The sequence below is a fragment of the Lissotriton vulgaris genome, chromosome 5 (genome assembly GCF_964263255.1).
Source record: "Lissotriton vulgaris chromosome 5, aLisVul1.2, whole genome shotgun sequence".
Classification (NCBI taxonomy): Eukaryota; Metazoa; Chordata; class Amphibia; order Caudata; family Salamandridae; genus Lissotriton; species Lissotriton vulgaris.
Genome location: NC_141693.1, coordinates 1,481,390,131 through 1,481,462,219, shown reverse-complemented (window position 1 = coordinate 1,481,462,219; position 72,089 = coordinate 1,481,390,131).

Sequence of the window (72,089 nt, the reverse complement as noted above, 5' to 3'; positions counted from 1 at the left end):
GAGCAGAGGACGGCCCGGGACCAGGGTTTGATTCCCGGCGCGGCAGGTTTCTGGACCAGGGTCAGCGGACTCGATAATTCTCTCGCCTCGGTGCCCACTCTGATCAGCGTTCACACTCGGCAACTCTGGGCATTAGCTTGCCTCATCTTCACTAACGGCCCCACCAGACCGCCGGGGATGCCTGGTCTCACCCTGGAGATACCCATTAAGGGACCATCTCTCAGGGAAGCCAGGAAGGGTTTCGCAGCGGTCGAAGCGCCTTGGGACCCTCCGGGTAAGTAGTGCGCTATATAAATGCCTATACATTTACACATTTACATCTTGAATTTCTGAGACCTGTTGTGTAGAAAGGAAGTGAACCACTTGAGAACAGAAGAGAGATCAAGAAGGATGAGGAGGCAGGTATCGTTTTGATCTAGGATTTGAAGGCCTCGTTAATTATGTGAGTCATAGCAGTTTCGGTACTATGACCTGCTCGGAAGCCTGATTGATGCGGGTTGAGCAGATCAAACTGATTAATGTGTTTAGTCCGTTGTATTTGTGCGCATTTTTCCAACAGTTTGGCAAGAGTTGGAATATTGGTAATCGGGCGGTAATTGTTTAGGTCCGAGGGGTCGGCTGTAGGTTTCTTTAGTAAAGGTGTGACTTGTCCAACTTTGAGGGAGTCGGGGATGGTCCCTTGTTGAAGTGAACTGTTAATAATTTTAGTCCAGAGTGGGAGAAGCGTCGGGGTAAGGTCTTTGACAGCGTTAGCAGGAAGGGGGTCAGTGAGGTGATTGGATGGTTTCAAAGTGCTTAGCAGTCTGCCAATTTCTTCTTCTGAGTAGGTGACAAAGGATGACCATGTAGCATTGTTTTTTGGTTCAGTGGGTGCTATGGAGTGGGGTTTGGAGTAAAGGTTTGCGTCAATGAGGAGATCGCTCTTTATGTTGTCAGTTTTTTGGATAAAGAAAGAGGCGAAGTCTTCACAGGAGGGTGCTTCCCGCATAGTGCTGAGCGGTTGAGGTTGTTCCTTACATTGTGTTCTGATTAGCTCAAACAGTTTTCTCGGACGTTTTTTTGCTTGGTCGAGCTGAAGGCTGAAGAAGTTTGATTTTGAGCGTTTTATTTTCCTGAACTAGGCGTTTCTCTTTTTCTTCAGGGTTTTTATGTTCAGTGCAGAGGGAGCTGATCTCCAGGTGCGCTCTGCCATTCGCATGTCTCGTCTATCGTCATTGAGACTCCCGTCGAACCATGGATTGGAAATTTTAGCTAAGGCTCTTTTTAACTGCAAAGGTGCAGCTTCATTAATTATTGAGGTCATAGCGTTGATGTAGTGGTCAGTCAAGGATTGGACGTCCGTAACGCCGGTTGGAGGAAGTAGGAGGTTGCAGCTGTTAGGGGGTAGAGAGCTTGGGATGAGTTTTTTCAGGTCTCTTTTCCAGACTTTGGGCTTGGAGGATTGAACCTGGTTAAATTTAACTTTTTCATTGATGAAGAATGTGATAATATGGTGATCTGACCAGTCACAGGGTTGGATAGATTTGAGTTGGATAGAGTCCTCTTTGGAGATGATGAGGTCGAGGATAGAGCCTTTCTCGTGAGTCGGGCTGTTGCATATTTGGGTGAGTTCAAGGGCATTGAGGAGATTTTTAAGACTATTTACCACCGCATCATTGTGATCGTTCCAGTGAAGGTTGAAGTCACCAGGGTATATTTAGGTGAGCTGTCGTCCTGAATTGGTTGAGATCATGTCCATGATTTGTTGGGAGAAGGTGAGGTTGTCCCCGGGTGGGTGGTAAATGCCGTGAAGAGTGCATATAGGTTTGCCCTCACTGATAATATCGAGGCAGATGTATTCACAGTAAGTTGGGGAGGGTAGGGAAGGGGAGGTTACTTTCAGAACAGAGAGGTTGCTCCTGAATATACATGCGATTCCACCACCTATTTTACCAGACCTTTCAAGTCTAGTGATGTGGTAGTTGGGGTGAACCAGAATGTCCATTATGGGTGTAGAAGATTCAGTTAACCAGGTTTCAGTCATGATGATTAGGTCAAGGTCCAGTGTTAAGATGAGATCAGCGATTGCGGAGGAGTGTTTAGAGGCCGATCTGCAGTTGAGGAGACAGCATTTGAGACAGGGTGTGTCGAGGGTGGAAGAGGGTTCTAGAGAGAGGGGGACTTTTCTCAGGTTATTAGGGATGGAGATTCTGTTGTTCAGTGTGGGGGGTCTAAGGGGATTTGAGAGTATCGTAGGAATGGCGAGGTGTGTGGTGGGCGTGTGGTTATGGGGAGCTGGGTCGTAGGAGCGGAGGAGGGTGAGTATGTCGAGGTCAGAGAGAGGGTTGCAGGAGCGACGGGGGCGGTTTTCGCGAGTGTGACCAGGGATAGAGGTCAAGTGTGGGTAGTGTTGAGTGGGAGTGTCATCCGAACGGGTGGAGGACCTGTTGGGTGGGATGTTGTTGGTGGTGGGTGAGGGGTATCTGGGGTGTGTGCAGAGTAGTTCTTTGATGATGTGAATGTCTTCTTTGAGCTGGATGAGGGTGGCCATAATCTCGTCCAGTGTGGGATAGGTGTTGGTGGTGGTGATGGGAGGGTTAGGAGTGGATGACGTAGGGAGGAGGTTGGTGGAATGGGTGAGGGTATTGGTGGAAGGCGGAGGGTGTAGGGTGGAGGATTGGCGTATGTTAGTCGTGACGGGGGTGCAGGTAAGGTAATGGGGGTGAGAATGGGTGGGGAAGTGAGATTGGAGATGGTCCTTTTTTGGGAAGGGGGAGTTAAATTAATAGAGTTGGTGTGTTCTATGTGATTAGTTAAAGGGTAGAAGTGGGGACTGAGAATGGGGGGATAAAGGGTGGGGTTTGTCTTTGTGTGTGTCGATCTGGTGTTGAACTAGGTTTGACGGGTTGTGGGGGGAGCTGTGGTGTCAGGGGTGAAAGGAATGGGAGTGGTATGAATGGGGGTCTGATTGTTGGTATGGGGGGAGGGGGTGCGGCTGGTGTATGTGGGGGAGAGATCTGTGTCTGTGCTTGAGGAGTGTGGGGTAGCTACAGTAGGTGGGTGAATGATTAAGGTGCTGGGGGTAGTTGTCGTGTTGTTCTGGGGCTGAAATAGGTTAGAGAGGTTGTTAGTGTGGTCTGTGAGGTCGGGGGTGATGGGTCTGAAGGTGCTGTGAGTGGTGGTCCGAGGATTGGAGAGGTGCTCTTTGAAAGTGGGGAACAGGTTGTCTAGTAGTTCCAGGTTCCTGTCTGTGGATTGAATTAGGACAATCCCGTTATTGTAGATAGTGATGGTGGTTCTGCCTGGGAAGAGTTGGGATGGTGTGATGGAAAGTTTTAGGCCATGAGCGGATTTCCTGGTGGTGGAGACGGTTAGTAGAGAGAGGAACGATTTTCTCCATTGAGCTCTGCGTGTGGTGTGGAAGATGATATCAATGTTCAAGGAACCATTGACCGGTGAGAAGTAGGTGTCTGCAAAGGGGGTTTCAGGGTGGGACCTTAGGAAGTTGTGTTTAAAGCGTTTAGCGGCTTTTTTGGTGAGTGTGGGTGGGTAATTGATTCTATATGTATGCTTGCCGCTGGGCTCCATGTTGGGATGACGGTATATGTAGGTGCGGGAGGGTGCGCAATAATAACAAAATGCATGGAACAGAGTGACCCTAGTGAGCAGCTAAAGTATATGAGGTAGTAATCGGTGTATACAGGAATAGAGATTGAACTGGGTGCAGGTTACAAAAGTGTAGGGAGCACAATAATGATATACAGGAGCAGCATACAAATGCAAGCCACAAGTTACATGGAACAAGAGTGACACTAATGAGCAACCAAAATATATGAGGTAGTAATCAGTGCTAGATATATGAGGTAGTAATCAGTGCATATGGGAATGAAAAGTGAAATGGGTGCAAGTTACGAAAATTTGACAAATCTATATGCAGTGGTGAACGAAAAACAGATGCAAACAGAAATGCAAACAAAATGTAGGGTGCACAATATTGATATACCGGAGCAGAATACAAATGCAAACCACAAGTTACATGGAACAAGAGTAACACTAATGAGCAAACCAAAGTATATGAGGTAGTAATCAGTGCAAGATATATGAGGTAGTAATCAGTGCATATGGGAATGAAAAGTGAAATGGGTGCAAGTTACAAAAATGTGACAAATCTATATGCAGTAGTGAACGAAATACAGATGCAAACAGAAGATACATGAATCAAAAGTGACACTAGTGAGCAACTAAAATATATGAGGTAGCAATCAGAACATTCCAAGTGAAAAAAAATAATAATAATAATAAAAAGTGTAAGGATTAAAAATGTACAAAATACGAATAGAAGTGTAATACTGTAATAAAAGGCAGACACTCTATCACAGGAAGGTGTAGATAAAGAGCTATGTAAAGTGCGTGGTAGTTGAGATTGGTCCAACATGGCTAGTTTTTAGGGTATGATCAAATAGTGTGGATGACTAGTCCATGATGGCAGCCAGGGAGAGAGAGACCAGTCTAAAATGGCCGCCATATAAGGGCGATAGAGACAGTAGTCCTCTGTTTGTTATTGTTCCTTTGAGAGCAGGGACGGGCAGTTTCAGTTTCTATTTGAGCAATCCCTGGGAGTCTTATCTCTATTTTGGAGGTCCTATGCGGAGGAGTTATGCAGAGGAGCCTCGTGGGCATCTGGCTCGAGGTACAGGAGGGGATTTATTGCTTCTGTTAATGACCTCAGCCATTTTGAATAAAGGATCATTTAAAAATGTGAGCACGCTAGTGTGATGAAGTAAATACCTTTAGAAAAGTCTGCTTAGTAGGTATCCCGATGTCGACAGCAAAGTCCTGCACACATCGAGTTTTGTAGATCTCGAGGGTCTAACAGAAATGCGAGATGACATTAACATCTGGCTCCATCAAACCTCCATGCACGCCTGGGGAGCCTCGATCCCCGTCAGCGTCTGTAGGTCACCCGGTTCGCTGCCGCCCGCAGGGCGGTCAGAGCTCTTGATCCGCAGCCCTTCCCGCCTTGACAGGCGACGACGCTTGTTTCCAGCTTGCCTCGCTCCATCACGGCAGCTCCCAGGGCAGCGGGGCAACACTCACAGTCGGCTCCCGCTCCCTCAGCCAGACCGCAGATGGGGGCGACGACGCCTGTTTCCAGCCTGCCCCGTGCCCACTTGCCTCACTCCACCACGGCAGCTCCCTGGGCAGCGGGGCAACACTCCCACTCGCCTCCTGCAGCCAGCTGCAGGTGGGGGCAAGCTCATTCGATCCTCCGGAGCCCGGTGGCCCCCTCCGATGAGTGCTGCAGCTACCCCTCCAGCGTCAGCAGGTCCTCTCCCCAGGTCCCGGCAGCAGCTTGGGGGACCACCAAGAGTCACAGCCGCAGGGGGATCCCTGCTGCTGTCCGCAGGGCAGTCAGAAACTCCCGAGCCGCAGACCTTCCCGCCTCAACAGGCGACGCCGTTTGCCTCCAGCTTGCCTCGCCGTGTTCCTCGGGGCTCCACTCCGGCTGCCAATGCTCCCCCTCGCTTCAACTCCCGCTGGCTTCAGTGTACATGGAATCCGTCCCGGGCACCGCCGATGGCAAGGGCAGCCCGAGGTCCGTACAATGAGGGGGGGGGTCTCGACTCTCTCCTGCAAACGGCCCCGGGGGGGCGACCAGGTGTCTCGGTTCTCTCCTGCAACGGTCCAGGGGTCCCGATTCTCTCCTGCGACGGTCCGGGGGGGGGGCGACCAGGTACCCCCAGCAGGCTTCAGTCCGAGCCACAGCAGACTCCAGGCAGCCAGACGTTCGATCCAGGGCACTGTAGAGGGAGAATCTGCAATATTTCTACAGATTCAGAACCCCTAAAGTCTCCTCTAGTTGCACATGGGGTGGGGTTCCTGTAGATATAAGGCAAGTACTTATATAATATGTTTTTGTAAGTCCTGGTGCTGGAAAAATGGCCCAAGCAATTTTTCCCATTGCAAATCCCCTGTTACATAGGTTAACATGGTAGAACGTTATTGATTAATAACTATTGATAGGACGGGGATAGAAATGCCATTCAAAGACTTCCCAGAATGGTATTAATAAATCCAACAATATCATATTGTTGAATTTCTCCTAAAGTGTACATACAAGAAGTTATAAGACTTTCTTGTTTGTGGGTCCAAATTCAGACTTCCAGTGGCCTGCTCTGATTGGTCAGAGTTAAGTGGATTAGCCAGGCTGTCTTGAAGAGGTGATAAAGAGCCCCTGGGGTTAACCAGCTCTGTTGCAGTTGCAGGGCAGTGTGCTGTTCCATAGGAATGCCAGGCCAGGGGGGGGGAGGGGGAGGGGGGTCATAAACTATGCTCTTCAAAGGGGAGAGCGGAGACCATTGTCATTTACAGGTCTGAACTTCCTACCTTAGGCAGATGGTAGGATTAAAGATTTTTCAAGGACCATCTTGGAGCTTCCAGACCCTTGGAGTGAGTTTGAGACACTTTGGGACCCCTTCAGGAAGAAGTTCAAGATGTTTGGAGAACTTTGGACCGACTTTGAAAAAAAAAGCTCCATAAAGGGACCGACTCAACGTGACCAGCAAGGTCGCCTGCCTTCAACCGCGAGCTGGCCAAGCCAACCAGGTTCATTCTGCTAAAAGCTCCATCACTCCAACTTCGAGAGATTGACCGGGACTAGAGGAAATCTGAAGCCGGCGATCCCTCACCGGATCCGGCTACATGAGGAGCATCGAGAGACCCCACAAGAAAAAGCTCCAGAAAACCGCGAAAGCCAAGCCGCCTGCCTTCCATCGCATGCCGGCCTGGATTCCTGGGTTGCCCTCCTGAGGTGATCTTGAGAATTTTTTTAAGTCTGCTCCATGGAAGTTGACCGGGACCTCATCACAAGTCAAGCCGGCGAACCCTCATCAAATCTGGACTGCCTGGGAGCTTTGAGGGGCCTCGAGGAGAAAAGCTCCAGAAAAGTTTCTAAGTGTGAAGGTAGAAACTGAGACAGGGACCTGCCGTGAGCTAAAACCACTCAGGGCTCCATCGCGCCCGGCCTGAAATTTTGACTTTGCCCCGGTCTATCGCGAGCAGGTATCACAATATGGTGCTATAATCTTCTAAGTGCTATATTTTATTAAATCTTTGAAAGGTTGCCTGGTCAAGGTTTAAAGGAAACTGAAAATTGTTATCAGCAAGAAATTTGATGAAGCATGTCACCAACCAGGTTGGTGAGTGAGGGGTTTCTAAAAGAAAGAAAAGAATCTTTCTGAACTGTGTCTTTCTCCGTATGATTCACTAGGACAGAGTGTCCTGGGGAAACTCCCTTCTTGTTTTTTCAGACATTTTGAATATAGGGGACTGGGAGTGTTCTCCCCCTATTTCCCTTACTCTCCCTTATGTTTACAATATGACTATAAATGGACATGAATGCATGCACATTAAGTGGATACAGCAGTAGTATGTTTGCTGGCTTTTGAAATGGTGAATTGCAGGGAATTTAAGCTACAATGCACGAGGAAGCAGACCTAACGGGTGATAAAAGCCCATGATTTTAACAGTCCTGCTATTAAGGTGGTGAAAGGGCACAAGGCAAAGTGAAACAAAAAAGGCAAAACACAAACAATGTCTCATGTAATGACTATCTGTAGAGCAGGTTATAATCAGAAACAGTAGGAACTGTGAAAAGGAAGAAAAAAGGTGAGGGATGAAACTACGGTGAACAAACTATGTCAGCGAGTGTAAACACCAAAGCAATGTAGTGAGCTGTCAGGCATTTTCTCAGCGAAAGTTAATATCTTAAGTACTGCCAACATTGCTCTCAACGTTCTACCTCTTGACCTTTATTCAGTCTAGTAGTTTCACTTCTCCAGCCGTCACAGTCTTGTGTGAAAATACCTTACATTTGTTCCGTGCTGCATTCCAGAAGCAAACCAAGATCTAGAAGCCACGTGCTTATTCATGACAATACCCCCCTTCACCTTGAAGGACCGTTTTTGGATGCTGGTTTTGAGGGAACCTTGTGATGAAAAGAGGCCACTAATTGGGGAGCATGAGCATAGGAATCTGGTTCCCAGGAGTTCTCAGCAGACCCAAACCCCTTCCATGCCACTAGGTACTGCAACTGCTACCTCACTCGTTTGGAGTTTACTAGCTTCACTATAGCTTCCCTCATACCTCAAATTCTGTGGTTTCATCCTTAATGACTGGGGGAGGGACTGGGGGAGGGATATTAGTAGTCATCAATGTAGCTGGTTTGGTTCTAGAGATGTGAAAGAACAAGATGAAGTACCCCACCTCCTGGAAGTATTTAGGCAACTGCCCCATTGACCTATTAGGCACACTACAGGTATTGGGCCCCAATACCGAAAGTCAAACTTGGATTGCATACTAAATCCCCTTTGCTATATGTTGGTATTTTTTAAAGGTGTATGTCAGCAAAATGTTTGTGGTAAGACTTTGCTTAATGTAAATGAAGTAGAGTGTTGTCGTGTCCTGTGGAAATACTATAGAGTAATGGGGTTGAAGTGACTAAAGATTGAGGTATAATATCAGGAAACTGTTATTTGTAGAATATGAAGAAACAAAAGAATTGAGATCAAAAATGTAAAGAATTATTGTGAGCCAGTTCAGTAAATGGCAACTAAGTGACCCATTATTCCAGATGTTTCATGGCATAACATTGACAGTTTTGATTGATACTTTCAATTTGCCATCATTTTGGAGGTGATGACTAGTACAGGTAAACATTTATAGCACCCAGTCACTGAATCAAAAAATTCACCAAGGTCCCAGTCAATCACAATTTCTGTAAGCAACCAATGTTATTTTGTAATTTCCTTCAGTTATATAATAGACAATTGAGTGTCTTTGGGTAATCTATCAAAGGTGCAAAGCGAGCTTATTTGATGAAAAAGTCTTCTACAGTTATGTTTATACTATGCTTTTTGGATGGGAGCAAAGGCTTGATTGAGGGGAAAAACTGGTAGTTTTATTTTTCCCCATTGTAGCACATTGGCTTCATAGACTAACATGAGAATAGTTCAATAAAGTGTAACTATTGATAGACGTGAGCTTAAAACTCACTTCAAAGTATTAAAACAATAGGTAGAATAAATCTAACTTGACAAGGTTGGATTTATTGTAACTATCCCAGAAAATAAGTTATAGAGCTTGCTTTTCTGCTGTGCTAAAATCCAACCTCCCAGCAGCCTCTCCTGATTGACCAGCCTTTGACAGGCTGAGCCAAACTGCTCTAATTCATAGAAATGTTATTGGGTCTTTTCCATTGAATGGATGAAGTGTGAAGTGGTCTGCATAGAGACAAAGGACATCAGGTGGGAGGAGATCTGCAGCTGCAGAATGGGATGGAGTAGCCAAAGTGTTCTTTAAAGAGAGAATGACAATTAGGACAGAACGCAGGCTCACTCCCACATCCTGCAGCCCCCGGACAGAGAGGGGCCCGGCAATTGAATTAGAAGAGGGACTAGAATGGGAGAAAACTTAGCCACGCTAGTGGGTTGGCTTAGCCAGATCTTAACCTCAAGGAGAGTGTTTCTCCATTTTTGATTTTAAAGAATAGTGCTTTCTGGGACAAGAATATGTCACACTTTGGAAGAAGTTGTCATAACTGAGGATGGCATCTACCACCCCATTGGTCAGCGATGCCCTCTTGCTTGTCACTCCAGCAGCATGGATAGATATGGGAGAGCACACCAGCCACTGAGATCCCTGCCTTGAATATACAAGAAGACGAAGGACTGGCTTGCTGGACCCTTGGACTACACAAGAGAGGAATGCACTCGTAAGGACTGCACTTGCTGCACACTTTGGTCCTCTGCCCAAGAAGGACTTTACCTTGCTCTGAAAGTTAAAGGAGTGGACTCCATGAAAGCAACAGGTTAAAAGAACTCCACCTACCTCATCTCCACCAAGAATAACTGAGCTGGACAGTGTTCAGTGAACTTTTAGGACTTGGCCAGGTGCATTGTGGGACTTGTAGTCTCAACTTCCCAAGGAACAAAAAAGAGCTTCTGGCAGCTGCAGCCGTGCAGGTAAGAGCGGTAGGGCTGGTTTGGGGGTGATTCGACAGACGACCATGAGGGAAAATTAAATAAATAATTAATTTTCCCTCGTTGTCGTCTGTTGAAATCCCCCCCACTCTGCACCACCAACCCGCCGCTCTTATCTGCATGGGCCGCGGCTGGCTTTTGGACCCTTAGCTGGCATTGTGGACCTTCAAAAACCCAAATGAAACATTTGGCGAAGAAGGCCTACCCTGCTGGACCTTTGGACTGCACAAGAAAGGACTGCACTCATAAAGACTGCAGCTGCTGCACTCACAAGTCCTCACAACAAAAGGACTATGCCTATCCTAAAGGATAAATAGTGGACTTCCTGATCAGCAATAGGTAGAAAAGTGCTGGAAGGGCTACCTGGAACATCAACAATGTGGACAACTTCAGCAGACAGGCTGCACCTGGATTGACCAGGTGTATTGTGGGAGTTGTAGTCCCAGACCCCAGGAGGAAAACCAGAGCTTCTGAATCGTTGGCTGATTCTGTGGGCCACTTTCCTGCATCAAGAAACACTTCTGGAAGTTAGTGCAATGTGTTACATCGTGGCCTGCCCAAACTCTTGGCTTTGTCTGGTCCAGTGCGACCTTTTGTAGCCTTATGAGCGCTATTTGCTACTAAGCGCAAGTTTTACCTTAATCTTTAAAAAATCATATATTTGGCTCCCTTCATTTGATGAAGAGCACAGGGCTCACGTCTGAGCATACCCGTCCCACTCGGATTGACAAATGCATAACAAGCATTGGCATAGCTAATAGGTCTCACCTTTGGGACCTTATAAGTGTTTAGCCATGCAACACCTGGTGATATTGCACCAAGTATATTGTGCTGGATAACTAAACACTTATAAGATCCCAAAGGCATGACCTAATGGCTATGATAATGCTTGTTTTATACCTGAGCTGGAATGCAAATATTTCTAATTCATAGCCTTCATCACTGCAAAGTAATCCCTTCTCGCAAGCAACATCTGGCCCCGATTTTGAGAGACCTACCCACTTGCCATATGGCCTGTTCCTATAATTTCGGAGGATTGATATTTCAACAAAGGAGATTCCGGATAATGCAGTGTGCATGTATCTTGGTATTTGTATAGCACAAAATCTAGCTAGAAAGCAACAGTTGCGTGCGCATAGCAATATGTTAAATAAACGTAAGAATGACTACCAGCATTTGTAACATACTCACTCACTACTTTAGAAAGGTCTCTGGGACGTGGGGAGCGATGAGGGAACAATTTTTAGTGTCCCCTAAGTATAAAAGTCTGCCTCCAGGCTCCAACACATTTGCCTCTGTTCCCTCGAGGTACAAATACAAAAATAAAACTGACATTTTCATACGCAGAAGAAATTCCAAGCCTGCGAGGCTGGGCAGTTGTACAGTCATGGAGCGACGAGCTTCCATATTGAAATAATAAAGAGCACTAATGAAGCCAGCCAATGGCCAAACGGAAAGCTACTTATCATCTATTAGCTTTGATGTCGCGCTCCAAGAAACAATTGGAACGCTAGAGTGGTTTTCAAGAATAGCCGTCATGCCGACACGTGGGGGCAAGGGCGCGCGGCCTGCATGGGAAGCAGGAAAGAGATTAGCAAGGGAACGCGACAGCCGCTGGCGCTCACCTGTTGATGTAGCATTCGTTCCAGCTGTCCACACATCCTTTGGTGTGCATTATGTTTGCGATTCGGTCCAGGAGCAGCAGGCTGTCCTTAACGCCACGTGGCAATAAATAAAAAAAAGGCGAGTGGTGCGCACATGCGTACGCGACGTGAAAAAGTGCTGTGCACGTCGGGCGCTTGTGGGCGTTCAAGCAAGCTGGTGGCCGGCAAGGTGGCACTTTTTGAAGCAGCTACTAAATGTCTCGCAAGAGCAGCGCATGCGCTGACTCTAGAGAGACCTATCAACAGTTGATGGACAGGCTGCAGAACAATGTCATACATTCACCGCAGTACAGAGATCTGGGCCTAAATCCATCGTTTTTTTGCTCACCATGCCATTCCAGTTTGAACCTAGCCATGTGCAAATCAGTCTTGACCCTGTACCCCATGGGAACAGTCCAGCCCGAACTGCCAAGCCAGGTCCTCCCTAGACTGGAAGCAAGCATCCTAGGACTGGCTTCGGGCTTTCAGCCCTCATCAGCCAGGATAGCTTGATAAAAGTGGCATGGAGAGCACGGGACTCACGTCTGAGCATACCCATCCCACTCGGGGTGACAAATGCAAAAACAACAGTTGATAGACAAAATGCAGAACAATGTCATACATTCACCCTAGTACAGAGATCTTGGCCTAAATCCATCATTTTTTTTCTCACCGTGCCTTTCCAGTTTGAACCTAGCCATATGCAAATCAGTCTTGACCCTGTACACATGGAAACAGTCCAGCCTGAACCGCCAAGCCAGGTCCTCCCTGGACTGGAAACAAGAATCCTAGGACCGGTTTCTGCCTAGGACGTGGGTTCTGGGCTCACCATGCCACTGGAATCAAGCTATCCTGGCTGAAGAGCCCTAGGACAGGTTTCGGGCTTTCAGCCCTCATCAGCCAGGATAGCTTGATTCTAGTGGCATGGAGAGCACGGGTCTCACATCTGAGCATACCTGTCCTACTCGGGGTGACAAATGCAAAAACAACAGTTGATGGACAGAATGCAGAACAATGTCATACATTCACCCCAGTACAGTGATCTGGGCCTAAATCCATCATTTTTTTTCTCACCATGCCATTCCAGTTTGAACCTAGCCATATGCAAATCAGTCTTGACCCTGTATCCCATGGGAACAGTCCAGCCCAAACTGCCAAGCCAGGTCCTCCCTGGACTGCAAACAAGCATCCTAGGGCCGGTTTCGGGCTTTCAGCCCTCATCAGCCAGGATAGCTTGATTCCAGTGGCACGGAGAACACAAGACTCACATCTGAGCATACCTGTCCCACTCGGGGTGACAAATGCAAAAACAACGGTTGATGGACAGAATGCAGAACAATGTACAGTTGATGGACAGAATGCAGAACAATGTCATACATTCACCCCAGTACAGAGATCTGGGCCAAAATCCATCGTTTTTTGCTCACCAAGCCATTCCAGTTTGAAGCTAGCCATATGCAAATCAGTCTTGACCCTGTGCCCCATGGGAACAGTCCAGCACTAACTGCCAAGCCAGGTCCTCCCTGGACTGGAAACAAGCATCCTAGGACAGGTTTCAGGCTTTCAGCCCTCATCAGCCAGGATAGCTTGATTCAAATGGCATGGAGAGCACGGGACTCACGTCTGAGCATACCCGTCCCACTCGGGTGACACATGCAAAAGCAACAGTTGATGGACAGAATGCAGAACAATGTCATACAGGCACCAGAGTACAGAAATCTGGGCCTAAACTGGGGTGCATGGTGAGCAAAAGAATGATGGATTTAACCCAGATCTTTTGACTAGGGGTGAATGTTTTGATTTGTTCTGCATTCCGTCCGTCAATTGTGTGTCTTTTGTTTTCTCGCCCTAAGTGCGCCAGGTATGCCCAGACGTGGGTTCTGGGCTCACCATGCCACTGGAATCAAGCTATCCTGGCTGAAGAGGGGTGAAACCCCGAAACCGGTCCTAAGATGCTTGTTTCCGGTCCCAGAAAGAACCTGACTTGGCAGTTCGGACTGGACTGTTCCCATGAGGCACGGGATCAAGACTGATTTGCATATGGCCAGGTCTAAACTAGGGTGGCATGGTGAGCAAAAGAATGGTGGATTTAACCCAGTTCTCTTGACTGGGGTGAATGTTTTGATTTGTTCTGCATTCCGTCCATCAATTGTGTGTCTTTCACCATTCAATTATGGAATGAAAAATATTGGTGACCTTGCCAGGAAGAGGATATCTTATCAAACCTTTAGTCAGATCTTACTCAAGTTATTTCTGTAGATGTTTATTTTCCTGTCTGATTAATGTGTATATTTCACTGGGAGGTATCTTTGCATTTGAGAATAGATCTATGGAGCAATTATACATCCTGTGAATGGGTAAAGAGTCTGCTCCCTTTAAGCTGAACACATCCTGATATTTGAAATAAACTTCTGAAATTTGACTAGCACTATGGGTCGAACTTGAAATAGAATATCCAACCAAAGTATGGGCATGAGCCTTTCAGGAAACAACTATTTTTGTGCTAGTTTAATTTAAACTGTACATTAGATTTCCAATCATCATAAGGGTTGTGTTGGCATAACCTTAATGCTCCTAGAACAATGTGAAAATTGGGTGTATCGATCAAACCAAAGCTAATAGTGTCACAATGTCCCAAATCTATTGCCATTACCAAATCCTGAGTTTCCTTGCATACCTTCCCAGAAGTTAAAGAGGTACTGTGAATTCTTTTGATGGGCTGTGCTTATCTCGGTTCCTGGTGGAGATATTTTGCAATTCTGATAACTTTGTATTAATGAAACAGCCCCCCTACCAAGAATTAAGCAACTCTAGATACTCTAAATGTGCAGATATAGAAGCTAATGTGACTCTTAGTAGGAAGTGAGCCCCTAAATGCAATAAGCGCCTGATATTGATTGGTCTGCTAATTAAAACCTGGCATTCTCATTTCCCTCCAGCTTGGGGCATTTTCTCATTAAGTGTTCTGATTTCCCACAGTAAATTTACAAGCCATTCTTTTTCTATTATCCAGGAATAGAGGGTTATGAATATCCTCAATTTCTATTACTTTCTCAGAGGGTGTTACTGGAACTGATTACAGCGACTTGCTAGAAATCCAGAGGCAGAATCTCATTAATCTTTCAGGGCGTTTTTCCATTTGCTGGTGTTCGGTTTGCAGCATCAAATCCTTTAACTCATTGGTAGCGGTTGGGTGGCTGGCTACCCAAAAATGGAGTCTATAAGGTTTTCCTCCAATCCATGATGGAACGTCGCAGCTCGTTCCACAGTAGTCCATGCTACTTCCATTTTAGTTGGCTAAACAGACTCATATAGTTAACAATATCTTCGTACCCTTGCTGTGAGGACAGGAGACCAAAGTGAGCTGCTTGTGCAGTTTGGCTTTGAGCAAATACAGCTTTAATTGATCTATAAACACATTATATATCACAGAATCTAAGGACTCCTATTCAAAATCAAGGGAATTGTCCACACTAAATCATCCTTGGTGAGGTATGACAATATAAAAGACATATTTGGAAAGGGGCGACCATTCGGTCCCCCCGAACGTATGGCGGAGTACCACGATCCCCCCGGGAAGCCATCTTGGGCGGGAGGCGAGTCTCGGCTGGTATGCCCGAAGCGGCGTAGCCGGGGCGCGCTTTTTCCCGCCCTGGAGTGGGCTGGCCTAGACACTGACGCGGCCGGCCACGCCCTTTGAGGCAGGCAGGGGCGGGTTGACGCCCGCCCTGAAGATGGATAAAAGGAGCAACAAGCCAAGAAAGCATCCTCTTGTTCCTGTGCTCTGAAGCTGCACCTCCTCGCTACACGTGAGCTCGAGACGGAACGAAGAGCCAATTTTGAGCGTGGTAATCTTTCTCTTTGTCTTACAGATACTCTGTCGGAGAATGCCTAAGAAAGTCGGAAAGCGAAAGGATGGCGGATAGAGACGGGGAAGGGGGACCGAAACGACCCTTGGCAGGAGCTGCTCCGGGAGGAAAAGGCAAGAGGCCCAGAAGGGGAGCAGCTGGGGGGGACATCCCGGTTCCCTGTGCCCCACTCGAGAGGCCGACTCCGGTGCCGACGGAAGGGAATCCGATTCCCGTAGTGGTCACCCCCGTGTCCGGGGAGGATATGCCGCCCGAGTTGGCAGCACAATTGGCAGCGTGGTTGGGGAAAGATGGCGAGGGCGCCACGGCTGACGACGCACGGGTGTTGATGAAGCAACTGCGTGAAAATAGGGAGGCGGTGAAAACACCATCGCCAGTTATCACGCCGTCTCCGGCGGGTGGGAAATCGACAGGAGCAGGTCCAGCGGCAGATGCAGCTTCTGGTTCAGGTAAGCGGCCATTGCCGATTGTGAGGGACGAGTCTGCACCCTCACGAAGGGAAAAGTTGGGTCAGCATGTTCCGTTGGCTATTAAAGAAAAGATGTGGGCAGATGAGTATGTAAACATGTTCTCGTTGCTTACTGATCATTATGAGATGGAGCATGTTAAGAGCCAAAAGGAGCTCATGCATCCGAGTGTTTGGCGCGCAAAGATGGCCGCCTTTAAGGTTGACGAAAACATTGGCAATTGGGGCAGGGCATGGGGAATTTTTACCGCCATCATGGGTGAACGTAGGCCCGAGTTACTGTCTGAATTGCCTATTTATCAGTCACGAATCATGGAATATTCTGTATCGTATGGGGGCAATCAGTGGTTTTGTTACGACAATATTTTTAGAAAAGCAAAAGAACACGACAAAAATTTGACTTGGGATTGTTATGATTCTGTCTCATGGTCGAAAATGGAGAGTACTGGTATGTTGAAGTTACCATTGGTAGGGAGCAGCGGGGGTGAATCTTCCCGCCAATATGGTGGGACACCCTTTCGATCGAGTACAGGTAATGACTACCACTCGAAGCCGAACGGCAACACAGGTAAATGGGGGATTTGTTGGAACTTTAATAGGGGTAAATGTACGAGGCCCCAGGGGTCATGCAAGTTTAGACATGAATGCGGAGGGTGTGGGCAACCATCCCATCCTGAGTCCATGGCAGAGCCAAAACAGGTGATAACAGTGGTAGGGGAGGCGCCAAGCAGGTCTGAAATAGTCCTAAGGGCGCCTTTACCTACTCCGATTGATACCATGGCAATGATTCCTTGGCTCAGCGAGTACCCGGATCATGTTTCCGCTGGGGTGTTGCGGAACGGGTTTTCATATGGTTTCCGCATCCCAGTGGGGGATTTTCAGGGTTTAGCAAAATGTAGAAACCAACTGTCGGTCTTACAACATACAACCGTGGTACAGGAGAAAATTGGGAAAGAGGTTACTCGAGGTCGAGTCGCCGGTCCATTTGATGAGCCACCATGTGCTAACTTTGTTTGTTCCCCTCTGGGGGTGGTCCCTAAGAAGGACCCGGGTGAGTTTAGGTTGATACATAATTTATCAGCCCCACGTGGTCTATCCGTGAATGATGCGATAGACCCGGATGTGTGTTCGGTGCGGTACGCATCCTTCGATGAGGCCGTCGCCATGTTGAATCGCCTAGGGCCCGGAGCGCTGATGGCAAAATCAGACATTGAGTCAGCGTTCCAGTTGCTCCCGGTACACCCAGACGATCAGCGTCTCCTTGGTTTCATGTTTCAGGGTCACTATTACATGGATAGATGTATGCCGATGGGATGCTCTATATCTAGTGCCTATTTTGAAAAGTTCAGTTGTTTTCTGCAATGGGTCTTCACAAAGAGGACGGGTTTCCAGCATGTCATGCATTATCTCGATGACTTTTTGTTTCTGGGGGCGGCTGGGGATCCGGAATGTGGACAGGCTTTGAATGAATTTTGTGTCTTAATGAAGCATTTTGGTGTGCCACTGGCACCAGGTAAGACTGTGGGTCCCTCGACTTGCCTCGAGTTCCTGGGGATCGAGCTCGATTCAGAGGAAGGTTGTTTTCGATTACCGAGTGCAAAGGTGTTAAGATTCAGGGCTACCCTGGAAAAGTGTATTAGTGAGTCTAAAGTCAGACTGCATCAATTACAACAATTAGTGGGCCAGCTGAATTTTGCCTTGAGAGTAATGCCGATGGCCCGGCCTTTTTCCCGCTCGATCGCTCAGGCCATGGTCGGCCTGAAGGAGGGTCATCATCGCACGAGACTATCGGCAGAGGTTCGCCAGGACATGCGCATTTGGTTGGCATTTCTGGCGGAGTTCAATGGTCGAATTGTCTGGAATAAACCGGCAGTGTCCTCCGAAGAGCTGGGGCTATGGACAGATTCGGCCGGGAGCATTGGTTTTGGTGCCATATTTGGCACACAATGGTCGGCCCAAAAATGGCCGTTATGGTGGCATGAGTGTGGGCTGACAAGTAACATTGCCTTTCTTGAACTTTTTCCCATTCTGGTGGCCCTAAAAACTTGGCCTGAGGGACTCAGAGATCACTCTGTGGTTTTTTGGTCTGATAACATGACCGTGGTTGAGTGTATCAATAGCCAGGCAGCACGATGCAAATGGATTCTGAGATTGCTCAAAGAAATTGTGTTATCGTGTATGCAATTGAACGTGCTATTTAGGGCAAGACATGTGCCGGGGGTAATGAATCAAGCGGCTGATGCCCTTTCTCGTTTTCGTATGCAGGCCTTCTGGGGTTTTCTGCCCACAGCGGACCCGGTGGCGGCACCCTTTCCCGAAGCTCTCTGGTCTCTCGGTGCCCCGAACTACAGAACCTCGTGGGAGAGAGTTTAGCACCCAGGACGAGGAAGGCATATGAAGGGGCGTTCCGATCCTATTGGGCCTTTTTGGGGACTGCTAGGGGAGAGCTTTGGGGTCAGGAAGAGCTAGTGGTAAAATTTCTGCTGTCCTTACATCAGGCAGGCAAATCAGTGGCTACGGCCCAGAGGCATCGGGCCGCCATCTCCTTTATGGCAAGGGCTCATGGGATCCAAGACCCGACTGCGTCTTTTGTGGTGCAAAAAGCGCTACGTGGGTGGCAACGCCTTGAGGGTCGCAGAGTAGACGAAAGGCGCCCGATAGGTTTGGAAAGGTTGGCTTTGTTGTTATCGGTACTTCCTGCAACGTGTTCATCCCAGTATGAATCAGTGTTATTCCGAGCCGCTTTTGTGCTAGCATTCCATGGGGCTATGCGAATAAGCGAATTAGTAGCAAGGAACAAGCGGGATACCGTGGGGGGACTGTGCCGAGAGCACGTTCAGGTCAGGGGGGAGACAATGACTGTCTCGTTTGTCAGGTCCAAGACCGATCAGGGTGCGATTGGGGACTGCATAATCATACGAAGGATTCCCGGGTCTCCCATGTGTCCTGTGGTGTGCGTGGAGGAATATTTAGCACAAAGGGTGGCATCATGGGGGGGGACCTTGTTGAGACACGCTGACGCCACCCCACTGACGAGGTTTCAGTTTCAGCGGGTGCTTGCGATGTCAGTTTCGGCCGCGGGCTTGAACCCCGGCGAGTTTGGGACCCATTCCTTTCGGATAGGGGCTGCTACAGAGGCTACAGCCATGGGTCTGAATGTTGAACAAGTAAAACGTGTGGGCCGTTTGTCCTCGAATTGTTATAAGAGGTATGTGCGGTTGCACATGTTGTGAAGCTGTAATGATGTACTCACGCTTCTTGTTTTTGTTTGGTTTTCAGTTGCGCAAGCCTACGAGGCGGGGCGGACTGTGCAGTCGACCCGACACCAGGGGGCCAGCGGTCAGACATCACCGACTGTGAAAAAGGAGGTGTGGGTCGTGGGCCACTCATACGTGAGGCGTGCCGCGGACGTATTCAAAGCAGGTGACATGATTCACGTGGCTGGGGAATACGGGTACAGTGTGTCCTTCTACGGAAAGGGCGGGCTCTGTATTGACCAGTTTCGATCATTTTTTGAGGAGTTGTTAGGGCGGACGAGGTCACCGCCGTCTGTAGTCATAGTACATCTTGGGGGCAATGATTTGGTGACCACTGGTAGACGACTTCTTCTTGAGGCAATGCTTTCCACGGTAAGTTGGTTGGCGAGAAGAGTTCCAGGGTGCACAATTGCATGGTCCCATATGATCCCACGGAAAGTGTGGCGGGGGGCTATTTCGGTTCCTGCTCTAAATCATTCAGTGAGGAAAATTAATAATAAAATGAGTAGATTGTTCCGTTCAAGTACACTGCATTGTATTTCGCATGGTTGTATTACAGGGGACAGTATGTATTTGGGGGATGGTGTTCATTTGTCCTGGGTGGGGAACGAATTGCTCATAGGAGACCTGATAGCTTGGTTTAAGACTTTATGACATGACCTTTAGGCAGGAGTGTTGTGGGGGGTCCGGATAGCCGGTCAACTATCCGGCCTGTGGCGGTAAGGTCATGATCGGTGAGCAGTAATTGGAAGATCCCTATGGGTGGGCGTCACCCATTACGGATGGGAGCGCTCGAGGGAGGTGGCCATTGGCCCCTCAACGGGGAGGCGGTCCCTTCTAAGGATGGGCCGCCGAAAGGAAAGGAAAGGCGGTCAAGGCCCCTTCCTGGGTAGGAGGGGCTACAGCCCCCTCCTGGGGAATTTCCCGGGGCCTGGACATCTGCGACGGCAGATGTGGTAAGTTGTGTGGGGTTTGGGAGGGGGTCTACGCTACCTTCTAGATACCTCACACGAGTCCTCGGACGACCTTTAAATGGCGTCGAGTTTATTGGGGCCCCCGTCAAGTCAAGGGAAATTGGTAAATGCACTTGAGGTACACCTCTGTGCGGTCGCCCCTCACAAGTGAGGGGGATATGTCTGGTTTAGGGATCTTGACACCGGTTACGACCTTGCCGTTGGCCCTTAAACGTTAGGATGTACAATTTCAAGTTAAACGTTTTGTAGGATGTTAGTTCGGCTAGGAGAACCTTTGTATTAGAGAATATGTTAAGGTTAGCCAAACATCGCAATGTGGAAATGAAATTGTACATTAATATGAAACTGTTATTTTAATGTTTTAATTTTGTTTCATATTTTAATAAATACGGCCGGGAGGGTCACTCCCTCCCGTCTTCCAAAAGTTCAGAACCGTTTCCGGTTTCCCATTCTTGGGGATTGTGTTGAGAGGGGGTGGCGGGTATCTCAGCCATATGGAAAGGGGCGACCATTCGGTCCCCCCGAACGTATGGCGGAGTACCACGATCCCCCCGGGAAGCCATCTTGGGCGGGAGGCGAGTCTCGGCTGGTATGCCCGAAGCGGCGTAGCCGGGGCGCGCTTTTTCCCGCCCTGGAGTGGGCTGGCCTAGACACTGACGCGGCCGGCCACGCCCTTTGAGGCAGGCAGGGGCGGGTTGACGCCCGCCCTGAAGACGGATAAAAGGAGCAACAAGCCAAGAAAGCATCCTCTTGTTCCTGTGCTCTGAAGCTGCACCTCCTCGCTACACGTGAGCTCGAGACGGAACGAAGAGCCAATTTTGACCCACCCACCAGCCCCTGAGGACAGCAAGTGGTTTTGAATAAAGTTTGATGTGGTAACACTAATTTTTGCAGGTGGTGATGACTATCGTGATAACTTTGAATATGCAATAAAGAATGGTTGAATTATAATATGTTTTTCAAATAAAGTAATTATGCACTAGTGTTGATCAGTAATCATGCCTTTTAATAAAGTTGTAAATTGTTACTGTCTTTTAGTAATTTAGTCATTTAGTAATTTAGTTAGAATTGTCGTATTTATTTTGGTCGGGCGGTAAGGTCATGATCGGTGAGCAGTAATTGGAAGATCCCTATGGGTGGGCGTCACCCATTACGGATGGGAGCGCTCGAGGGAGGTGGCCATTGGCCCCTCAACGGGGAGGCGGTCCCTTCTAAGGATGGGCCGCCGAAAGGAAAGGAAAGGCGGTCAAGGCCCCTTCCTGGGTAGGAGGGGCTACAGCCCCCTCCTGGGGAATTTCCCGGGGCCTGGACATCTGCGACGGCAGATGTGGTAAGTTGTGTGGGGTTTGGGAGGGGGTCTACGCTACCTTCTAGATACCTCACACGAGTCCTCGGACGACCTTTAAATGGCGTCGAGTTTATTGGGGCCCCCGTCAAGTCAAGGGAAATTGGTAAATGCACTTGAGGTACACCTCTGTGCGGTCGCCCCTCACAAGTGAGGGGGATATGTCTGGTTTAGGGATCTTGACACCGGTTACGACCTTGCCGTTGGCCCTTAAACGTTAGGATGTACAATTTCAAGTTAAACGTTTTGTAGGATGTTAGTTCGGCTAGGAGAACCTTTGTATTAGAGAATATGTTAAGGTTAGCCAAACATCGCAATGTGGAAATGAAATTGTACATTGTCAAGTCAAGTCAAGTCATAAAATTTGTATAGCGCACTACATACCCGGAGGGTTTCAAGGCGCTTAGGAAGGGGAGGAGGATTATTTGTCAAATATCCACGTTTTAAGCTGCTTTCTGAACGCTAGGTGATTCTGGGTGAGGCGAAGGTAGGCGGGGAGTGAGTTCCAAGTTTTGGCCGCCAGGTATGAAAAGGATCTGCCTCCCATGGTGGTCTTGTTGATGCGAGGTACAGTGGCGAGGGCTTGGCTGGAAGAGCGAAGTTGGCGGGAGGGGGTGTAGAAGGACAGTCGAGAGTTGAGGCAATCTGGTCCGATGTCGTAGAGTGATTTGTGTGCGTGGGTAAGCAGTCGGAAAGTGATCCTCTTATTGACGGGTAGCCAGTGGAGGTCTTTAAGGTGACCAGAAATGTGTTCGTTGCGTGGGATGTCTAATATGAGTCTGGCTGAGGCGTTTTGGATTCGTTGTAGTTTCTTCTGGAGTTTAGCGGTGGTACCTGCGTAGAGGGTGTTTCCGTAGTCTAGTCGGCTCGTGACTAGAGCGTGGGTGACTGTTTTCCTTGTTTCGGAGGGGATCCAGCGAAATGTTTTTCTGAGCATGCGAAGAATGTTAAAGCAGGAAGAGGATACGGCGCTGACTTGTCTGTTCATTGAGAGTGAAGAATCCAGGATGACGCCAAGGTTCCGTGCGTGGTTTGTCGGGATGGGTGCTTTTCCAAGGGCTTCCGGCCACCAGGAGTCGTCCCATGCAGAGGGGGATGTGCCTAAGATGAGGACTTCTGTTTTGTCTGAGTTCAGTTTCAGACGGCTTTGTTTCATCCATTCGGCGACTTCTTTCATTCCTTCGTGTAGGTTAGTTTTGGCGGTGCTGGGGTCCTTGGTGAGAGAGAGGATCAGTTGAGTGTCGTCCGCGTAAGAGATGATGTTGAGGTTGTGTTGGCGGGCGATGGTCGCAAGGGGGCTCATATATACGTTGAAGAGGGTGGGACTAAGTGAGGATCCTTGTGGTACGCCGCAGATGATTTCTGAGGGCTCGGACTTGTATGGTGGGAGGCGGACTCTCTGGGTTCTTCCGGTGAGGAACGAGGTGATCCATTCCAGTGCTTTCCCTTGGATTCCGATGTCTCTGAGGCGTTGTAAAAGGGTGCTGTGGCAGACTGTATCGAAGGCTGCGGAGAGGTCGAGGAGGATGAGGGCGACTGTGTCTCCATTGTCCAGTAGAGTTCGAATGTCGTCTGTTGCTGCGATGAGGGCGGTTTCAGTGCTGTGTTTGGCTCGGAAGCCAGACTGTGAGGGGTCCAGTGATTTGTTGGCTTCGAGGAAGGCGGCGAGCTGGTTGTTGACGGCTTTCTCGATGACTTTGGCCGGGAATGGAAGAAGTGAGATGGGCCGGTAGTTTTTGAGTTCGGTGGGGTCCGCTGTTGGTTTTTTCAGAAGGGCGGTGAGTTCAGCGTGTTTCCAGTCTTCTGGGAAGGTAGCGGAGTTGAAGGAGCAGTTGATGACGTCTCGGAGGTGCGGAGCTATGACGGAGTCTGCTTTGTTGAAGATGTGGTGAGGGCATGGGTCTGTGGGGGATCCGGAGTGGATGGAATTCATCAGGCGGATGGTGTCCTCAGTGGAGATTGGCTTCCAGTCGTTAAGGGTGTTTACGGGGGGAAGATGGTCAGCAGATGGTAGGGTGGGTTGGCTTCCGGGTTGGTTGTCAAAGCTGTTGTGGATGTCAGCGATCTTGTTGTGGAAGAATGAGGCTAGGGAGTCGCAGAGGGTTTGAGAGGGGGTGATGTCGTTGGAGTTGGCCGAGGGGTTGGAAAATTCCTTGACGATGTTGAAAAGTTCCTTGCTGTTGTGGGCGTTGTTGTCAAGTCGATCCTTGAATGCTGTTTTCTTGGCCTTTCGGATTAGTTGGTGGTGGGTGCGGGTGGCGCTTTTGAAGGCGTCCTTGTTGCTGGTGGATGGGTCTTTTTTCCAGGCTTTTTCAAGGGAGCGGCACAGTTTCTTGGACTTCTTGAGGTCATCGTTGAACCATGAGGCCTTCTTGTTGCCAAGTTTGTGATGACGTTTTTTCAGTGGTGCTAAGGTGTCGGCGGTGTTGGTTAACCAAAGGGTGAGGTTGGAGGCGGCTTCGTTGGCGTTAGAAGAGAGGGCCGGGGAGGTTCGAAGGAGCGATGTGGAGATCTGATCCGTGGTGATTTTGTTCCAGTTTCTTTGTAGAGTAGGTTGGAGGTGGATGCTGGGTTTTGGTTTGTTGTAGGTGAAGTGAACGCAGCTGTGGTCAGTCCAGAGGAGGTCCGTGGTGTGGCTGAAGGAGACATGGTTGCTGGAGGTGAAGATGGGGTCGAGTGTGTGACCTGCGATGTGGGTGGGGGAAGTGACCAGTTGGTTAAGTCCGAGGTTGGCGAGGTTGTCTAAGAGGGTGGCGGTGTTGTGGTCGTTGATCTTTTCAAGGTGGAAGTTGAGGTCTCCCAGGAGGATGTAGTCTTTGGAGGGGAGCGCGTGTGGGGTGATGAAGTCCGTGATGTCTTCACTGAATTTTGCGCGGGGTCCTGGTGGTCTGTAGAGGAGGGTGCCTCTGAGTGTGGTCTTGGGGTCGATGTGGATCTGGAAGTGAAGGTGTTCGGAGTTGGCGAGGTTGGCGTCAGAGCTGGTTGAGATGCGGATAGATTTCTTATGGACGATAGCGATTCCTCCTCCTGTATGGTCGGAGCGGTCCTTGCGTGTGATCTTATAGTCATCAGGGATAGCGATGGCGATGTCAGGGGCGGAGGAAGCGTTCATCCATGTTTCCGTTAGGAAGGCGACGTCGGGAGAGATGGTGTCTAGTAGGTTCCAAAGGTCAATGGCGTGCCTGTGGACTGATCGGGTGTTGAGAAGGATGCATTGTAGGTGGTTGGGGTCGGGAATCTGTGGTGTGGTCGTAGCGGAGATGTTGTCGGTGCCGCTGAATTTGCAGGTGACGCAGGAGAACGGTCCATGGGTGCGTCCAGGAGCGGCTTGGACGCAGTTGGGGGCGCGACCGGGGTTAAGGGCTAGGAGGGTGGCGGCATCGTAAGTGAGGCGAGTGGGCTGGGCAGCGCGAGGGGCAGGGGGTCTGGCGCTGGGCGCGGTCCAGGCGCGGACGGGCGTAGACGGGCTTACCTTTGGCGCACCTTCGGCGCGGGTTGGGCGCGGACGCTGCGCGTGGACGCTGCACGCGGGAAGAACTGTCATATATGGATAGTGAGAAGGGGAGGGGCGAGGGCGTCTCAGCTGGGAGGCGGGGCGGGCTTCTGACGACGACAGACAACAAACAAAATGGAGGCGGAGGGGGGGAGTACAGCCAAACACGCAAAGCACAGTGAAAACAATTCCTAAAATGCACTTAAACAATGCAGGCAAGCGGAGCGCCGATCTGGCAGGTAGCAATCACAGACAATGTTGAATTATTACAAATAAAGCGGCACAGCGCGCAAAACAGTCCCAATTCGGCACAATAAGCTATGTAAAGCGCGAGTGAGCCCAGCAGCGGTCAGGCAGGCGGCAGGCACAGAGAGGAATCACTTTAGAGAGGCAAAGCGCTAAAAATGAGGCAAAGCGCTAGAAACGATACCAGGTCTTTCAGGGGACGCTGGGGAGCGACTACTCAGTTTTAATTTTGTTTCATATTTTAATAAATACGGCCGGGAGGGTCACTCCCTCCCGTCTTCCAAAAGTTCAGAACCGTTTCCGGTTTCCCATTCTTGGGGATTGTGTTGAGAGGGGTGGCGGGTATCTCAGCCATATGGAACATCAGTGGCAAAGTGCATAGGTCGGGACAGGAAATGTGAATTGCACTGTTCCAAAAACTTTGCTAAAATTGAGGGGCGCCAGTAAACCTTTCTAATGGTACTATGCACCAAAGGTGGATTCGCACAGCTATACAGCTGAGTCATGGTAATTGGGTCTTGAGGAAATTGAAAATCTTCATTCTCAGGGGTCTTACTAATATCAATAAAGAACTTGGCACAGAAGCTGAAATATGAAAAAGACATCTTTATTAAACTTAATTAAGTGAGGCTACGTCACCCAACTGCCTTAGCAATTGAATGAGGCAGTCTGAGGAATACAGATAACAGAGGCCTTATATATGTTTTAGGGTTACATGACTCAGCACAAAAGTAAGGGGCGGTCCTAGCTTATGCAAGCATGCAAAAACCCCAACATACCTTCTTACACAATCTGAACAAACCCATATCGTAAACAGGTCATAAAAAGAGGGAACAGAAACAGATGAGAAGTAAGATAGAGGGGTGTGTGCATGTACCATAAACATTGCAATGTCCTGCCCTTTGATCTCTATCTGACCAGCTGCCTAATAAGGAACTGGCTCAACGAGGTCAGCCTTGGGCAAGGGCAAGGGAGTCAGTTCGTTCAGGTCAAACAGAAGTCAGCACAAACTCAAGCTAAGGTGCATGTGTCCCAGAGACTTGTTCAGCCACAGTCATAAGCCTATGTGAGGGCAACCACAAAATGGCTGCTATGCACAAAATGGAACCCATGGTTCAGAACGAAATCTTCAAATACACAGTGAATCCATTGGTGTAACATGATGAAAACACTCATACTTGCTGAACTCACTGTTTACGGTTCGCTGTTACCAAATTCGTAACAGAACCACGACCTTTATGACCCAGGTTCAGAATTCACGGAACCTCAGACCCTCCTTTTGCCCTTACATAGGCAATAACCTAAACTCATGTCAATCTGAATCCAGGTCTATATTCATCAGATCATCAAGATGTTGCTAGAGCATAATCCAACTCTCTCGGGACACGTCTCCTTACATATGTAGTAGCACAAAGGCCACATATGGCAGGACAAAATAGGGAATTCCTCTATCTGTAGTAGGTGGCATAAGATCAAACACCCAACAATTAGTGATGTTCACTACTAACTGGTGTTGATGCAGAAGTTGTACAAAAAGAATTGCTTACGAATTCTGATCTTCTAACTTGCTCATGTTCAGGAAAAGGGTGAAAAGAATGCAAAGAAGCAGTAGTAGGAAAAGACATATTGGGAAGTGGGTGCAGAAGTCAATTGAGTAGAAAAAAACAATCCCACCCATAAATGACAATGTCATGTTTTAAAAAACACTAGAAAACACGTTATTAAGAACATATAGACAACAGGAGAAAGTAGTGACCACTATTGCAAATGAAATAATAATTTTTCACAACCTTAAGCAGAAAGCAAATCCTAAAATTATCCAGTAACATTTTTAGGGCTCCTATGCATTTCAGTAATTTTTGTATATTCAGGTGAAACAGTGGTGACCCTCATCAATGCTCTGAGGTGAAAAGGGGGTAGTCTTCCACATAAAATGAACTTTATTCTGCTTTTACTAAACAGAATAGTACTTTAAAACAATGCCAGAAAAACAATCAATCTCCTAACACCTAGTCTATACAATCACACAGAAACCTCTTGTGAAACCAACTATGCCCAGAGTCCATTCAAAAAGCCTCTCTGGCAGGCTTCTATTGTCCATCAAATCTTCTTTTGTTGTTTTCTTCCGCATGGGCCTCTTCATTCAAGCCTTTCATGATCCGTTGGAGGGCCCTCCTGGCAAACACTCATAGCTCATTCAAAAGTCTCAATGTCTCAAGGCAGTGCACCAGTATCTTTCCTTTGCGGCAGGCACTACAGGTAGTGTGCTCTCCATTATCTGACCCAGGGTGGTGTGGAGTGCAAAAAACGATGGATTTAGGCCCAGATCCTTGTACTGGGGTGAATGTAAGACATTGATCTACATTCTGTCCATCAAATTGTTTTTTGTAATTTTCTCCATTGAGCAAGGGCACAGGTCATCTCGTGCAGACCCGGGACCATTCTCAGGCTCCAACACTCATCATTCAGTGTCAGAGGACGCTCAGGCTGCTCTTTCATGGGCACCAGAATGTAGTGCCTTTTGCCAATCTGGGATCCGCTGGTGCACTGCACTTCCATTGGAGCAAAGGAAAAAGGGGGGTGTGTGGCCAAAAACTCAGGCCAAGGGGCTCAAGGGACTGCACACTGTCAGAGGTTAACCAGCACATGAAAGGCGCTCTTTTGCACTGAAATTCTGGTTCTGTGGCAAAACCAGCTCCTCCTTCTTTACTGATGTTGAACGCCTTCTGATGAAGCAAGTGCGATGCTTTAAACAGTTCATTGTATAACAAGGGGACTGCAAACAGGTGGCCTGCGATCTTCAAAGGAGTGGCCACACGCCATGGGACAATTTTGGTCTAGAATACACTGTCATTCTCAAAAAGCAATACAAATATAAAGGCAGTAGGCAAAACAGTGCCTCTAGTCTTTTCAATTGGGTTTCCGTGTGAGAGCATATCCTCCATCATCTAAGGGTAGATAACTACACAAGAATTCTATCTAAATGGATGTCTTCACATATGGTGGCATTGTCTAATGGGGCAAACACATTTTTTTTCAATGATTACATATAAGTGTTCCTAAATTCCTTATCTAGAACACCTCAAAAGAGAGATCACATAATACATTTTATCAGGGACATGTAGATACCTCCCTTTAATAGTTGTGCATCAGGTGGACTATGCAATACAAAAGCTAATGATCAAGATGTGGAAACAAAAGACAAGAACTAGAGAGTCCTGGTATTTCCATTATTTAAAATAAATCTGGTCCATCAAAAATTAAAGCAGCAGAAAAAAAGGAACTAAAAACCAATTTAGAATAGGCATTGAATTTGTCATATTCCAAAAAAAAACGTAGGGTGTCTCCTATTGAGGTGGAGTGAGTCAGTTAACCAGTCCGTCACTACCCTGACAGTTAGACTGGGAAACATCAAAGTAGGCCTAAAGAAAATTCTTAAATGGGACTAGGTCACAGCTAAAATCCCAAATAACTAGGCATGATGCGAAATTGGTGAGGGGAGTAGTGACAAAAGAAAAATGTATAGGAAGAACAAGAAATTACTTGGGTGATAGTCAAGCATGGGACACAATACCAAGAGTGTGAGTGATACACCAAAAAATCACAATAGGTTACAAATTTAACTCTACCGCTGGCCGCTACACCATATACGGTAACCTCAGCTAATGCTCCAGTTCCTTCTTCAGGGAAAAAATGAAACCTGGTTTCCTTTATGGTACAAAGCCATACACTACTTAGGAAGCAGAACAAAACCGAGTAATGTAATATAGAAATTAGGTCACCATGTACAAGAGTCACAAATCTATAATTTTATCCTTTCGTCCAATCAGGATACATGAATTTAGGGCTGCCTGTTCCTTTAAGGCAGGGGTCTTCAAACTGTGGGCCGCGACCCCCACGGGGGCCGTAGAACGATGCAAAGGGGGTCACGCCTTCACAGTGCCACTTCTGCCTCCAGGGCTTCAGCCCCCCTCCTCCCCCATCCTGTGTCTCAGCCCGGGCTGCTGCAGTGCAGCTTGCGCTCCTGGGGCCTCGGCTGGGCAGTGTCTGGAGTCTTATCTCCGGCCCGAGTTTTCACAGGTCTTTAAAGACCATAAGCATATTTACATGCCTTTGTTAACTGATTACTAAAGATTCGTTTTTTTATGGTTCCAGTACCCTCTGGGTCCCCACTCTGCCTATTTCATACATTTGTATTTTTACACTTACTGCTGTAGTGTGAGAATACATTTAATGAAAAGATATATAAAGTTGGGTTGCCAAAAGAAACATGCCTGCTATGTGTTGTTTAAAGATCCTGCAGAGGCCTACTCTTGACACTAAATTGAGTTATACATAAAAAAGTATGTATTAATTAGGTATGTGACTGTTCTGTCTTTATTCTCTTTAATTATTAGTCATGGATCATTAAGGCATCCCTAGAACACAATTAAAAGTGCTTTCTATTTATATTTGCTGTTCTAAGTATTCACAGATAAGTGCAAAAATACAGCTGTAGGTGACTGCTTATTTCTGGGCCATCAAAATAATGAGCTGGTAACCCTAATCATTAGACTGGAAGTTTGTTGCAGGATCAGCACATTATTTATTTCCTCCACCCTCGAACCCTAATTAATGCCATTATAGCAATAATTTAACTTATATCTGAAACCCTACGCTTCAAGTTTTTGGGAATGCACCCTGCTTTCAGACTACTCACTTCTCATTCTTGCCTTCACTTTCACGTTCACCCTGCACTCCCAACGATCACAATGAACTCACACTGATCACCATGCACTCATAGCGATCACCATGCACTCATAGCGATCACCATGCACTCACACTGATCACAATGCACTCACACTGATCACAATGCACTCACACTGATCACCATGCACTCACACTATTCACCCGCTCACCCTGCACTCACACTATTCACCCGCTCCCTCTGCACTCACACTGATCACCATGCACTCACACTGATCACCATGCACTCACACTGATCACCATGCAATCACACTGATCACCATGCACTCACACTGATCACCATACACTTACACTGATCACCATGCACTCACACCAATCACCATGCACTCACACCAATCACCATGCACTCACACCAATCACCATGTACTCACACAATTCACCCGCTCACCCTGCACTCACACTGATCACCATGCACTCACACTGATCACAATGCACTCACCCTTGCTGCTCCCGGCCATGGCCAGGCGAGCTTCTAATGTGGCAGCGTGTATTCCTGCGGATTGGGAGGCCTTTCACAGAGGTTGACTAGACATCTTTCTGATGTTAATTGCTGTATTTTGGTTATAAACTGGTACTGATGGGGTGAAATCTTTCCTCAGTATTACTGTGTTTAAAAAAATTCTAAATAATAAAGCAATGCTATCCCAAAATACGCAGCATCACAGAACATTATTTACATTTTCTACTCACACAATTTAGTCAAGCCTGTCGCATAATTTGGTCCTCACCTTCCTCATAACCTAGAAGTTTAGACATTTTTGTCAGGAGGGGGTCCTTACGCTTGAAAATGTTGACAGGGGGGTCTCGGCATCCAAAAGTTTGAAGACCTCTGCTTTAAGGGAAGGGGCAGTACTTGACTAACAGCATGAACATACTTTGATCCTGTATATTTCTTTTATTTTACTTCAAATACCATTAAAGCCAAATTTGACATACACTGATGAAGTGTTGTCTGTGTCGTGTTCACAAAAATGAAAATATCATATTTTTTAAATTTAGCAAATCAACCCAACTGTAGTTTAGCGATACACATCGTCATGTATATCCCTTCACAACATAGGTAAACTTGTAATTATATCAAAAGCAGCAACATAAAACAAAAACATGCATAATGCACATGTCAAGCACGAAAAGCATAGACAAAACAATAAGATATGTGAATGAGCGGTGACGCACAACACCAGGTCATGTACTAACAATATTCGGGCCTGCTTAATTTGTCAGGTTTAAAATCCTCACCCTCCTTTCTGATAGCAGATCAACAGGTAGTGGAGATTTGGCTGTCAAATGCAACCTACTGTGTGTCACTTCTGACACACAGGACCAGCAGGAACAATTTATAAAAGGATAAAATGCAAGAATATGTAAAATGCACAAACATTTCTTTTCAAAGAAATTACTCAAAACACATCTCTTTTCAACCAACCAAACTCACGTGTCTTGTCAGCCTTAAAATCACCCAGAACAATCCATGAATGATCTGTAGGCAAAAGCACAAAAATACACAACACACCAAAGAGGAACATTTTGCATAACAAACGAATATTACTTATAACTTTTAATCAGAAGACAAAACATGATACAGCCACCTTGCAACATGAAGCCCTTTTAACTTTCCATTAGTAAAATCCTTTCACTGACACTCCATGTTAGCCTTGTGCCATAATCTCCACTGTAAAAAAAAATCTTAATTGGCAAAACGTTCTCACTTATTCATGTAGCCTTCAAAATTTCAATCATTTTCTGTCAAATAAAGCAACTAGCAGACATTATTTCTTAGAGCAGAAATACAAATGTCATGATGGTGGGACTTTCAAAGAAACCTATTTTATATTGTCCCTTTGGAATTAATTTCTTAAATTTTTGTGATGTTCTTGTGGAGAAACCAGAAATCCCACCTTTCAGAGGCCTGTTTAGCAAGGTCATTCTGCATTCCACAGAGACAAGGCTCGAATTTAAAAGGTCACAAATGTCATCATGACAGCCTCTTCCATTGTTTACAGGAAAACTAAAGGTAGCATCTTAGCGCAACTTGAGCAGCCTGTTTTCCTAGCCCACAGTTTCTGCTCATTCTGAGGCTGATTAAGACAGAAGGCCTACTACATTTACTGTGAATTATTAACAGAACCTAATAACACACTTACCAGTTTTTAGAACAAATGCTTGTTGCATGGTACTCATTTCAGCAACCTTAAGTGGATCTCTCTGGGCCATTTAAAAGTAAACCCAAATGGGCACAACCTGCAAATTTGAATTACACCTAAATGTATGCATTTACTGAGGCCTTAATGCACCTTAAAGCTATTTTAAATGGCAAAAATACTGTTTTAAATGGTCTATTTACCCAAATTCGACTTTGATGTTTGTGGCACTTAAAAATAAATATCCTATACTTGTTATGCATATTAATCATCCTCAGAATGTTCTTTGCAAATTACAGAGATTTTTAATCAGACATATCCCATGTAAATCTTTAGAAAAATGAGGTTTGTACGCCTGCGCTAAGTGAAATTCCATATGCTAATGTTCTCATTATGCGATATAGCATAACGTAAATTACATTTTAATGCTAGGATGTCATAGTATGATCATTAAGCTTTATGAATAGCGAAAAACGAATTTTGTAGCACTTATTTTTAATAATTATTTTTCAAAATGTATTAATTATTTTTAATAAACCCCTTCATTTTTTATAATTCCACATATAAAAGCAAGCTGCATCCCTTGCCTATCATTTTAGACGCATTCATTTATAAGCCTAAGCACAGAAACCTAACTTATAACATAACAAAATTTCTGCGCTACTTTTTATCTGTCTGATGTTTGTACACGTTCAGTCACAGCACTTGGACGCCCCTGGGCAGCTATCTGCGCTTTACAAAACACATTTTCATTTCATTTCATTTCTTTCTAAAAAGGACAATTTTATTTAGCATCAAACCCACGAATATGCTTAAAAAATCCTTAATGATAGAAAACCCTTAATTGAAATGCCTTCCTGTAATACAAAATAATGAACCTTAGTTTTGGAACCTTTTTAAAATGACATTCTGAAATGTAAACATTTACCTGTGCAACTGAGGGCAAATTCATGGCTGAATTAATATTCCTATATATTTAGCTTGTCTCTCAATGTTTGTAACGTAAGCACTGTGGCTGTCTATTTAAAACTAAAACGAAGACATTTCAAGTTTCAAAATGCGTGTGCAAATACAGCAAGGTCCAATCTATTCAGATGAAGTATTTGCCTGTTAATATCTAATACAATGCATCTAAGAAAAATGCTGTAAGTTTATTTATTTTTCGCAAAACACCCAATTTTGTTTTTGGGGGCTTTTTATTCCTAGTGCAAGAAAACCACGAACAGACATTGAGCTCATTTCAGACAAACAGAAGGGGCTCAAACACTCCGGACACACAATACGGCGCACCATGCATTTTCGTGAATAGCGCCATCGCTATTTACTGACAGAAGTTGCACTAATGGGAAATCCACATAGACATTGAAACACAGATTTGACCCACAAATCAATACTCATTTGCAAATACTAGTTGTAAGTCATATTTACAAGAAACGCTTCTCAATAGTGTTCCAAAAGACTGCATAAACAGCCCAACAGAATGATGTATGTCCAAGAAGCAAAAATGCGCTCAATTCACTAGCTTTGGCTAGCAGAACACCAAACAAAATCGTTCTGCATATCTTCATTCATAAAACTGCGCAGAACAAAGGATCCTTGTTTTGTATTATGTCATATTTTAATTCCCTGGGGATACAAAATCACCAAGGAAGAAATATGTTTTTAAATCTAACCTATTTAGATATTTCCTTTAGGGGAAGCCGGCTAATCCAAACGTATACAAAGTTGGCCAACACAAATCTCCAAATTTGCTAAGATCAGGCATCTTATAGCTCACTAATCTAGCTTCAAACTTCAAGGGGATATCTCTATCGATACACTCGTAAATATACAAGACCCTCGGTTTTTGAAAATTGCAATCTTCAAATAAAACTAAGGACAAAACAAACTAAGCAAAGAACCACAGAACCAAAGAACAAAGGACTGGGAGCGACCCACTTATACTTAACTCTTACTTTTACTAATCAAAACGTTATCCAAATTCTAACTGTCAAGTTCTACATGACCTAACGGTCTTTTAAGAATACTCACGCCAAAAAGGTTCTCAATCAGGAGTGACATCATGTGGAGGATCAAAATCAGGAAGATCAGAAATATACTGGGCTGCAGAAACAAAGAATCTCCAGAATCCCTGTGCACAGAGTACCTTCTTAGTAGAATCCTGTTCTGTCCTCCTCAGTAGATTTCAGTCTCCTGACAAGATCCCTCCCACAGAAAGTCACTTCTCTGATGAAGCCTGCGTTGGCTGCGCCATGTGAGGAAATTGAAAATCTTCATTCTCAGGGGTCTTACTAATATCAATAAAGAACTTGAGTGGAGTGGTGTGGCTCACTGGTTAGAGGCGGCAGACCTGAGAGCAGAGGACGGCCCGGGACCAGGGTTCAATTCCCGACGCGGCAGGGTCGTGGACCAGGGTCAGCGGACTCGATAATTCTCATCTCGGTGCCTACTCTAACCATGGATCACACTCGGCAACTCTGGGCATTAGCTTGCCTCATCTCCACAACGGCCCCCCACATACGCCGGGGATGCCTGGTTTCACCTTGGAGATACCCAGTAGGGACCATCTCACAGGGAAAGCCAGGACGGGTTCCCCAGCGGTCTACTGCACAGAGATACTCCTTCGGGAGTCGATTCTAGCGCATTACAAACCCACAATTAATTAATTAATTAACTTGGCACAGAAGCTGAAATATGAAAAAAACATCTTTATTAAACTTAATTAAGTGAGGCTACGTCACCCAACTGCCTTAGCAATTGAATGAGGCAGTCTGAGGAATACAGATAACAGAGGCCTTATATATGTTTTAGGGTTACATGACTCAGCACAAAAGTAAGGGGCAGTCCTAGCTTATGCAGGCATGCAAAAAACCCAACATACCTTCTTACATAATCTGAACAAACCCATATCGTAAACAGGTCATAAAAAGAGGGAACAGAAACAGATGAGAAGTAAGATAGAGGGGTGTGTGCATGTACCATAAACATTGCAATGTCCTGCCCTTTGATCTCTATCTGACCAGCTGCCTAATAAAGATCTGGCTCAACGAGGTCAGCCTCGGGCAAGGGAGTCAGTTCGTTCAGGTCAAACAGAAGTCAGCACAAACTCAAGCTAAGGTGCATGTGTCCCAGAGACTTGTTCAGCCACAGTCATAAGCCTATGTGAGGACAACCACAAAATGGCTGTTATGCACAAAATGGAACCCATGGTTCAGAACGAAATCTTCAAATACACAGTGAATCTATTGGTGTAACATGATGAAAACACTCATACTTGCTGAACTCACTGTTTACGGTTCGCTGTTACCAAATTCGTAACAGAACCACGACCTTTATGACCCAGGTTCAGAATTCACGGAACCTCAGTCTTAAGTCTGGGTGAGGTTACAAAATTCCCCTTGATGTGAGAGATTTGATTTAAACAGTCAAGTGAATATGCCTCTTTATTTCAGGCAGTCCGTAATATCTGTAATGCCTGTTCCATAGCTTGCAGCGCATTGGGATCTCAACTCTGGTAGGGTAGGCCTGGCAAACTGTTCTGTTTTGCAAGTCATGTATGGCGGAGTCCGATGACAACCCACCGTGCTGCCCTAAACATGGTTCTACTAGTACGACAACAATTTTTGATCAATTTTGTAAAGACCATGGACTAGAAATTAATGTGTCTAAAACAAAGTCAATGGTTTTTAACCCATCTCGAGGCCGTAAATCTCATATTGTTATGAATGACCGCCCACTAGAGACTGTTAATGCTTTTACCTATTTGGGAATTCATATATCAAATGACCTAAGATGGACCAAACACATAGACACTGCAACTATAAGACACAGGCAAATAGCTGGTGCACTTGGTTCTGAGCACAGAAAATCCCTAACAAAACCAGTAAAACCTGTGCTCCAGGTCTATGAGGCCAAAGCCCTAGGATCATCACTTTATGGGGCGGAGCTGTGGGGCTACGAGAACCTTGGGAAATTGCAAATTTTGGAAAATAAGTTCTTTCGACCTATTACTAGCCTCCCCAAGGGTACTCCTTTGTTGCCACTTAGGTACGATCTAGGCAGGAAGGCATTAACTGACCTAGCAAGACTGAGACCTATTATGTATTGGCGTAGACTCTGGACTACACCTGAACTCTTACACTATGCTGAGGGATTTATGGACATAATTAAGGCAGATGTGTTCCACAAAATAGGATGGCTAAAAGAACTTAGAAAAATGTTGTGTGTACTAGGCCTCTACACGTTATGGGAAAATCCAGAGGCTGCCTCTTTTCCAACGAAGACTAATCTTAAAGAGATCTATTGGGAGAAGGTGGCCGAACGAACCTGGAATGAAATTAGCCCGGAGACTATGGCGGGAAAATTCCTGCAAGCAAAGTTCCTTCCTACCCTCGAACTGTACTGGGATACCATCACTAGCCAGAGGGATAGGAAGTTGCTTTTCCAGATTAGAGCAGATTCTCTCCCCCTCAGATCTCTAACAGGCAGGTGGGGAGGCCCATCAAATAGTTCTTGTCCATCCTGTGGAGTGCATGATGAAACAATCGGACATTTTTTATTTGCATGTAAATCCTATGTAGAGCCCAGACGCATCTGGCTTACCCCCATGTGTAAGAACTTAGGTACGGCCAGCAGTGCTGTGGCTTTAAGAATTATATGTACTAGTTCTTCACTGTTTATAGTAACAGCCACTTCTAAATTTCTCGGCTGGTCGTGGTCCATTAGACAAAAGTTTTTAGACAGATGAATTAAGAAGAGGTCATTATCAGAGTGTTTATATTATATTTTATCTGTAAAATATTATGTGATAATGTAATTGATGCATTTTTATCAACTTTTTAGCCTCATTTTTTAATCAATATAAATGTTTTTTAATGGCTTTTAATGTTGCTTGTAAAGCTTTTATGAGTTTATTCTCGAATAAAGCATATTAAAATTGAAAAAAATCGACTAGTACCGTGTTGAATACTAGAAGCAGAACTAAATACTGGAAAGAAGGTTAAATGGATGTGTGAGAGAGAGTAGAGATATCCAGCAATACTTAATATCGGCATGCACAACTCTCTCACTTGTGTCAGGTCTTTTGGAATGGGGTTTTCACAGGCTCGCATCCTCAGGCAAGTGTAGGCACACACTCAAATGTAAATGAAGCACAGATATTTGTAGCACTATGAACAGACATAAATGCATACACACTAAGTGCAAATAACAATAGTATATTCTTACCAGATTCAAAATTGTGGATCTCTCTGAAACTGAGCTGCAATGCATAAGGAAGCTGGATTAATACATGATACAAGTCCAAGCACCAGCAGTCCTGGAATTAAGGTGGTTAAAGGGAACTAGGCAAATTGAAGAAACAAAGCCAGAACACAGCAGCCAATAGAAAGAAACCAAAGGGATCATGACATTGAAGAAACCATATACAGTAAGACAAGACAGTAAGTAGGTAAACAACAACCTGAATCCAATGCGATATGTTGCCAGGAACCTTTGTAGTGAAAGTTAAAATCTGAAATGCTGCTTCTGCTAACATTGCCTGTGTAGTCAATCAATCAATCAATCAATCAATCAATCAATCAGGTGACTTGTAAAGTGTGACTACTCACCCGTAAGGGTCTCAAGGTGCTGGGAGGGGGGGGTGGGTCTGCTGATCCGCCAAAGGCACTGTGGTTCAGTCGAAGTGCCAGGTGTTGAGGTCCTTGCTAAATTGAATCAGTGACGGTGATTGCCTGAGGTGGAGAGCAGGGTGTTCTAGGTATTTGTTGCGAGGTAGGAAGGACCTTCCTCTACTTTTTTACCTTTTTTCCGCCAAGGAATCTTGACAACCTACCCGCCACAGAGAAGACCACAATCTTGCAGGAAAATGCCTAACAGTTCTTCCATGCCACAAACCAAGATGTAGAAGCCTCTTGCTTATCATGACACACTGGGGCACTTGGTGTCATGGGAGAAGCCAGTGGTTTATCTGGATTCTTGGCATAATGTTCACTCAAGTGAGGTGGGGCTGGTTCCATTGATTATTACTTGGGATGAACCTCGTCCAATATCCCAAATATAGCAATTGTCTTCAAACAGATCTTTTGTCTAGAAACATAGGTTCTTCATATTCGTTTTCAGCATTCACATGCATTGGAGCACACGTTTTGTAACAAGACATGTTTTTCCTTAATAATGTTTCAAGCAAGACATATGGAATACAGGATGAATTTTCATGGACTGGGACAATTTTAGCCGTACTATAATTGGATTCACAATCTGTTCAATAGAAAATGGGTCAATGAATTCTTGTTGACACCTACAAGGTTTTTTCAAACGTAGATTCTCAGCAAGTAGCCACTCTTTATCACCCTTCATGTATTAATATAGAGGGGTTATTTAGCAATCTGCGTTTAGCTAGTTTCTAGCTTTTGCCTTTCTGTAGTTACTCCTGTGCTGACAATTTTTTTACTAAGCATAGTTAAATGTTTGTGGACTGAAGGAATTCATGTGGGTAAGTACAATTCTAATGATGGTAATCTGGAATAATGTCCAGTGGATACAAATGAAATGTGATGTCCCAGAAACTGGATGTTTAATATTGTTGTATGTTGTATGTTAATTCATTCTGCTAACCACAATATTTTACTCCAATATCTTCTTGTTGCAGAGTTTGTCATCCCAAATATCATTCAACACATTTGTTTATTCTTTCAGTCTGTCCATATGAGGATGATGACTAGTTGACAAAAATACTTCCCCATCTAATTCTTTACAGAAAGCAGACTGAAATCTTGAGGTGAATTGAGCCCCCTCGTTAGAATTATGAAATGTGGAATGCCATGTAGACGAATGACATGCAGTACAAAGGTTTGTGCTTACTCTTTTGAAATGAGCATCCAAGTTATTGAGACGAAATGAACTAATTTTATGTGTAATTGTCCACAGCCACCAACAGTAAAATGCAGTTTTGACTCATGTAATTCTATTATAGAAGCATTGTTACTGTATGCCAGAGTTTAGATGGAACAGGTAATTACCTCAAAAGACCCACAGGTTTATTATTATTATGAGAACCCTTTTTCTGAATACAAATGCAACATGTTTGAGCATACAGATTCATTTGCAGCAAACACAGTTGGTCACCAAAAATACCTTCTGCCTGCTGCTAATGTTTTAGCTATTCCAAGATGCTCAACAGTTTTAGGATCATGAAGCCAACTCACAGCCTGTTGTCTTAAGTGAATTGATGACAAGTACATATCAGTGTCATGTTATGGATTTGGGGGGCTCGGGCAGACATATTTTTTTAGGACCCATGTAAGGCACAAAAGCACTTGAAATGTCTTAACCAGACCCCAAAGCCTTAAGATGACACAAGGTACAGAGACAGAGTCAAAGGGTAGTGATAGGCAGGGAGAGGGAGAGGGAGAGGGGTTTAGAGAAATAGAATAGAGAGAGGTCAAAGAGAGACCATTTACATTTCCAGGGGAGTCCGCGGAGGTTGGATGCCTGGGGCAATTGCCCACTTTGCCCATGCCTTAAAATATCTCGGGAAAATATATCCTTCCATTGACATAGTAATTCAACCTTCTCACTACTCTTTTCCTGTTCTCTGAAAATCTGTAGACTATGTTTCAGTACATAATTTATTCAAGAATGTCTCCACATCGATTACAGCTTTAAAATGACTAGTCAATGCTTTGGATTTCTCTGAGCAAAAAACATTCAATGCCATAATAAGAAGCAGTGGTTTTAACAATAAATGGATGATCTGCATTCAGATGTTGCAAACTTGTGCCAATAGAAAACATTTCATTAAAAAACAAAGTGCCTGATTTGCCTATTTGGACCATACAAACACTGCCCCTGTACAGAGTAATCTGGTAATGGATCGAACTATTTCAGAACACCAATTAATGGACATTCTAGAAAAGTTCCAAAGACCCCCGAATCATTTAAAAAAGCCTGTATATCTTTTACTGAGATAGGTGTTGGCCAATGAACTATTGATAACCCTTTTTGATTTCATCCATCTTAATTCACTCAAGTGTAAGTATGTAACCAAGAAGCTTGATTTGAGCCGTATGGAAGGCACACTTAGCCAACTTAGAAAAATGATGATCTCTCAATTGTTATAAGACTGCTTTGATGTGCTCTATGCGTGTCTCCAGATAATCTAAATAAATGAGATTATCCTCTCAAAATCACATATCTGACATATTAAAAGGCTGCAGAAGTGTTGCAGAGTCCTGAAGACATGACCTGATATTCAAACACCCCAAATCTTTTGTGATACACAGTTTTCCACTAGTACCCCTCTTGGACTCAGACTTCAGAAAAGCATGCCATACAGTCAAACCTGGTAAAAACATATTGTGTGCCTAATCTGATCTAAAAAATAAAAAACAGGCATAAAGGCAGGGGGTATCAATGTTTAACTCTTGGTTGTTCAATAGTATATAGCAATTTTAACTTGCTTCCTGTCTTTAGCTCAAATGATAATAGAGAGGAGGTATGGTCTAGTAACCCTATTACCACATTTCCATATAAGTAATGTATATGAACTTCTATTTCTGACCCGGTGAGCGCATGTACTCGACTACAAGGTTTCGGTGCACACCAAAGAAATCTTATGTGTATGAAAATCTACTAGAACTGAAGGTAAAATAGAACAATCGACTTCCTTAATGATCCCAAATGTGAACTGCATGTTGTGTCTCTATGCCGAGAATTGCAACCCTGTGAAACCACTGTTAAAAACAGGAGCCTTCCCGAAGTTACCGTGGGATGGGGGCGCGTTGCAGACACCAAACTTCCGTATCCATTACAGGGCATCCCATCTACAACATGCGGCTTCTGGAGGAGGATGCCGACCCTCTGACAGGACTGTTGATGCGACTGATCAGACCACATAGGCTCCTGGCTCCTGGCCCTAAGAAGAAAAGAGCAATACTGCCACTGCATTTCAGGACTATACTAGATATTTGGAGGAAGGCATCTCAGAAAGGCAGTGTTGACTATATATACATGCAACAGCTGATCCAATGGTACATGGGGATCAGTCTTATACTACCCCATTTCCTACGATGCAGGGAGGGTGGGAATCATGGTTGGATTGGGATTGAAAATTGGCCCGGCAACGCTAAAAAAAGTGGCCCATATTTGCATATTACCTTTCCTTAAAATACTACTTCGACAAAAATTTTAAAAAAAGGGGGTGGGGGGAATGCACAGATTAGTATACACTGGTGAAACACACCTGAAAACAAGTTAGGCCACTTCTGCTCAGGCCCCCTACCCCGCTAGGTATGCATACATTAATGAGCCGGCCCAGCCAGAGAAAGAGAGTGATATCTCTGCCTGTTGCTAAACAGGAGGTAATGAGCGCCCATCTGGCTCCAGAAAGGCCACTCAGACACCCACTGGGCGACTGGCTGTATCTGAACAACAGAGACACCGCCCAAATCAGCTCCCCCAGACTGTTCAAAAAAGCAGCCCACAGCTGGATCTCGGACACCGGCCCCTCCGGCATTGCCCAAGTGCCAGAGTTACCAATCCGACGCTGGCGGGAATGTCCTGCATCTATGAGGATGGCAGTTTGGCAGGTTGTGCAGCCTTCTGTGGCAGATGAGTGATGATTGTGGGCTGTTTTCTGGCCTATTTCAGTCTAGCTGAGGCTATCTGGGGGGCTTGGGTGAGGTTTCCTCAAGAACCTAAGACGCACATACTCAACCAAATTCTTCCAGACAAGGGGTGGTGGAGGCAAACTGATCACCCGCTTATATACTCTACTGTTGCCGAAAACAGCTCCCCGCATTGGGGGTACTGAAGCTGCAGTGGGATACCAATGGGGCATATTACCAACAATCAGCGATATTTATCGCTAAATGGGCTTAGTGAGTTTTTTTTTAATGCCAAGCACCGCCGGATATTATCGCAGAGATAACGTGCTATTAGCAACATTTATCTCTAAAGCAGAGATCTTCAAACTTTTTTATGTTGAGCCCCACCAGCGGAATTTTTTTAAATGTCGGACCCCCCCACCACTGACAGAAATCCCTGGAATCTGGTACACTACATAATCGACCGCGAATCACATATTCCAGGCCATATCTAGCAAATAATGTTAAACACAGTAAGAGTGTTTAATAAAGTGCAGGTTTGTGAGTGGGTTTCGTTAAATGAGAGAGGCTTATTACATAGTTCAAATCACAATTTTCTCTGATAAAATGTGCGCAAATTGTATTTACTAGGGTTTTACTTATGCAGTTGACTCATGATGGGCCAGTTTTATCTGGTGCAGCCCGTTCACCTCCTAAGTAAATACCCTAAAGCTAGGCACATTCCTACCAACCTTTTCATAAACATTGTGAATGGAAGTGAGCTACTCACTCCCAGACTTGTTGCACCTTTTCAAAATGTTGTGCGTTACCAATACAACTGAATGCTTTGCCTTGATAAAACGTGGGTAACTATCAAAGGAGGTGGCCATAGCAAGCAAGGAAGGAAAGCCTAGCACATTTATTTTAAAACGAAGGATCTCACAGGGTGGTGACATCTTTTCCTGTGATGTCATGTGACACCAATGCACATTGCTTATGCTCATTAGTCCCCCCCACTTGTTTTTTAGGACTTGTGCTCTGAGTGGGGGTTCGAATTTCCATCACTTCGTGGCCAATGGAACAGAGAGGTTAATGTGTGCAGAGTTGAGGTGCTGAGCCCCTATGTGCAGCTGTTCCGCTGCCTCGGGTGTCTCTTTTCGGTGAAGCCTTAGGATAGTGGATGACAATGCTGGCCCCTAGCCTTATAGAAAACCTTGAAGCCAGACACCACAAAGCATAGAGATAGATGGCTTTTTCAAAAGGTGAAGTAAGTAGTGAGACTGTGTACAGTGCACTAAGACACCTGCAGCTGAGTGTCCGTCTCAATTAAATTCTTTGGCAAAACACAATCATGCCACTGCCTGCAGTAAGTGGGTGCTGGTCGTACAGTGTGTGACACATTAGGACAGTTACTCTAAAATGACACTGTTTCTCGATGCTCAAATAGGTTTAATTTATGAATATTTAAATGTTTCTCTCATCTTCATTACTTGATTTTACTCATGAGAAAATGTCACTCATTGGCCTTAAAATGTGACTCATAATTACTCTAAAAGTATGGAAATTTGACTCATAGCACTCTGAAACCTTAGCAGCTACGCGCAATTTAAGAGAAACTTAGCCTCCTTTATTCGAAAAGGTAACTATCCTGGGAGGGTTAATTCCGGGAGTCTCCTATGCTATTAAACCAAAAGCGAACAAACAGTCTATTCTTTCACTTTTGGTTTCATAGCAGAGGAGGCCTCCTCCCTTCCACTACAGCTGAAAGCATTTCAGCTATCTCTGAATTAGCTTTCTTTCAAAATAACTAAAGGGCATGTCATGCCCCATTAATTGGGAAGCAATGAAATGCGAGATCTTATGGTGGAATGTGCGCTCCCCCTGAGAGGGTGTCGCGCCCCCACAGATTGAAGAACTCTGCTCTAAAGCGATAAAATATCCGGCGATAGCAGCTCAATGCGTGAATATCCCTGAGAATACAGCAATATTCACGCATTAACGCCAATAGGGTCTTAGCCATAATATCCACCTGCCATTGGATGTAATGGCTAAGAACTGGTCTGAGCAGGCGTTAGTTTTTGGAGATATTCGCGCTTAGCGCAAATATTTCCATCGCTACGCCTGCGTTGATAATAGGCGATAGCGATGTTAGCGACTGTTTTTAGTCGCAAACAGGTTGGGTACGCCCACTTTGCATGTCATTAGTGATAGATATAACATTAGTTAGCGACAGCTTGCTTATAGGGCGATATAATTATCAACGCGTAGCCGACGAAAACGGCTGCTAAAGCGGCGATAATCTAATATCGCCAGGCTTGGTAATATGCCCCAATGTGTGGTAAGGATTGTGGAATCATGTATGGATATCTATACTGAGCAACTGCAGGAGGGTTACAGGCAATGCGAGGCTGAAGCTGATACACTATAAATGCGTACTCAGAGATTATGTTACTCCACACTGGCTGCATAGGCTTCATCCCTCTGAGCCGGAACACTGCCCCAAATGCAAGACAACAGTAGGAACTTATATACACATGTGGTGGATGTGCCCGGGCGTGAGTGAATTCTGGGAGAAATTGATCAAGGTGTTGGGGGAACTGACAGGATTACCATTGCAACCGACAATTCAACTCTCCTTGCTGGGCTTAGTGGCCCGGGCCAAACACACTAAACATGCAGGAAAAAATTCTAGAGTTGGGGTTGACTGTGGCTAAGGAATGGATAACTGTTCAATGGATAGTGAACCGTCTGCTCACACGCAAGCCATGGCTATGGGAATATGTGAAATGGGTGCGCGCCGAATGTGGGTAGAGACACAGATCAGTATACACTGGCACGAGAAGGTAGGATGGCATGGGATATGGCATAAATTAGTTTACAGCAGGAAATGGAGGCTCCTGTAAAGGAACAGGTCGAGGGGCCTGTGGAAGGGTAATTACATGTAATTGACCTGGAATTGAAGGGAAGACTTTCTGCAGATTAAATTTGTAAATTTGTATGTACTGTCTCAATCGTCTCTGTTACTGGTTAAGGTTGTTGAAGAGCTGGGCGTGCTCCGTCTCATAGTTGGGGAGATAGGGATGGGGAAGGGACAGTTGGGGCATTTTATGGCTGTATTTCTAATAACATAATAAAAGAAATATGGGGGAAAAACAGCAGTCTTGCTTGAGATCCACCACTGGGGTTTGAGCAGCGACAAACAGAACACCCATCTTTGAAACTCTTAGGGGCATATTATCAAGGACCGGTGTTGAAATTATCGCCGTTTTATCAGCAGGAAACTGCTGAAAAAATGGCGATAATGGGCTTGATAATACGTCCTTGTTAATTCCCATAGAAGCCCATGTTAACACCAACATGGGCTTCTATGGGAATTAATAAGGGCGTAATATCAAGCCCATTATCGCTGTTTTACCGGCAGTTTCCTGCCGATAAAACGAGATAATTTTAACATCGGTCCTTGATAATATGCCCCTTAATTCCCATTCTTTACCACGAGAAGTTTAGTTTACACTACATAAAATATATACATTTTGAATAATATGAGAAAACAAGTCTTACTCAAAAGCTATTATATAAGTAAACAAATAAAACTGTTCAAACCTATAAGTAATCTCATACAAATATTACCATTTCATATATTGTTTTAAAATACGTAATTGTTCCTATCACTTTCAGGATGGTGGCATTCTTTACATTCTGTTGTTGGCATGGCTGTTCGTCTTGCTGTGAGGAAAGATAGGCAAAAAACATCTCAGCAAGGTGATCATTGTAGAGTCTGCCAGTAGGTGACTTACCTTGGCCACCACCTGCACAGTACTTTGCCCATTAGCATTTTAGATTTAGAAACATTTCTGAGATGCCAGACGCTTCGTTGTACATGACTATAGAGAGCTGAGACAATTCTGTCCCAGTAGTGGCTGCTATCGGATTCGGGTGGTAGGAATCAAATTTTTAAAAAAAAGGAATTACCATTAACAGCCGGCCGCCGCCTCTCCTCTGTCCTCTTCATCTTCCTGTCCCGGGTGGAATCCGGAAGCACCTGGGCACACAGCAGCGCTGTGATTGGTCTGAGCGCCGTGGATCGGTACTCAGACTGGAACAGGGCAGGGAGCCAGTGTATTTTCTGCACCAGGCTGTGTAATGCAGTCTAGTAGGAACATGCAAAGTACACATCACTGTTTGGTCGGCCCAAGAGAGCCGGCCAAACAGTTCATGCGCACGGAGGGAGTGCAAACCATTCCTTCCCTGCTCAGCCAAGCCCCGTCCGCTGCTCCACTGACTGCAATAGGGAAATTACAATGATAATAACAATATGTTATTATCATTTTCATTTTCCTTTTGAGCAGTGGGTTGATGCTCCCCTGCCTTAGCAGATGAGCCTCCACTGTCCAGTCCCATCCCCTTTCCCTCTTGCTATCGTTTCTGAGGAAGGACGTTGCACATTCAGGCAGAGAAGCAGTCTATACCAGCCCGGTATCGTTTCCTTTTGAGCTGTGACATCACGCATGACACCAACCCTATGTGGTCGGCTCGCAGGAGATCAATATGGCACAGGCGGCTATAATGGCTGGGGTGATGGTGCCTCCTCTAACAGCATTGATTTTTCTGTCATTGTTGGAAGGGTGAGGTCAGCCCCAAGATGCCGTTAAGAATACAAGAGATGTTCTGCCACAACACCCATTGCTTTTTGACGCTGCCCCATATTATGGTAGCGCCAAAAATAAGACCAGCACCAAAAATAAGACCAGGAAATACCTGATCTTAAACAGGCAATACGAGGAGAAATGTTTTATTTCTCATTGTATATTACTATTTCCACGTTCTGCAGCACACATGGATAGAGCAAATCACCTGTTAAGATTATTTATGTGCAGGAAGGTGTCCATTCCTGCACTTAATCAGTTGCCCCTGTAGCACAGGCACCCTAACAAAATGGCGCTAGGGTGCCTGCGCTGGCGCTAGGCAGATTTTTTAGCACCTTTTTTATTGGAAATATGCCCCTTTATCCCTCACGTTTACCTCATTCAGAGCTTCAACCCAGGATCCCTTATTTTCATAGTCGTCCACTGCCATTTTAGTTTACATATTCAGAGAGCTTAATTTGAGCTGGTGGTTGCTAGTGCGGGCCACCAGCACTCACTCTTGGGGACAGCAGTTTTTGTGCCCCATCAGACATTTATGAGTGCAAGAGAGGGAAAACACACAAAGTAGAAGACAGAGAAAGAGAAAGATGGAAAAACCATAACAAAGGAGAAAGCAGGAAACTGCAGGAGTGAAATAAACGGTCAAGGAGTGTCTGGTAGTGGATTAGAGAGACATGAGGTAAACACTTAATTGTATTGGCTGCAGGCTTCTGAGCAGAGTCGTGTGCACTAGCAGTCATTCCTTTACAAGTTAAGCACTGCATAGTCGCTCGCTGGGTGACAAAACTTGAGTTGTTCCATTACCTCATCTAAAAACCACTTGGCTACCTCCCGACCGTTGTCATGGGCATTCCTCCCGTTTACTCCTCGTTGGTCTCCGTACTTTTTATACAGAGCCCCTCTCCTTCACAACTATTACTGATTTTGCAGTAACTGTATTACTACTATTGCATTATAATTTTATACTTATGTTATCCCTGAATGTCATTTAGAAGTCACCAGGGGTTACAGCTGCGACCCCTAGCTTGCCCCTTTCGACTCTGGCACTGCCCCTTGCGAACCCTGGCCTCAGTGGTGGTAAAAATCAGTGCTTGTAACACAGGGGCAGCCTGTCCTTATGGACCTCAATTGGGGCTCCACTTCCCAGTTTTTCTGCCAATTTTTACTACACAAATAGTGAATAATAGCATTCACTATTAGGGTAATAAAAATGGAGTACAATTAGCTGGGATATTACCCAATCTGGCGGCTAAGGTAAATAGAAAATGTTTTTAAATGTATGTTGTATGCATGTTTGTGGGTAACAGTATGTTCATGTGAGAGGGAGTGTATCAATGTTTGTGCATGTGTAAGGATGTGTGTGTGAGTCAAATTAAAGGTCTAATGGCATGTGTTGTCACTTTCGTTACCTCAGGTTGTTTGGTGAATTGGCGCCCATGATGTTATCATTGCGTGTGTGTCTGCTTCAGCTGGTCCATCCATATCAACGCCCCACATTCAGACCATCTATATAAGAGCATTGGCAAAGCCAGTAGGTCTTGCCTACGTGAGAGTTTGGCTTTGTTAATGTTTAAGCTATGTTGTACAGTGACGCGGCTGTTCTACTCTGTAGATGAAACTTGAAAAAATTGCTATGACGCGGCAAGCACTTTTGAAAAAAACTTTAAACGATGCAGTACAGCAGGACAGTTACTGTATAAAATGGCTAAAACTTTGACAAAGGCGGTAGCTCACTAGGCTAGACCTATTGGCTTTGCCAATGTTTGTGTAGGTTCAGCTACAGTTTACCTGTGTTCATAACTTCTTCCCTTCATCGCTTCCAGACTTGTTTTGATAACATGCGACTGTAAAAGTAAATATGGACGCATGGACACAGAATTTTGGGGTATATTAACAAGCTGAAGTATCGCCGCTTTCTCGGCACAATTCGCCGAGAAAGCGGCAATACTTCCAGCGCCTTAATAACAAGGGCATTGCAACGCATGCCTCAAGCCCACTTTGCATGTCAGCGAGAAACATCGCTAATGACATGCAAAGTGGACGTTCCCATGTCCAACCACATGTAAAATGTGGTTGGAGGTGGGAACACCCTATCACCAAGGCAGGCGTTGGAAGGAAAAGACCTGCGATAAACTCGTTTATCGCAGGTCTCCCAACGCCTGCTCTGACCAGGCGTAAGGCATTGATAACATGGGGTGTGGATCATAAAGCTGAATCCACCCCCCCCCATATTATCAAGCACACATTTGCGCATGAAAACAATGCTTGTTTACACACGCTTATGTTCACTATCGCCGGCTATCGCAGGATTTACTATCGCCTACGTGTTGCGCGTTGATAATAACGCGCTAACACGGCAAAAAAATCCAGCGATAGTGAAATGTGCGATGTGCGTTTTTTAACGCACATCTTGTTAATCTGCCCCGTTGTTTTAAGTCTTGCATTTGGATTCGATTCTACATTGGTCAGCAGCTAATAATACTATAGACGGCAGGGACCAGTCAAGTGTAAATCAATTCACCTAGAGCCTGAGTTGGGTTGCATTCGTTTTTGTTTGACACTTTTCAGTGTTCCATCCGCAGTCAATATTATAATGTTGTATTTGTATGCACAGATGTAGTGCAAAAGAAGAAACTTGAAAGCAGCTGTCTCAGTATGTAAATAATTTGTGCTTTGTGAAAGGTCTGCTAACGAGTCATGCATGTACTAAGGACAATCATAAGGTACATATTTTAATGTCACTTCTTCAAAAGTAAGTTAAAAACAAGTTATTAATACAGATTATGATTTCGGTTTAAGGAATGCGTGGGGCAGCTCTCGGTATGAGGAGTCAATGGTTGAAGGAAAAATACACAGCAAGGTTAGACAACCACACACCACAGATAAACACCTACGGCCAAGATGCATTTAATCAATATGATGATCAAGTAACCCCACCACAAAGGGATTTTGTCTCTGTATCTTAAGTGGCGATATGATTACAACAAGGTACATTTGCAATGCAAGTTGAACATTGGAAAGCCAGTGTTGAATTTTTGCTGGTGGTTTCATATGCTGGGCACCATCAGGAATTTTGTGACATCTAGGCGCTATGTATCATCAGCAGACTTTGACCCAGAGTAAGAGAAAGAATGGCAGGAAAGGGAGAAAGAACGAGGTCAAAAGCATGGAAAACAAAGACATTAAGGATGGAAGAACCTGCAAGACTGTGGCAAAGAAACAAGAAGTGTAGGGTGGTGGAAGAAAGAGGCATGAGGTGGAATTATCAATAGGCAGTATGTATTCAATAAGGGGGAGAGAGAAGGGGGCAATTTCCACTACTAAGGAGTGGGAGGTCCAGCACAAGCGTGTGCCCAACCAAGTTTTCAAAACAAGGAATGCTGTGCTGTTCATGAGAGGAACGGCCCTTGTGGCCTTTACTATGTGGGCATGACCACACGCCCCATAAAGACACGTATTTCAAAACACCGCAGCAACTTCCGCTGCAACAAGACTAACACGAAAATGTGTACACATTATTTAGAACACAACCACTCAGCAGATTCTTTGAGTTGGTTAGTTCTTGAAGCAAATCCCAAAACATCCAAACAGAATCTCTTCATCAAGGAGCAAAGGTGGATACACCGTTTATCCACAGATAACACAGGCCTCAATGAGAAGATACCGCGGAGTGCTATCTAGTCCCGACACAGTAATGTCATGCACTCTCTGCGCCCCAGCCTTCAAGCCTACATCCCACTGCATGCTGAGTAAACATAAGTAGGGGACGAGGCGACTAGTCCATCACGCCCCTGAATACCTATAGACAACGTCCATACCATTGTAGCCTGGGCATACTGTGAACAAACCTTATTTCCTAATACAAACCTCTCCAGGAGACCCCAACCCCGGTATTTTTACCGTTTGGCTTACACTGAACTATTGACACAGATTACACCACGAGTGGGCCGTTCACTCACAGCCATTTTAAATATAATTTCGACCATATGAGGGGGGTCCGTAATGTGCGCATAATGTGGCATTGGAAATTGCAATATATCATTAATTAGATATCCCGGTCAACAATAATTACCCCCAACACTCTATTGAATTCACCATATAAGCACTCGCAACACATAAACTTTAATCTGTGTGATTGTGGTTGAAGGTTGCATTTTGAACGCTTGATGTTAAGATTTCGTAATGATTTGTGAGGTATTACTGACAGGAAACACCTTTCTGTCATGGCCGCCGAATAACCACAACCTATCACGTGACCTACCAGTTAGACACTCCCAGGGTCACATGACACCGTTACTGGTAGAAATACATGGCCACCCGTCGAGCGGGTACCTCCCGGACTCGGCGGCATGGGTAGGTTGATTTGGCAGCACACACGGAAAAAAACTGTAAGTAACATGCACTGGGGGTCTGATGGTAGACGCCCGGTACTACGCAAAGGGGAACCCCTTATGCAATGGTCTATTTGTAGGGATACACACTGTTGAAACATACCTGACCACATCTAACTGGGGCAACAACGAGAGTGTAAAGAAGGAGGAATCTGGTAATCGTATCAAATTACGAGTTTATTAGGAAGCAAGCAGGTCCGTCCTTTCCAGTCAGGTACCATACACCAACAGATGTTTCCCTTACATTTTGGAGTGTGGATGTGGTGCATCATCTGATACTATGACAACCAGAGAATGCACCACGAGCACAACACCACATCTTCCCTCTTTGAATTGATAGAAAAACACAAGAGCATTAAACTTCATAATAAATAACTATGCAAATTAACATTGCAATAAGGCAAACTAATTGCAAACGAATTGCAAAATAACAATGCAAAATAACATTGCAGAATAACCATGCAAAATAACATTGCAATGAATCATGCAAAATAACATTGCAATGAGGCAAACGAAGTAAGAATAACCAACATAACCCACACACCCCCTTCTTCCATAATTAAAACTGAAGGAAGAGAAAACACTACAAAGACAAAAATAAGTTACATCACATAGCTCCTAAAACGAGCAGGGACCTTAATTTGCCTACCAGTACGTGTGGTATTCTGGTTGCTAGCAGATGAAGAATGCATCAGTGTGGGCAAATTAGAAGACGACAACTAGAAGGAGACAAACCAGACAACTGCAGAGAAGACTACGATATATCATTAGTAGAAGCTCTAACAACTTCCTTCTCCGCAATACCACCCTGCATAACTTCATCCCACATCCATTCAAAAGAGGGGTCAGGATCGGTGTTAGCCTTGGGACAAGAGAAGTTCCCTTTACATTTTGCCAACCTATTATGATGCCAAACTTGGTTGTCACCCAACTTAGCAGCCTTCGAGTATAACTCCATAACTTGCAAAGGATTAGAAAATTTACTTTGACCTTTCTTAACCTTGATGTCAAGTTTAATTCTGACCCAATCCCCAACTTTGAGCTCAGCCTCTTTAGTGACATTTTTCCTTCCAAAATCACTAATGTGTGTATCTTGAATCTTCCTTAGCCTAGAACGGACTAAAGCAGGAGACCATTTCCCACAAATTTCATTTGAATTCCAAGCAACATTATCCTTAGTAAATGGCTCCCTACCTCTAAGGATCCTGAAAGGGCTGTAATTGGTACTAGTGGGAGTGATTCTATAGGCCCAAATGGTTTCTAGTAACTCCTTTTCCCAATCCTTATCAGCACGAATAGAGGCTTGGATGCAGTATTAGCACAAGTATCACACTCTTTGATAAATCTCTCAACCTCCTTATCCAATCCAGGCCACCAATATGATAATTTTACTCTTGATTTCAATTTCATGATACCCAGGTGACCTTCATGATTGATGGATAGAATTTTACCTCTCAAAGAACAAGGAACAATAACTCTCTCGTCTCTACATAGGTGGTCGGCATCATCTATACAAGGCTCATCCCTGATTTCCCAAAATGGTCTCAGCTCCTCCTTCAAATTTGATTTATGTGGCCATCCACTAATGACAAAGTTACGGACAGAGTTTAAGATCTCATTATTATTACAGCACACTTCCCAGTCTTTTTTAGAAATAGCTACTAGTCTCTGATCATTGTCCTCATGGATAACAACAACCTCATTAGACTCAAAAGAATCATAAGAATCATCACAACCAGGTAAAGGAGAACGACTTAAATAATCTGCAACTACGTTCTTTTTGCCAGGAAGATATTCAACATCATACGTATAGCCCAGTAACTTAAGACTCATTCGTGCAAGTCTCGGCGTGGCCTTCAACATCCCTTCTGAGGTAAGAATTTTTAGTAGGGGCTTGTGATCTGTCCGCAAGGTGAATCTAGTGCCCCAGACAAACTGTCTAAACTTCCCGATACCCCATACAACGGCCAGCATCTCTCTCTCAATAACTGAGAACTTCCCCTCAAGAGTGGTTAAAGACCTGGATGCAAAAGCAATTGTGGCTTCGAATCCATCCCTGCCAGACTGTGAAAAAACCTTTACCACTAGCATTGGTAGTGATTATGTTGTGCAGAGTATGGTCGAATGCTTGGAGGGGAAATGCATTAACAATTTCTTTTCTTATATTATCAAAGTCATTTTGTAATGTATCATTCCAGACAAACTCTGCTCTAAATCTAAGTAATTGTCTAAGATTAAAAGTTTTGTCAGCAAAACCCTTCACGAATTTGGAGTAAAACTCAACCATCCCTAGAAATGACCTAAGATCATCTTTAGAGCAGGGAATAGGAGCATTTTCAATTGCCTCAACCAACTTCTTTTTTGGAAAAATGCCCTTCTCACCCACTTCAAGTCCTAAATAGGTCAAGGAATTCATACCAAATTTGCACTTTTTTAACTCAGCTGTTAAACCATTACTCTCAAGTATTTTTAAAACAGAAATCAGTCTCTTGTCATGGTCATCTCTGGCTTTGCCCATTACCAGTATATCATCCTAGAAGTAAGTCACCCATTCCATACACTTGAACAATTTATGCATAAGGCTTTGAAAAACGGCCGCTGCCGATGCCAGTCCAAATGGCATTCTTATGAACTGATAACACCCAAAGGGAGTTATGAATGCTGTAAGCTCTTTACTTGACTCGTGCCGAGGAATTTGATGGTAAGCCGATACCAAGTCTATAGAAGAGAACCATTTAATACCGCAGCTTTGTGCTAAAAGTTCATCAACCCTAGGGAGAGGAAATTTATCAATTACAATGTTTTTATTTAGGTCTCTTAAATCAATGCATAAGCAGAGACGGCCGTCAGGTTTTTTCGCGACGACCAATGGCGCCAACCATTCAGAGCTTTCTATTGGCTCAATGACTCCCTTCTTTTCCAAGATGTCCAAATCCTTCATAACATCACTCCTGATGCTTAAAGGGATATTCCTTGCTTTATGGCAAACTGGTTTGGCACCATCCTTTAAAATAATTTTATGAGTAAAGCCAGCTAATTTTCCGATTTCACCTGAAAAAACTTTTGGAAATTGCAAGGTTAATCTGTCTAAGAATTCTTTGTTGTCTTCTTCTAGGATTAAAACCTGAATATCACTTCTTGCATTTAAGATGATGCCCAATGCACCTTGATCGATCCAGCCAAGAACGGATGGACCAACTTCAGCAACATATAACTTGCCCAAACACTTCCGCCCTTCAAATTAAAAAATCTCCTCAACAAACCCCACCATGGGAATTTTTTCACCAGTATAGGTAACAGGCATAATGTCAGGTGGAAGTAATACCTTTTTTAAAACATGTGCAAACAACTTTTTCCAAACATCACGTTTGACAATCATGTAAGGGGAGCCAGAATCAGGTACAATGTTAATTAAAACTCCCCCTATTAAGATGTCACAAGTATGTTTTTTAGATCTGCAATTTATATTCAAAACAGCGTTATCATCTTCCCAAAAGTCGAGGATGCAAAAGATGCTATCATCACTAGATGCATCATAGTTCTCAGCATTTGGCTCATTAGAGTCATCAATGCATTTTACTATTTTCTTATCTTTCCCCGACTTAAATTTACAAACTTTAGAAAAATGTCCAATTTTATTGCAAAAATCACATTTTGATTTTAAGGCAGGGCATTTCGGATCATTAGCATAACGTCCGTTGAGCCCACATCTGAAACAACTAGGAATGCTTTCCTTCTTATCTCTAGAAGATGGACCAGGATTAGTATTCTTTTTATAAGATAAAGAGAATTTATAATTGTTCTTTTTTTGGTAGTTATGAGACACTTTGCTCACAGTTAGACCATCATCTTTATCATTGTCCTTGAGGGCAACTTTAGCACATCTCTTAGACATCTTTGCCTTCCTAACAATTGCAAAAATTTCGTTAAGTGGAGAATCTCCACAAGTCCAAAGCTTTTCTTGAATTGAGGTATTGTTGCAATGCATTACTAATTGGTCCCTAACAAAACTATCATGAAGAGTGCTACTCACAGTTAATAGCTAACTTCTTTAAAGATGAAACATAGTCTTCAACGGACTCAGTCTTGCCTTGTTTTCTTTTGAAAAATTCATACCTGCTTATTCCTACACAAACTGGAGGATGGTAATGCACATCTAAATCCTCCAGAGCGTCTAGTAACACAGTGTTGTCATCAGCCCTAACCTTTTTTTCCATCTGATTAAAAAATCTATTCCCTTCTGGCCCTAGACTGTGTAAAAGCATTTTCTTTTTCCTTTTTTGAGAAAAAGCATCATCCTGTTCTTCTAAGGCCTCTATATAATTTAAAAAGTAGACCTTCCAATCCAACCATTTAATTGATGGTTCACCAGGTCGGGGAAAAAATGGAACAGTAGTATTCAACCCTCCTTGTGATGCCATTTAATAATTCAACAATTCAAAGGTGACCTGAAAAAATAAACGTTAATGTTAAAGTAGAAACACAGAATGAAAAACAATAGAAATAAATAATAAATTCATAAGGTGTGCATGTCAACAAAACTTTCAATAGGACATGCGACAATGGTGTGCATATCACCGTTGGAATAATTCCAGAATAGTTCAAATGTTTCCTGAATTCATCGAAGAAGGATAAAAACAGTACCTTGAATATTTAAAGAAATCCGTTCGAGTAAAGTTAGAATCTTCGATCACTCGAAAATGAAGCAGAGAACAGCTGCGAGTAATTTGACAAGCGTGAATGAAGTTGACACAGAAACAAAATGGAGTCACGTTGCGTGATCTTGATCACGTGATGATGTGGAACGTGACATGCGCTGAACTTTGCAGCGTAGTTTCAAGCTTCCGTAGGCAACGTCACAACACTCGCAGTGGGAGAACGGAGCACATCACAGCAAGAACATGCCTCTCGCTCCAGAACGTTCAGTCAATTCAAAGAATGCGCACAGGTACCGTTACTTTAAGAAAATGACGAAGTGCTGTTGCTTTTGATAAATAACGAAGTATCAACTTGACTTGGCAAATTAAAATATAAATATTCCCATTAAAGTAGTAGAAGGTACCATTCAACTTGTGCGCATGCAAAATTTTGACTCACTTAAAGCAATCGGAGTAATTTTCTCAAGACGATCACTAGACAAGTTCAAATGTCATATTCAGCATAAAAGAGTCATGACAAAGGTACTCACGGTACGCAAATGTTCATAGAAGAATTCCTGAGCTCAGGACTACGAAGTTCCTTTTTCCGGTTTCCCGGTTTGCGTAGGTTCTTGATCTTCCTGCTTGCTAATAGAAAGTGAATCCCATCTTCTGTCGCCAAAATGTAAAGAAGGAGGAATCTGGGAATCGTATCAAATTACGAGTTTATTAGGAAGCAAGCAGGTCCGTCCTTTCCAGTCAGGTACCGTACACCAACAGATGTTTCCCTTACATTCTGGAGTGTGGATGTGGTGCATCATCTGATACTATGACAACCAGAGAATGCACCACAAGCACAACACCACAGAGAGGCGCCTGCAGCCGTCCACACGGCATGGTTGTAATATCGTTTAACGGGCACACACAGACTAAAGGTCCTCAAGGGAGGGTTTGGGATCGTCAACAGTGGAGCAATTTTTGTAACTTTCAACATAAATATAACACGAACGGCATTTGTTAATTGACTCCACCAGAGCATTCTTCGATTCTTCAACATGTGCAGGACATGTTGACCCTCTCAACATTACGCCGTTTTTAAAGGGGTCCGCCCATGATGTTGACAATTGACTTCGCTACATCTTACAATGGCACATATCAAGCACATACCACGCGTAGGAGTGGTAATTTATAAAGAATTACCCGACTCCATGAATAACCACGCCTGCATGTTATACAGGGAGATAGAAAAGAAAAGTTGCTAGCTACACCCAAATCAGCACTTAGACCCTGGAGGTTCGCAATTCGACGAGTCAACAGGGATTTACATGAGTAAGCAACACACTTACAGGGCATAGTCCAAGAAGCATTACTCCATCAAATCAATGCATAACGACTAAAAACGCTCTTTTCAGCATGGCAGTCGATGTACACATTAGCATGTTAGATAAGCCTTCAGATACCATGACAGCTTTAGACAAAGATCTTTTCATAAAAAGCAATAGAGTAAAATGAAAGAATAAACCTTAACTCCACCTTTCTCCCTAACGAACCCTTCCATACACAGCCAATACTTCATGGAAGCCTAAACCTGTTGTGCAGTCCGCCGGGTACTGTTGATGCCTGGGGAGTAGGCATAATAGGTGAGTCCTGTAGTTTACAGTAACCACTGTTTATTCTGCTGCATTATCCACAGGGGTATGCTGTCCACCGTTGCTCACTGAGGATATATTATCAGGATCACTGACAAAATTTCGACCTCCAAAATATCGACCTACAGAAATATTGAGTCTAAAATATCGAGGGCAAGAATATCGACATCCTATCTACAACATGGTAAGTACAAAAATATCGAAAAAATAATATAGATGTTAAAAATATCGATGTTAAAAATATCGTTTTTTTTTAAATATAAATGTAAAATAACGTAAATAACACTAGTAAATAAAAAGTACATAGTTAAAATTATCTAATAATGTTTAAAATTAATTATTAATACATATTTAATAATAATACATTAATTAAATATATACAGTAAATATATAATAAATATGTACAGAACAATAAATAGTAATAATTATTTACCTAATTTATAAATCTATACTACTATTATAAAGAGAGAACTTGCACCTTTGGGCAAGGTAATCTCGGGAACCACAGCGCCAATCTACACACCCAAGACATCTTAGAAAACCTCAGGGCAAGCAGAAGGACATAGGCTACATAAAAATAAAAATAAAACGTTGTTTAAAATATTAATAAATTAAAAAAAGTAGTCCCTTGCAACTAGCGCCGACCGCGACGTCTGCGTGAGGGGAGGAGCGGCGTTCACCAGAACCAGGAAAAGCAGACGACATGAGCGACGTCTGCGTGAGGGGAGGAGCGGCGTTCACCAGAACCAGGAAGAGCGGAGGGCAACAGCGCCGGTAGGAGCTGCGGAGCGGTGAAAACCGGAGGAGCAGTGGCAGCGCGGGGAGGAGCGGCGGGAAGCGGAGGAGCAGTGAGAGGTACGTTGCTGGAGGTGTTGCTGGGGCGGGAGGCGGGAGGGAGTCGGCGGGTGTACCGCGCGGGCTGCTACTGAACTTAAATATGATGTTGCTGGAGTCCGGGCGGGAGGCGGGGCGGGCGGGATGGAGGCGGCGGGTGTACCGCGCGGGCTGCTACTGAACTTAAATATGATGTTGCTGGAGTCCGGGCGGGAGGCGGGAGGCGGGGCGGGCCGGGGGGCGGGGCGGGAGGAAGTCGGCGGGAGGGAGTCGGCGGGTGTACCGCGCGGGCTGCTACTGAACTTAAATATGATGTTGCTGGAGTCTGGGCGGGAGGCGGGGCGGGCCGAGGGGCGAGAGGGAGTCGGCGGGTGTACCGCTCGACAACATGCTGCCCCAGCCACCTTCTGCCCCGGGGTAAAAATGCAGCCCCCATCCCCCTTCTGCCCCAGGCAACGCTGGGGCGGGCTGCTAGTTATTAAATTATATTCTAATTTACTAATACATTTACAAACATAAACACTAACATAAATAAAATGTAAAAAATATAAATAATTAAATATTCTTTTAATATTTATAACATTAATTTTTTATTACATTGGATAGCGTAAGGGTAATAATTACTATTCCCACTCCAGAGAGTGCAACAGTAGGGAAAGCATTGGATAGCGTAGGAGTATAAATTACTATTCCCACTCCAGAGAGTACAACAGTAGGGAAAGCGTTGGATAGCGTAGTGGTAAAAATGACTATTCCCACTCCAGAGAGTGCAACTGTAGGGAAAACGTTGGATAGCGTAGGGGTAAAAATTACTATTCCCACTCCAGAGAGTGCAACAGTAGGGAAAGCGTTGGATAGAGTAGGGGTAAAAATTACTAATCCCACTCCAGAGAGTGCAACACCAGGGAAAGCGTTGGATAGCGTAGGGGTATAAATTACTATTCCCACTCCAGAGAGTGCAACAGTAGGGAAAGCATTGGATAGCGTAGGAGTAAAAATTACTATTCCCACTCCAGTGAGTGCAACAGTAGGGAAACCATTGGATAGCATAGGAGTAAAAATTACTATTCCCACTCCAGAGAGTGCAACAGTAGGGAAAGTGTTGGATAGCGTAGGGGTAACAATTACTATTCCCACTCCAGAGAGTGCAACAGTAGGGAAAGTGTTGGATAGCATAGGGGTAGCAATTACTATTCCAACTCCAGAGAGTGCAACAGTAGGGAAAGCGTTGGATAGCATAGGGGTAAAAATGACTATTCCCACTCCAGAGAGTGCAACAGTATTGAAAGCGTTGGATAGCGTAGGGGTAAAAATTAGTATTCCCACTCCAGAGTCTGCAACAGTAGGGAAAGTGTTGGATAGCGTAGGGGTAAAAATTACTATTCCCACTCCAGAGAGTGCAACAGTAGGGAAAGCGTTGGATAGCGTAGGAGTACAAATTACTATTCCCACTCCAGAGAGTGCAACCTTAAGGAAAGTGTTGGATAGCGTAGAGGTAACAATTACTATTCCAACTCCAGAGAGTGCAACAGTAGGGAAAGCGTTGGATAGCGTAGGAGTAAAAATTACTATTCCCACTCCAGAGAGTGCAACAGTCGGGAAAGCGTTGGATAGCGCAGGAGTACAAATTACTATTCCCACTCCAGAGAGTGCAACAGTAGGGAAAGTGTTGGATAGCGTAGAGGTAACAATTACTATTCCAACTCCAGAGAGTGCAACAGTAGGGAAAGTGTTGGATAGCGTAGGGGTAAAAATTACTATTCCCACTCCAGAGAGTGCAACAGTAGGGAAAGAGTTGGATAGCTTAGGAGTAAAAATTACTATTCCCACTCCAGAGAGTGCAACAGTAGGGAAAGCGTTGGATAGCGTAGGGGTAAAAATTACTATTCCAACTCCAGAGAGTGCAACAGTAGGGAAAGCGTTGGATAGCGTAGGGGTAAAAATTACTATTCCCACTCCAGAGAGTGCAACAGTAGGGAAAATGTTGGATAGCGTAGGGGTTAAAATAACATACTTATAAACAAAAGCTTTTTTTAGTAATTAAAATATAAACTATTAAATAAATATAAACCATACACAATACCTATACATAATTATTAAAGACATGATTATCAAAATATATTTAACCCAAATTAAATATAGAAAAATACCAATTTATATTATTTAATACCAATTAATAATTAATTATCAATTATATTATTAACAAAACAATTAATTTGAAAACATTATTACTTAATTACATTTAAATTACTTCCCCCCATATTCCCCTATTAACCCACTACCGCAACATAACACATGTATCTATTCATGAATTAATTAACATTTACCAATTAATTAAAATTAATAACCAATTAATTAAAATTAATGACCAATTATGTCCAAATATTTTATAATTCCAACTAATTCATAAATAATTAAACATAATTATATTACTTCACACCCTATTCCCCTATAAACCCACAACCCACTACAAAACATATTTATCAATTAATCAATTAATTAAAATTAATTTCCTATTAATTAAAATTAATTAGCAATTATTGAAAATTAATTTATTACTCCTACTAATTAATAAGACATTAAACATAATTAAATTACTTCCCGCCCTATTTCCCTATAAACCCACAACCCGCTACAAAACATATTTATCAATTAATTAAAATTAATTTCCAATTAATTAAAATTAATTAGCAATTAATTAAAATTAATTTATAACTCCTACTAATTAATAATTAATACATTACTTCCCACCCTATTCCCCTATAAACCCACTACCCGCTCTGGTGCTAAAACAGATAATTTGCTTATAAATACATTTATTAATATATAAAATTAATACACATATATATGATTTATTTTAAATACTTAAGTAAAACATATAACACATACATAATAAAAAACAAAAAAATTCATACAAATATCGATATTAGTGTCATCGAAATTAGTGACATCGATATATATGCTATCGATATTACTAACTTCGATATTACTTACATCGATATAAATAATTTCGATATTACTTACCTTAGGGTCGATATTCTGTCCAACGACATTCTTGACATCGATATTCTATACCTTCGAAATTTCTAACACAATATTTTGGTAGGTCGATATTTACAACTCGATATTTTGACTGTGTACCATATTATCACAATGGCTTTTATCTGTTTTTATTCACTGAAGACGCTAGCTGCACATTTAATAGCATGTTCAGCCTGATGTACGAAGTCACCATGACCATGGTCTAAAATGTACAATTGTTTTAATATTTATTTATTTATTTATGTATTTATTAAACTTCTAAAGCGCACTATCACCTTGCAGCCATCCTGGCGCTGGTGGCTACATGAGAGACGAGAGTGTGTGTCGGGCGAGCACAAGAGACTAGGACTTAGGAAACAACCAGGATTTCATACATTTTCTAAAAGGGAGAACTTCCTAATTTGCCTAATCTCCAAAGGAAGGCTGTTCCACAGTTTAGCAGCTTCCACCCCAAAAGATCTTCCCTCTGACCTAGCTTTGTATCTCCTTGTCACAGGTAGATCCAGCTCATCACAGGTACATGGATAAATTAAGCACTTTCTTTTTGTGACACTCTGATTAGCCTACTGGATACTTATTTAGATCCTTTAGTGTAGGCAGCTTCAACAACAATACATTTTTAAGGTCCTGAAGAATCGCGAGTCATTGAACGCAAGCGCGAGAAACATGTCGACCATTACAAACACACAATAACTGACACTTAAGTAGAAAACATTGTATTCCGTCAAGTGCCAGTTATCACCCTTTTAATTAGGGCAGGAGGCTCCCAGAATAAAACTTCACACTGGTACGCCCAGCCTTATTTTAAAACCCACTTTCACGTCTACACACCTCTGGCCCCACACCCACACTTCACAAAACGGCTGTTGGATAAAAGATCTCCGGTAAAGTGCCCCTCTTTGAGGTGAACCCGTTGGGTATTGCACCGCCGACCCAACGAGGAGCAGCCCAGATGATGAAGCATGACACCTGAAAGGTTGTGTGAGGGCATTATATCCAACATAATGGATGCCCAACTGTGGATCTCAGTGAGACCAGCGACATCCAAACAATAGTGCAACTCGTACGTCCTTCCTCTGAGGAACGGCACAACATTCCTTGTTTTGAAAACTTGGTTGGGGCACACGCTTGTGCTGGACCTCCCACTCCTTAGTAGTGGAAATTGCCCCCTTCTCTTTCTCCCTTATTGAATACAGACTTTGCACAGGTAATTCCCGTGGGAGTGACCTTAGGTGGGTAAGGTCTGTTCTATCCCCGACCACGTCCTTTGTTCACCCCTAACAGCACACCCTCTAAATTAGGGTGTCTTTTTATCCTCCTTCCTTAATAGATCCAGTGCCACCAGAATATGAAAGGCAAGGGCCTACGTTACGGGGAGGATGAAGCAGTAGCAATTCTTAGGGCTCCTTCCATCCTTGGCATGGAAAGTGAAGGTGCAACCGGAAGCCACTCAGCAGATTGGCAAACTTTGTCGGACATGAATAGAGAAGGGGTTAGAATTACCATACATGGGGCATTAATGCCAGAATACTTCAGAGCAAACATTTCACTGAACGGGCTAGTAGTCAAAAATGTCCCCAGAATCTTCTGGGAGGACGGACAGTTCAAGGTGGAATGGTCACAAATCTCCTTGAAATGTACATGCGACCTGTTAATTCTCATTGTTAACACAGCTAAGAGACTAGCATATAAACTGCTAACCCACATCCAAATTGCTGAGAGTGCCCTCAAAAATACTCTCCTGAGTCCAAGCTTCAAAGCTAAACTCTCAGAACAGAATAACGAACTGGCAGAACACAAGGAATACTTAATGAAAGAGAAAGTCATTAAGTTACAAAAAGACATTAAGCGCTTTGATAAGGAAAAGGTCTACCCTTACCTTAAAGCGGACTATGTCACGCCAGGGATGGACTACCTGTCAGACTTGAGTGCAACATCCTCAAGGAGGGGTTCCAATAGCAACAGTGACTCCAGTGGAGATGGCTGGGCACCCAATCAACAAAGGGGAAGAGGGGGAAGACAGGGCCGCAACAGATACCCACAACCCCACTACCAAGGTCCCCCCTTTTGGCAATGTCCAGTGTTTCCTCAGCCCCCACCTCAATTTGGTCCTCAGTACCTACCACAATTTGTACCCCAAGGCGCAAGCCAGCCTTTTTTAGGCAGAGGCTGGGGCAGAAGGCGCGGGCGAAAAAGAGGCAACCAACAGGAAAGAGGGTGCAGTGGGAAGAATCCCCAGCACGGGGATGGACACCAGGAGAGAAACCAACAAGAAATGAACCTGGTGGTGAATTTATCTACACGCCAGCTAACTGACATTGAAGAGGAATTCCTTCAAAAGGGACTCAGGATCGTCCCTACTCCCAAAATTGAAAATGTTCTACAAACTTGCGAATTAAATCAATTTTTTTCGCAAGATAAGGCTTAAAGCATTCTTTGAGAGAAAAACCCTTGAACCATTTGAAGACTCAGGCCTACACAATCCATCAACATTCACACCCCACAGCGGAATGGTCTCCAACTAAGTACTTACCTATGAGCAGGCAGTACTAAAAGACGTCAAAGCCCTGACCGGAATAAATCACTACAACAACATCTCGAAGAAGGAGATGCTTGCATTAGAATCCCTACCCAATGACAATTTCATCACTATCAAATAAGCAGACAAAGGGGGGGCTACGGTCATTGGTTCTTATGAGCATACGTAGCACACCAGATAGAAAAACAGGTCTCTCTCCACATGAAGTGCTAATGGGGAGAGCTATGAGATTGCCATCGGTTCCGACTGCAGCGTTATTGAACATCACAGACGATTTGATCTTGGACTACTGCAAGGGACTATCTGATGCCATTAATTCTGTGTCCCTCCAGGTCCAGGCTGCAGAGGTTCCATCAGCACAAGACTTGTGCCATGACCTGTGTCCGGGGGACTGGGTCCTGGTGAAGAAGCACGTCAGGAAGAATTGCTTAGACGTGCGCTGGCGAGGACCGTTTCAAGTCATACTAGTTACGAACACTGCAGTAAAGTGTGGAGGCCTGCCCAACTGGATACATGCCTCACACACCCGAAGAGTGCCAACACCTCTAGAAGAAACAGCTCCTCTCTCGGATGAGAATCCAGCGGAAGGCGGAGAAGCCAAAGAGGGGGAAAGCCAAGCTGTAGAGGTGATCGAAGAGGCTGAGCCTGTGTCGGAACAGGTCGACGACGGTCAGGACACCAGTGGGACCGAAGTCGCCTCAGGAGAAGAAAGTAACTGGGAGTTCGAATCAGATACCGAACAAGCTGAGAGTGACCAAGAGACAAGTCCAAGAACAAGGAGCAGGAGGACAAGGAGTGACGAAGCTAGTTGGCCGGAGAGAAGGAGAAGGCCAAGCTTAAAAGCACATCAAGAAAGAACCCTTGTCCCGATCGCTGAAGAGTCGGATCAAGAAGAAGAAACTACAGATTCAGGCTCTGAGAGTCCGAGAAGATCAAGAAGGGTACGTGTGCCCTGCAGAAGGTACGCCACCCCAGAGTGGACTTATCTAGCAGATGTCTTGGGGACAGAAATCTGGGAGAGTGAGAGAAGTGAAGGTAATCGATCTCGATCCATTTGTGGCAGTGGAGATATGGATGTTGACGCCTGGACTCGAGACTGAGGGGTTACTGACTTTCACACTTCCCATACCCCCATACTTGAGTCGGATCAAAGATCTAGTGCTAAATCGATTACAGTTTCCGACTTTTGGTCATCAAATACCAGAAGAAGAAGAAAAAGTTGTTCGTTTTGAATTATTGGAACATGTTGTTAAAGCTGCAGGTACGAGAATAATTGTAGATGCATAAAGACTTTTGTGTTTAAAGCTAATAAAGAAGAAGATAACCTAGCGCCGAGTGGAAAGAAGAATAAAATTAGGGATTACATTTAGAGGACGGAGAAGGGTTAGGGTTGTCTGTTGCTGAAGATAAAAAGACATTGTTGCGAAAAAGAGACTTTTGTTGATAAAAGCACTTTACAGACTGAGAAATTGAGAAAGCAAATAAAGCAAATAAAGACTGAAAAAGAAAAACTTTCTTCGGAAAAGAAGGAGCTACGCTGTTTGATAACATGGAGAACGGCAACCCAAACCGAAAAGCCAAATGCATAGTAGGTACACTAATAGCATTAGTAATTTTTCTCATAATTACAGTAGTGACCATATCATACATAGTAGGACATGAAAGTGATAAAGAAACAATAGATGTAAAGCCTGTAACGACTTTGAAACCTGCTCTTGTTGGGAAGAAGGAGGAGAGCAATGTTATTCGTGAAAAGGCGTTACTGGCAGATGAAGCTCGTAGGTTACACGTAGACGAGTCACAGGGAAACTTTAGGTCAAACGCATATGCCAAGTTATTGTACGAGTATATCGATGCCATGGAGGCCAAGGATTGCTACGTTTGTATGCAATTGCCGGCTTCTGTAGATGAAGGCATCAGATATCATCATCTCCCACTGACTTATGGGATAACATGTAGTTTACTGCTCAGTATATTTTATGGTAGAGAAGGGTTTGAGTACTACTTTTCAAATTATGATTCGGTACTGCCTGAAGTCCCGAATTATACACAAATGAATAAGTGGGACTATTATAAAAAGGAGGATAGACTAGCCAAATTCTTTCTTCCTTGGGATACATTAGATACATCATACGCACGCAGAAATAATCTGACTTGCAAAGTGTCAGAGGTAGAGAAAAAGTTCATAGGACAAGTAGATGACCGATACAGAAGGCAGAAGATTCTAAAAATGTCAGGACAGTGGAAAACTGATTGGACCGAAGAAGAGAAGGCACATAAAAAGAAAGGTAGCAATGGTCCAATAGCTTTGGATAGAACGCAGAAAGGAAAGTTATGTTTAACTCGAAGCAAGACATATTATGAGAGTGAATTTGTAGGTGAAGTAAATTGCGAACATGCTTTTAAGTTAGAGTACTACACGAAAGATTTTATGAAAGGGATGCAAGCTATTCCTAATGTATATTTTGTATGTGGAAGAAGTGCCTATGTAAAACTGCCTGACAATTGGTATGGTTCGTGTTACTTGGCAATTGTCTTCCCCAAAATATATCATGCAAAGGATTTAGCGATCATAGAAGGAAAGGCTTCGACAAGAGCGAAAAGAGAAGTAGGAGATGCAGAAGTAGTTGGAGACATATTTGGAGCGATGTTTCCTATGTTAGGGTTAATACTTAACGATGTTAAGATCAGGAGACTAGCTACAGTTGTAGATAGATTATCTGCAAGTACTGCAAGGTCATTAATGCTAGTAGAAGGCGAGATGCAATCGATTAGAGCAATGGTTCTTCAGAATCGCCTTGCTTTAGATGTACTATTAGCAAAAGAGGGCGAAGTTTGCAAGGCTTTGAAGGTCCAGGAATGTTGTACTTATATTCCTGATAATTCAAAACCACTTGAGAAAGTCATACAAAACATTACAGAGATACACCAAGAAATCGAAGATTTGACAAAAATAAATGTTTGGGAAAAAGTAGGTCATGGAGTAGGAAAGGTTGGAAGTTGGTTTGCCAACCTTGGTAAAAGCATTGTATGGTACATATTAAAACCTGTGTTAATAGTATTAATTTGCATAATCACATTGTTAGGATTAGTGAAGTTGTATAAATGGTATAGGTCGAACCGGTTACAAAGGTCCATGAGAGAACAAGAAAGGAGATTAGCTGCTTTACAAGATCAACAGTATAAAAGTTTAAGAGCTCTCGAAACGATAAAAAGAGGGAATCTTGTAACTAGTTCTGTGTAAAGGTGTTATTCAAATTGCATTTAGTGATGACCCCTAAAGGTCATCAAAGGGGGGAACTGAGAGAGCGCAATTTGAATAAAAAGTATATCCGAGTCATATTCACAAGCATATCGCATAAACGTAGAAATGAAATGTATACCGTAACGTGAAGTTGACACTTGTAGCATAAAGTTGACCGATGTAACCAAAGTAATATAGGAAATGTATTTATTCTTGAACATGCATTAGATTTAGAAGGCCCGTATACATAGTGGGCTAATGTAGAAATGTGTAGAAATGCTTACGAACAGAAGAACGTGCAAAGTAGAGTTCATGTACGTGTATAACTTTAAATGGAGAAACGGCGAGAAATGTAACATGAAGAAATGTGTAGAGCATATATATAGAACGATGTAACGAACGAGAATATAACTTTATATTCTATGTAAAATGTATTCACTTATAAGCAAACGATTAGCTAAATGCGGTTATATATAAATGTGTGTTAAAGGTTATACTGTGTAGAAAGAGTTTGTAGGAATGTTAGAAGAGTTTGGTCATGTGTGATTTTAACCTGACTGACCAAGGGTTCGCAGGAGTGTAGTCCGCTGTATGTAATTTAGTGGGCTCACAGGAGTCGTGAATAGCCTTGTTCTGAATGTGCGAGCCAAGGAGTCTAGGGTCTTGTTAGATTTAAGGTGACAATGCCGGACAAAGTTTATTGCCTAAACGTGAGAGGAGACGCTTGGAATTTGAGTCTTGTTTTGAAATGACCGTTCACAGGACCAAGAAAGGTTACGAATATAGTCGTAAAGAGTAAAGTTCTGCTGAGGTGATAGACTTTTGCTCCGAAAGTGTCAAATGAAATGTCAAATGAAGTCACCAGCAAGAAGACGAAGATGGCGTCTAAGAAGAAGGGTCAACTTAGCGGACGACGCGAAGAGATGAAGCCATGGAAAGAGCTAGAAATGACATCATGGGGAAAGTCCGTGGTGGGCGTCGAAGGGGCGTTCCACCCATACTGTGATTGTGTATTTTAGGGACAGCACCCCGGGGAGAAGATAGCGAACAGCGAAGCGAAGAGCTCAGGGCGAAAGGCAGATGACTTGAGCAGATGCGCTGAGAGAGATCAGAGCGCAAGGGAGCAGTAGGCCGAGGACCCTTAGAGAGCGGATGGGTAGGCAGAGAGGGTACTGCTTCTTAAACTTAAGTTACCATTAGAGGCTAAGAGAGTTTGAACTTCCTTGGAAGTCAAACTGCTGACACCTTTTTTAGGTAAGGAACTTGCGAAGTAGGGATGTCACTTAGTATAGAGTAGGGACAGATTTAACTTGATTATTTTTCTTTTTCTTTAGATGACGCAACGGAACCACATTGTATCTATGCTTTTTAATTTGTTGATTCTCGAACTGATTTTGATTGTATTCGTCTGTAGACTGAGGTTCTTTAGGGAATATATGTTCCTTCTAGTTCCTGTATACTTATTGAATCTTATCCTGAGAGGATTGTATATGCAACTTTTCTTAATTTTATATTAAACCTTTTAAACTTCATCAGTTGTAAGTGGTTCTTCAGAGTTGCGTCAGTTTATGGGGTTTATCTAACCTATGCGGGGTTTGTCTTTTACTCAATGACAGAAAATAATCGATCCAAATTTGACGAATGAGATAGGTATCAAAGTGATCAAAAAGGGTATTAAAATCTCATTCCCCGCACTTCGACCAGAAGCTCCCAGCCTCCCCTGCAGCCAATCCTGAAGCTGCTCTCATGAATGAGAGCAGCTTCAGGATTGGCCTGAGCGCAGAGGATTTGCGCTCCCATGGAGACTGGGAGCCTCTGCCCGCGTCTCCAACCCTGCAATCCAACTGGGTTGGAGATTTGGCCGACCTAGGACGGCCTGCCAAACTCACATGCACACTGATAGCAGTGCGCCCACCAATCCCTCTCCTGACTGCCTTGGCCCCAACCCAAGGACACAGCACATAGAATTTGAAAAAGAAATGATAAGAAACGTATTTTATTATAGTTTTATTTTTTACGTTTTGGAGCTGCTGAAGGGAGGGAGGAGCTGACACTCCTCCGTCATAGCAAAGGAGCCGCCACCAGAGGAGGCATTTAACAGGTACCTCTCATTAAGGTAAATAATCATCAAACACTATCTTGAACGGTATTCAAGGTTTCATAAATGGCTGAATGCATTAATGGCTGCAGACACATTACTGGGGGATGTCACAAAGGAATGAGTGGTGTAAAAAAGGTAGGGTTGTGTAACGAGGTAGTAAAGGGTTTTATGAGCTATGAGATCCGTTGTGTAAAGGGATAATAAGGATTTATTATCATTGCGGAATGGGTGGGGCAAAGAGGTATAAAGGTTTTTTAGTGTTCTTTGATGGGTTGAAATAACCGGTAATACGGGGTGTTTAGCATACATATAGTAGCGTACATATAGATACATATTACGTTAGATTGCGCAGTGGCAGTTGTCAATGTGTACTTATACTTAGGTCAGAGTTTCCATTGGAAAGGCATGCATTGCTTCTTTAATAACTATTTAGCCGTTTCACAAATATGCATGAAACTTCCCAAAAAAGTGTAGCCATTTTTGTTTCCTTTATGGAAAGTTTGTCACTAATCCTTCAAGCGGGGGGAGCAAGACAGAGTGTGGGGATTGGGGGGTTCCAAAAGTATGATTTCCCATATTAATTGTTAAATGTTAAGTTACTTTTTGAAAACAAAAAAACACAGTTGAATAAAATTACACCCAATTTGGCAAAAAGTTATGACCCCATCCAAAATGCGTGTTTTTTGTTATGTGGTATAAATCCGGTCAGACGTTTTTTCGAGAAAATAGCATTTAAAAAGGTATTTGGCATGGGTATAAAGGGATTATCACTGGTAAAAAGTCAAAGATATCTGGATCATTCACACCCAGATATGCACTGATTGACCCCTTAAAAGCTGATGGGCAGACCCTGATAGGCAGCCGCCAATTGTAGAATATGTTGTGGCAGCCATTACAGAACTCAGGGACTTGGGGCCAAATGTACGACCATGGCATTTAGTGACTCGCAAATTGTGCTAAATTGCGAGTCGCAATTTGCGAGTCGCTAAATGCCATGTACAATAGTGTCAGAGACACTGTTTGCGGTTCCCAATGAAGCCGCAAATTTAATGCCTCATCAATATTCATGAGGCACTCACAATTTGCGAGCCCATTGGGAATGGCTGGCCGTCCCAGGTATGGTGGCCTGCTGGGCTCAGCAGACCTCCATGTATGGACTGTTTTTAAATAAAGTAGCTTTTTAAAAAAATGCAGCTGGTTTTCCTTAAATGCAAACGGGATTCTTTTAAAAAAAGAATAATGAAACGTTTTTGTTTCATTTTTTAAGGGCAGGTAGTGGTCCCCTGGAACACTGCCTGTCCCTAAAAAATATTGTCTCCTGCATTCACAAAGGAAAAGGGGTCCCACAGGGACCCCTTCCCATTTGCGATTGCTTTAACACCCTTTTGCAGAGGGCAGTACATTGCGAGTGTTTTGCGACTGCAATTCCGGTCACAAAACATTCTTACATTCTTATTCTGACTCACTATTAGGAAGGGACTCCCTTAGAATGCCCCTTCCTAAAAGCGACTTGCAGTTCCTATTTTGCGAGTCGTAAAAAAATTGTGACTCGCTAAATAGGGATTGTACTTGGCCCTATTAGATTTTGCATACGCAAACGGGTCGCAAACCCGTTTGCGCATGCAAAATAGGGTCGTACATCTGGCCCTTGGTCCCCGAGTCCTGATACAAAATACCCAAGGCTACATAAAGGGGCAGGATAGACACCATCTGACCCCCAGAGCCATGTGAGAGTTTCCCAAAGCAACCGCTCTGCCTTTTATGTCAAAATTAAAATATAGATATAGATATATATTTCAGATCACAGGCACCACAGCACCCAGGTATCTCCTGCCGGTATTATGGTACAGAAAAAAAGGGACAGTTTGGAACAAACCTTTCTATATTAAATTCATCAAATCCTGCTCCTGTTCCTCTACTCTTGCTTCATCTCCAAGGCGCATAGTATTACCATACTCTTTATACTCCTGTCAAGCCTGTAAATAGCGCTTTTTTGTAGGTGGCATTAAAGGTTTTTCTACAAACTCCACTTCTTTCATTTCCCCATGCCCAGATGTTCTGTGGTAATTCTGTTGTCTCTCTTCAGCTCGAGGCCCAACATGTGAAAGCTTTGCCACTGCGAGCAGGATAAAGCACCTGCGATTTTATTATTTGCTCCAGGCAATGCTTGACTTGCTTTAAAGGCAGTAAGACAATATTCAGCTGTAAACACCGCAGCATAAATGGGTGCAGCAGTCTTAAATCTGTCAACCCTGCTTTTTGTTTATTCACTAGCTACACCACCTTCATGTTATCCACATTGAACACCACTGTTCTGTCATTCTGCTCCTCTCCCCACACCATCAATACCACCAATAAAGGTAAAAATTCAAGGAAAGCTATACTCTGCCTCGACCAGTAAATCGGCCAGGTTTCTGCATCCCACTGTCCTTCCCAAAAAATCACTAACCCTTTTGCTCCTGACGCATCAGAAAAAATCTGTACTTACCATATAGTATTCGCTCCCAAAAGCACATTAAAACACCATTAAAACTCTCCAAATGTCATTCAGAGCAGGGCCGGACTGGCCGCAACGGGCACTGGGCGTTTCCCCGGTGGGCCACCTGTCGGTGGGGCTGTTTTTGTTACAGGGACATTTTTGCAGCATAACTGCAATATCGCCCCTTGTAACAAAGGTGCACAGACTAAATATCGACTCCAAAATATCGACTGGACATAATATCGACTTTTAAATATAGACTGGACAAAATATCGACTGGACAGAATATCGACTACAAAAATATCGTTTTTAAGGTAAGTGAAGTAATATCGACTGTATAAAATATAGATAGCAAAAATATCGAATTTTTAATAATATATAATATTTTATAGTGTGTTTTTATGTAATAATATGTGTGAAAAGTGTGTATTAATGTTATAAAATATTTTATTAAATGAATTTTGTTTTTATAATAATTGCGTAATGTAATTCTGTAGCGGGTTGTGGGTTTATAGGGGAATAGGGTGGGAAGTAATTTAATAATGATTAATTAATTAATATATGTTTGTAAATATTTTTAATTAATAATTGATAATTAATTATTATTAATTAGTTAATTAATTAATATAATTTTGTACATATTTTTTATTAGTAATTAATTGGTAATTAATTAATTGTAATTAGTTAATTACATTAATTAGAGTAAATTTTTAATATATATAATTTTGTGTTATTGTTAAGTAA